We start from the raw sequence: 65189 nt of genomic DNA, 5'->3' as shown, positions 1-65189 counted from the left end.
CAAATGTTGGTAGCTAAGACTGGGGGAAAAATCTGAAGCAAACAAAGGTTTGCAAGTTGCAGGGGCGGTTTCAATTATTGCTGGGAATGTGAATTCTTTGGATTTGAAGGAAGCTTTCAACAAGCAATTCCCTTGGGGAGCAAATTGGAAAGTGTCCGAATTTGGCAGTAAAATATTTCTGGTGGATTTTACTACAAAAACAAGACTTGATGAGATGAATAATTTTAAATACTTTGACCTCAGAGGAACTTTTACCATGGTCAAAGTGATTGTGTGGTCCCCTACATCTCTACCAAAGTTGAAAGTGTACACTATATGGGTCAGGATTTTTTGAGTGCCAGAGAATATGCTGCATAAAGAAGGCTTTAATGAAATTGTCTCAATGCTCGAAGTGGTTCAGGAAGTTGACATTGTTGGATAGAGAGAAAGTAAAATCATCGGGTGAAAGTGGGTGTGATGGACCCTTCAAAAAATACCCAGTGTAAGTGCCTTGACTAAATATCCTTATATATATCACATCAGATTTGAGTTGGAATAGATCGTTGATCATCGATGACTAATTGTGGATGTGGTGGTAGTGAAAGTTGATGATACCACAAACAGCCATAGTAAGAAGCTCAAGATGGCTGGTAGAGGTAACAACAGAGAAAAAAAAGAGTTGAAAGGAGTGGGTTAGGAAGGAAAATGAGCTTGAAATTCCACATAACTTGGAAGAGGTGCCTTCAACCAAGATGATTTAGAAAAGCAAATGGAGTGAGAACTGAGGGAGAAAATGTTGAGTAGACAGAATGTTTTCTGAGGATTTGAGAGATGTACTTAATTAAAAGAAATTAAACTGATGTTAGTATGACTGCTGCAGAGGATGGGATATGACCTGAAGATGATGCCATGTCTGCCAGAGGGAGTGTGCACTCAACCGAGGTTTCTGACTCAGATAAGAAGATGAACCCTAATGAGAGTGTCGAAGATTATGCTAGAAGGATTGAGACCGGTACACAAGAGATCAAGGAGCTAGGTCCATCGTTGCCTCCTATGGTGTCTTATCGTTCATCAAATGGAAGTAAAGATAGCTTTCTAATGGAGAGTTGGAAGAGAAAATCTATATGAACCAACCTGATGGATTTGTAGTAAAAGGAGAAGGGAGGAAGGTTTGTAAGCTGTTAAAATCTTCATATAGTCTGAAACAAGCACCTAAGCTATGGCATGAGAAGTTTAACAGATTTCACTTCTATAGGCTATGCCAATAATGAGTCTGCTAATTGTGTTTATTATCGCCATGGTGGTGGCGAAGGTGTTATACATTGTTTGTATGTGGATGATATCCTGACTATTAGGTCTTCTTTAATTCTATTGTATTTAAATGTATTCAAATGGATTGGAGGAGATTATCCAAAATCACCAAAATCCTCATTAATTAGTTTGTTTGCCAAGGAGTATTTGGATGGGATAACCTCAACATAAGCCCACAAACCCCACTTATTTTTGTCTAGATTATGAAACTCTCTATGATGCACTGGTGTATTAGAGTAGAAAAATATTTAAGCGGATTGGAGGAGATTGCCTCGCATATATTCCAGAAAAGTAATACATGACCTTAAGTGTGTCTCACATCATATATACTCGTTACAAATGCATGCACCATTGAATGATCTTCCACATGACAATGCTCGTTATCACGACTTCCAAACAAAAAGTGACGTGAAGTCGTGAACATAACAGCATCGAGTTGCTCGGTCTCAACTATTTTGCAGGTAACCCATAGAATAGTCCAAGCATGTGCACGCTCCTACTGGAGTCCTGCGTACACGCGTTACATTAACGTGAGACATTTGAAAAATTCGGGCGCGGCATTCAAATCCATGTGTACGTTACATTAACGTGTGAGCCACTAACACACGGGTATATGTTATCTTTCTGGAAGTTGACTTGCCTCTTTGTTATTATCCATGTCCTGTCCGTGGAATTCTTTGTCCTTGAGAGAAAATTCGGCACGCCTTTGCCATGGCGCAAGATTTTCGGAGCAAATTGTAGAAATTTCTGTAACAAAATCCACTATAAAAACACCAGTGCACTCACAAGCTATATGTACAATTGCAAAGCTAGCTGCATCCTACACACTCGTAGCTAGCTACTACTGGCATACGGAAATCTCATACAGATAGGTATACACCCAATGGAGGCGCCCAAGCTAGCCATTTTGCTTGCCCTAGCCACGGCAGCAGCCATGATGAATCCTTCCCAGGCGCAGAATTTGCCTCAGGACTATGTTTCAGCGCACAACAGAGTCCGCGCCGCCGTCGGCGTTGCCGGGGTGAGCTGGAGCACAACGTTGCAAGCGTACGCCCAGAGCTACGCCAACCAGAGGATCGGCGACTGCAGGCTCCAACACTCTGGCGGGCCGTATGGGGAGAACATTTTCTGGGGAAGTGCCGGAAAGGATTGGACGGCGGCGGACGCTGTGAACTCGTGGTTCAGCGAGAAGCAGGACTACGACTATGGGTCCAACACCTGCAGCGCGGGAAAGCAGTGCGGGCACTACACACAGATTGTGTGGCGCGCCTCGACGACGATCGGCTGCGCTCGCGTGGTCTGCAACAACAACCGCGGTGTGTTCATCATCTGCAGCTACGACCCACGCGGCAATTTTGTTGGACAGAAACCATACTAACTGCGATTTGCTCACTCGCAGTACGTATAGACCCTCGTTCCCCACATACATGCATTCGTACCGTGCAAGGATTCATGCACGATCCTACTCCTAACTAGCTAGAGGGATTGAGGGAGTAAATAAAACAACGGCTGGATAAATAAAATCACCTTTAAGAAAATACTATATTGATATTAACTAGACTCGGTCTCTCCAATAACACGATACCAGAAGAAATTGAATAAAACGCCTCGCTTGACCCTGTATAATCGTCCCCGTGACTCTCGCGGGCTATGTTTCTGTTGGGGCTGCATTTCGCAGCCCCATCTTCTTCTCCAATCTCTCTCACTGCTACTTCTCAAAAACAATGGAGACACAAGGATTTTTGGTGCCGGCTGCCTCTCACAGCCAGCTTTTCTCTTTGTTCTTCTTATTGTCCAATAAACTCACTGGTTACAATGTCTTAAGTAGTACTCACGCATACACATGGTCTGGTGCCACACCGGCCACTAATTCCACTAACCCATGCACTCAACGCACTAACTATTGACTTGCTCTATTCCTAGAATCACTCCAGGATCCAATAGACCCGGCCACACATGCACATGCATCTAGACGCACCACCGATTCACTTGGATGGTTCTCATGCAGCTCCTTGTACTCAGCTCCTACACAACGGCCGGCTTTAAGCGGCATCAGCATCTCACCCTTCACGCTGCATCGCACAGCGCCTTCTCGGCATCTCGCCTTGCACGCAGCTAGCCGACTACTCACCTGCTTCATACGTTTCACACGTACACTTGCAGGCTCTAAAACTGACTACAGCAATGTCATCTAACTACATGGAAAACGAAAACTAATATGCAGATACATATGACAAGATTAGTTCTAACAATCACCCCCTAATCTTGTCATGTTAACACCAAAACTTAGATCGCGAGTCACTCAGAACCACTTGCCGGACGCAGCAAATACTTCTTGTCGTGGACGACGCCTTCTCAGCACCGAGACCACACCATCTTGCCTCACGCAGAAGCTTCATCCTGCCACACCATTGATCTGCACTTGCAGTACCACTGGTCACGTACCTCTTGCCGCCACCGTGGCAGCGACTCATCTTCATGATGGCGTCACACCACCCAGCACCACCGTCTCCTAGCTTCACGCCAATCCCCATGACGGTCTCCCTACCGCCGTACATCTTCCCAGCGGTATCGCACCGCCGTCTCCTTGTAGCGGACTCTCTCCGTCGCCGTCGGCACCCATCGGTATCACACCACCGACACCGCTTCGTGACAGCATCGCACCGTCGCCTCCTTGATGTCTACGTTCCCCCTCCTTTCCTGTAGACAGTGTTGGGCCTCCAAGAGCAGAGGTTTGTAGAACAGCAGCAAGTTTTCCCTTAAGTGGATACCCAAGGTTTATCGAACTCAGGGAGGAAGAGGTCAAAGATATCCCTCTTATGCAACCCTGCAACCACAAAGCAAGAAGTCTCTTGTGTCCCCAACACACCAAATAGGTGCACTAGTTCGGCGAAGAGATAGTGAAATACAGGTGGTATGAATAAGTATGAGCAGTAGCAACGGTGCCAGAAAATAGCTTGCTGGCGTGTAGTTGATGGTGGTAGTATTGCAGCAGTAGTAACACAGTAAAAACAGTAAACAAGCAGTAGTAACGCAGCAGTATTTAGGAACAAGGCCTAGGGATTACACTTTCACTAGTGGACACTCTCAACATTGATCACATAACAGAATAGATAAATGCATACTCTACACTTTTGTTGGATGATGAACGCATTGCGTAGGATTACACGAACCCTCAATGCCGGAGTTAACAAGCTCCACAATTTGTTCATATTTAAGTAACCTTTAGTGTAAGATAGATCAACAGATTAAACCAAGTACTAACATAGCATGCACACTGTCACCTTCATGCATATGTAGGAGGAATAGATCACATCAATATTATCATAGCAATAGTTAACTTCGCAATCTACAAGAGATCATGATCATAGCATAAACCAAGTACTAACACGGTGCACACACTGTCACCTTTACACACGTGCAGGAGGAATAGGACTACTTTAATAACTTTGCTAGAGTAGCACATATATAGTAGTGATACAATACTCATATGAATCTCAATCATGTAAAGCAGCTCATGAGATTATTGTATTGAGGTACATGGAAGAGAGATGAACCACATAGCTACCGGTACAGCCCCGAGCCTCGATGGAGAACTACTCCCTCCTCATGGGAGCAGCAGCGGTGATGAAGATGGCGGTGGAGATGGCAGCGGTGTCGATGGAGAAGCCTTCCGGGGGCACTTCCCCGCTCCGGCAGGGTGCCGGAACAGAGACTCCTGTCCCCCAGATCTTGGCTTCGCGATGGCGGCGGCTCTGGAAGGTTTTCCGTATCGTGGTTCTTCGCATCAGGGTTTTCGATCCAGGGGCTTTATATAGGCGAAGAGGCGGCGCAGGAGGGTCGAAGAGGCGGTGGCACCATAGGCTGGCGCGGCCAGGGCCCAGGCCGCGCCACCCTATCATCTGGGGCCCACAGGGCCCCCTCCGGCGACTCTCGGGTGTTACGGATGCTTCCGGTGAAAATAGGAACCTGGGTCTTGATTTCGTCCGATTCCGAGAATATTTCGTTACTAGGATTTCTGAAACCAAAAACAGCAGAAAACGAGAAGCGGCACTTCGGCATCTTGTTAATAGGTTAGTTCCAGAAAATGCACGAATATGACATAAAGTGTGCATAAAACATGTAGATAACATCAATAATGTGGCATGGAACATAAGAAATTATCGATACGTCGGAGACGTATCAGCATCCCCAAGCTTAGTTCTGCTCGTCCCGAGCAGGTAAAACGATAACACAGATAATTTCTGGAGTGACATGCCATCATAATCTTGATCAAACTATTGTAAAGCATATGAGATGAATGCAGCGATTCGAAACAATGTAAATGCAATGAGTAAACAACTGAATCATATAGCAAAGACTTTTCATGAATAGTACTTTCAAGACAAGCATCAATAAGTCTTGCATAAGAGTTACTCATAAAGCAATAAATTCTTAGTAAAGGTATTGAAGCAACACAATGGAAGATTAAGTTTCAGCGGTTGCTTTCAACTTATAACATGTATATCTCATGGATATTGTCAACATAGAGTAATATAACAAGTGCAATATGCAAATATGTAGGAATCAATGCACAGTTCACACAAGTGTTTGCTTCTTGAGGTGGAGAGAAATAGGTGAACTGACTCAACAAAAAAGTAAAAGAATGGTCCTCCATAGAGGAAAAGCATCGATTGCTATATTTGTGCTAGAGCTTTGATTTTAAAAGCATGAAACAATTTTGTCAACGGTAGTAATAAAGCATATGCATCATGTAAATTATATCTTACAAGTTGCAAGCCTCATGCATAGTGTACTAATAGTGCCCGCACCTTGTCCTAATTAGCTTGGACTACCGGATCATCACAATGCACATGTTTTGACCAAGTGTCACAAAGGGGTACCTCTATGCCGCCTGTACAAAGGTCTAAGGAGAAAGCTCGCATTGGATTTCTCGCTATTGATTATTCTTCAACTTAGACATCCATACCGGGACAACATAGACAACAGATAATGGACTCCTCTTTTATGCATAAGCATGTAACAACAATTAATAATTTTCTCATTTGAGATTGAGGATATATGTCCAAAACTGAAACTTCCACCATAGATCATGGCTTTAGTTAGCGGCCCAATGTTCTTCTCTAACAATATGCATGCTTAACCATAAGGTGGTAGATCGCTCTTACTTCAGACAAGACGAACATGCATAGCAACTCACATGAAATTCAACAATGAATAGTTGATGGCGTCCCCAGTAAACATGGTTATCGCACAGCAAGCAACTTAATAAGAGATAAAGTGCATAATTACATATTCAATACCACAATAGTTTTTAAGCTATTTGTCCCATGAGCTATATATTGCAAAGGTGAATGATGGAATTTTAAAGGTAGCACTCAAGCAATATACTTTGAAATGGCGGAAAATACCATGTAGTAGGTAGGTATGGTGGACACAAATGGCATAGTGGTTGGCTCAAGTATTTTGGATGCATGAGAAGTATTCCCTCTCGATACAAGGTTTAGGCTAGCAAGGCTATTTGAAACAAACACAAGGATGAACCGGTGCAGCAAAACTCACATAAAAGACATATTGTAAACATTATAAGACTCTACACCGTCTTCCTTGTTGTTCAAACTCAATACTAGAAATTATCTAGACCTTAGAGAAACCAAATATGCAAACCAAATTTAGCATGCTCTATGTATTTCTTCATTAATGGGTGCAAAGTATATGATGCAAGAGCTTAAACATGAGCACAACAATTGCCAAGTATCACATTACCCAAGACATTATAGCAAATTACTACATGTATCATTTTCCAATTCCAACCATATAACAATTTAACGAAGAGGAAACTTCGCCATGAATATTATGAGCTAAGAACACATGTGTTCATATGAAACAGCGGAGCGTGTCTCTCTCCCACACAAGCATGATGTAATCCAATTTATTCAAACACAAACAAAAACAAAAACAAACAGACGCTCCAAGTAAAGTACATAAGATGTGACCGAATAAAAATATAGTTTCAAGAGAAGGAACCTGATAATTTGTCGATGAAGAAGGGGATGCCTTGGGCATCCCCAAGCTTAGACGCTTGAGTCTTCTTGAAATATGCAGGGATGAACCACCGGGGCATCCCCAAGCTTAGAGCTTTCACTCTCCTTGATCATAGTATATCATCCTCCTCTCTTGACCCTTGAAAACTTCCTCCACACCAAACTCGAAACAAACTCATTAGAGGGTTAGTGGACAATAAAAATTCACATGTTCAGAGGTGACACAATCATTCTTAACACTTCTGGACATTGCATAAAGCTACTGGACATTAATGGATCAAAGAAATTCATCCAACATAGCAAAAGAGGCAATGCGAAATAAAAGACAGAATCTGTCAAAACAGAACAGTCCGTAAAGATGGATTTTATTAGGCCACCAGACTTGCTCAAACGAAAATGCCCAAATTGAATGAAAGTTGCGTACATATCTGAGGATCACTCACGTAAATTGGCATAATTTTCTGAGTTACCTACAGAGAATTAGACCCAGATTCGTGACAGCAAAGAAATCTGTTTCTGCGCAGTAATCCAAATCTAGTACTTACTTTACTATCAAAGACTTTACTTGGCACAACAAAACACAAAACTAAGATAAGGAGAGGTTGCTACAGTAGTAAACAACTTCCAAGACACAAATATAAAACAAAGTACTGTAGCAAAATAACACATGGGTTATCTCCTAAGAAGTTCTTTTCTTTATAGCCATTAAGATGGGCTCAGCAGTTTTAATGATGCACTCGCAAGAAATAGTATTCGAAGCAAAAGAGAGCATCCAGAGGCAAATTAAAAACACATTTAAGTCTAACATGCTTCCTATGCATGGGAATCTTGTAAATAAACAAGTTCATGAAGAGCAAAGTAACAAGCATAGGAAGATAAAACAAGTGTAGCTTCAAAAATTTCAGCACATAGAGAGGTGTTTTAGTAACATGAAAATTTCCACAACCATATTTTCCTCTCTCATAATAACTTTCAGTAGCAACATGAGCAAACTCAACAATATAACTATCACATAAAGCATTCTTATCATGAGTCTCATGCATAAAATTATTACTCTCCACATAGGCATAGTCAATTTTATTAGTTGTAGTGGGAGCAAATTCAACAAAGTAGCTATCATTATTATTCTCATCATCAAATATAGGAGGCATATTGTAATCATAATCAAATTCATCCTCCATAACAGGTGGTAACAAAAGACTTCTATTATTATAATCATCATAAATAGGAGGCAAAGTATCATCAAAGAAAATTTTCTCCTCAATGCTTGGGGGACTAAAAAGATCATGAAAACCAGCTTCCCCAAGCTTAGAACTTTCTATATCATTATCAACAATGGTGTTCAAAGCGTTCATACTAATATTACTACCAGCATGCAAATAAGATTCCATAGGTTTTTTAATTTTCGCATCAAACAATCCATGTTTTAAATCAGGAAATAGAATAAGAAGCTCACTCTTGTACATTATGCCAAACTAGTGTAAACAAGAAACAAAAAGATGCAATTGCAGGATCTAAAGGAAATAGCTTCGAGCACAAATACAATGGCGCCAGAAAAGTACTTTACCTGGAACCGGAGTATGAGTGCCTTTTTACCTTTCCTCCCCGGCAACGGCGCCAGAAAAGTGCTTGATGTCTACGTTCCCCCTCCTTTCCTGTAGACAGTGTTGGGCCTCCAAGAGCAGAGGTTTGTAGAACAGCAGCAAGTTTTCCCTTAAGTGGATACCCAAGGTTTATCGAACTCAGGGAGGAAGAGGTCAAAGATATCCCTCTTATGCAACCCTGCAACCACAAAGCAAGAAGTCTCTTGTGTCCCCAACACACCAAATAGGTGCACTAGTTCGGCGAAGAGATAGTGAAATACAGGTGGTATGAATAAGTATGAGCAGTAGCAACGGTGCCAGAAAATAGCTTGCTGGCGTGTAGTTGATGGTGGTAGTATTGCAGCAGTAGTAACACAGTAAAAACAGTAAACAAGCAGTAGTAACGCAGCAGTATTTAGGAACAAGGCCTAGGGATTACACTTTCACTAGTGGACACTCTCAACATTGATCACATAACAGAATAGATAAATGCATACTCTACACTTTTGTTGGATGATGAACGCATTGCGTAGGATTACACGAACCCTCAATGCCGGAGTTAACAAGCTCCACAATTTGTTCATATTTAAGTAACCTTTAGTGTAAGATAGATCAACAGATTAAACCAAGTACTAACATAGCATGCACACTGTCACCTTCATGCATATGTAGGAGGAATAGATCACATCAATATTATCATAGCAATAGTTAACTTCGCAATCTACAAGAGATCATGATCATAGCATAAACCAAGTACTAACACGGTGCACACACTGTCACCTTTACACACGTGCAGGAGGAATAGGACTACTTTAATAACTTTGCTAGAGTAGCACATAGATAGTAGTGATACAATACTCATATGAATCTCAATCATGTAAAGCAGCTCATGAGATTATTGTATTGAGGTACATGGAAGAGAGATGAACCACATAGCTACCGGTACAGCCCCGAGCCTCGATGGAGAACTACTCCCTCCTCATGGGAGCAGCAGCGGTGATGAAGATGGCGGTGGAGATGGCAGCGGTGTCGATGGAGAAGCCTTCCGGGGGCACTTCCCCGCTCCGGCAGGGTGCCGGAACAGAGACTCCTGTCCCCCAGATCTTGGCTTCGCGATGGCGGCGGCTCTGGAAGGTTTTCCGTATCGTGGTTCTTCGCATCAGGGTTTTCGATCCAGGGGCTTTATATAGGCGAAGAGGCGGCGCAGGAGGGTCGAAGAGGCGGTGGCACCATAGGCTGGCGCGGCCAGGGCCCAGGCCGCGCCACCCTATCATCTGGGGCCCACAGGGCCCCCCTCTGGCGGCTCTCGGGTGTTCTGGATGCTTCCGGTGAAAATAGGAACCTGGGTCTTGATTTCGTCCGATTCCGAGAATATTTCGTTACTAGGATTTCTGAAACCAAAAACAGCAGAAAACAGGAACTGGCACTTCGGCATCTTGTTAATAGGTTAGTTCCAGAAAATGCACGAATATGACATAAAGTGTGCATAAAACATGTAGATAACATCAATAATGTGGCATGGAACATAAGAAATTATCGATACGTCGGAGACGTATCACTCCTCGCGGCATCACACCGCGACCAGCTGCAAGCGGCATCACACCGCCGGCAGCCTTCACCTCACGCGGCCGTCTTCCATCTCGCATGGAGTTCGCCGCCACCACCATGGTCGGCTTCAGCGGCATCTCACCGCCGTCACCGCAGGCCTCGGGGATCTTCTCGCTCTGATACCAAATGTTGGGGCTGCATTTCGCAGCCCCATCTTCTTCTCCAATCTCCCTCACTGCTACTTCTCAAAAACAATGGAGACACAAGGATTTTTGGTGCCGGCTGCCTCTTTTTAGATCAAAGGCCAAAGGCCCGACGTTAAATTAATAACGCCCTTAACGGCGACAAGGTACAAAGAGCTGAACCCAGCCTACAACACAAACCCACACACCCACACGAATTGCCAACATGGCTACAACCGGGCACTCGAACGACGATCACGACCCTTACGAAGCCTACGAAGACTCGGAGAAGACACCGGACATCAACAGTGTCGGGCCGGAGCTCACCCTAGAGAGAGCCATCGAACACGCACGCCGTCAACAGAACTCCCCGCCGCGGGCAGCGCCACCAGTGGCCGACCACCACTGTGCATCGACCATAGCCGATCGAACCCCAACAAGCAGCACCATGGAAACGCGACAAGGAGGCAGGGCAGGACGCAAGCCTTGCCGAAGGTTGCCAAGCGAAGAACCAACGTCATCCGAAGAAACATGGTAAGCTCCAAGACGATGTCTTCAAGAAGAACACGACACGGAAGCGCCGTCACCGCCCGATCCGCAGATCTTAGGTTTTCACCCGAAGCACCTTGCTCGTCGAGAACCGCGCCTCAGCCTCACCACCAACGGAGAGCCGCACACTGTGAACTCCAAGGCGGTGTCTTCAAGAAGATCACGACACAAGAGCGCCGCCACCGCCCGATCCGAGGATCTTGGGCTTTCACCCGGAGCATGTAGAATGACAAGGAGAAGCCTCACCAATGCCTTCAAGAAGGGAGCGGCGTCCGCGGACGTCGCCGTCGTGGCCCGAGCGGGCAAGGGTTTCCCCACGACAAACACTCCCCGCCTTCTACACAGGAAATCAACCGACGAACGATCGACCCGCTGCCACCACATGCTGCTCGCCAGCCACCACGTCGCCCCCGCGACCATGGTTTCCGGCCAGCTCCTGAGCCACTGGCACGCCCGCCAACCAAAATGGCTCCCACCGACCAGGGCCGCCGCCCCGGCGCCCAAACTCTGCTCGCCGCTGAAATGAGGAAGACGGGAAACCACCACGAAGAACACGGACCTGCGGACACGCGACGGCAAGCACCTGCATCACCACGAGAGAGGGCGCAGCGGGGGGATCGACGCCCCACAGCCCCCACGGCTGTAGAAATCGCCAGATCTGGATCTGGGGCTTACGGGACATCTCAGCAAGGCCCAGGGCCCCTGCCCCGGCCCGAGCACACGGAGACCAGCCGGTCTCTGCCCCTGCCCGTCCCGTTCCCCGCCGTCCTCCTCAAGAACGGCGCCGCTGCCGGCTCGAGCAGCCGCCGAATCACCGCCCCGAGCGCCGCCTCCCGTCGCCCGCTGCCAGGAGCAGGCAGAGCTCGCGCCGCTCGCCGCTGCGGATGTTCCGGAGGGAGCCGCCACCGCGAGGAGCACGCTAAAGGCCTCGGAGTCTCCGCCAGCTTTTCTCTTTGTTCTTCTTATTGTCCAATAAACTCACTGGTTACAATGTCTTAAGTAGTACTCACGCACACACATGGCCTGGTGCCACACCGGCCACTAACTCCACTAACCCATGCACTCAACGCACTAACTATTGACTTGATCTATTCCTAGAATCACTCCAGGATCCAATAGACCTGGCCACACATGCACATGCATCTAGCCGCACCACCGATTCACTCGGATGGTTCTCATGCAGCTCCTTGTACTCAGCTCCTACACAACGGCCGGCTTTAAGCGGCATCAGCATCTCACCCTTCACGCTGCATCGCACAGCGCCTTCTCGGCATCTCGCCTTGCACGCAGCTAGCCGACTACTCACCTGCTTCATACGTTTCACACGTACACTTGCAGGCTCTAAAACTGACTACAGCAATGTCATCTAACTACATGGAAAACGAAAACTAATATGCAGATACATATGACAAGATTAGTTCTAACAGTTTTCCTCCAGTTCTTCCCTCTCGGCCCGCCCTCTTTCTTGCCTCCCCGCCGGGGCGCCTCTTCCTCTCGTGTTTTCTTTCAAAGCCAATTCATGCATGCCAAGGGTAGACTAAAGTTTAGTCACATATAGCCGGTTTAAAGAAAGTTGAAGCTCCTTATGTAAGAGGTTTTCTACCATTCTATAAGGTGTCAGAAGAGGAGTGGCTTACGCATGCTCCTCTTCCTCCTCTCGTGCCCACCTCGTCATGCCTCGTCGCGACATGCGCTCATGTTTCGTGAATAAGACGAGTGAAGCTCATACTTATATATGTTTTCTATATTTTGTTCGTGAAAATTAATTGTATATACATTTCCGAGTCATTAACATTGGCTTCATCAATCAACCTTTTCGAGTTTTTTTGAATATGGGCTATAGTTGACTCTGGTATTGGTTTCTCCCCGTGTCTTACATGTCATGCACTATATAAACACGCAAAGGTGAACCCTAGCTGTCACAAGAAATTGATTGCATTTGCCGTCTAGCGCCCAACCACCATTCCACTTCCTTGTGCTAACATCGGTTACTCCATCCTGCCGACGACGTGCACGGTCATCCGGGAGAGTACGCCTTCGGAATCCCGTCTCTCAAATCATGCACAAGGAGATAGTCGATAGGTTTTATGGAAGCATCTTGCCCCGACTGCTTAAGATCATCTTCGTCAACCTCCTTTAGCTAGCTCGACTTCATTGCCATGTCGGATGATTCTAGAAAGGCCACTCATGCCGTTACTGTTGCTGCTACAAACGGCAACGGCTGGGCGCCTCCTACTCTTTCACAGTTGGTCATACCATCGACATACGAGGCCTGTTTTAGTACACCCAACGAAATATATTAATATCGGGGAGATAACTTTAGGGATGCAGGCAACCCTAAAAAATGAAGAAAACAAAAAAAGAAAGATTCCGTTGTAGTCATCAAATCCTTGTAGCTCTAGCATAAATCACCATCATTACAACACCCGAAGTCCAAAAAGGCAACACCTCTAAGAAGGAAACAGTGCACAAGTTTCGTTGTCGCCCGATCGTATATCTTAATTAGGTTTTTACCATGGAGAAAGTTCACGGCTTTAAGCCTTTAACAATATCATTGCCAGGCACAACCAATCAAGTTCGGACATTGTGTTTTCACCCTGAAAGACAAGACTATGTACTCCTCCAGTGTGGTCTCCTCAACTTGTCGATGCCGCTACAATGATACAGAAATGACCAAGAAAAGTCTGCATCGCCTTGAAGAATCGGTCTGCTGTTACTAGGCCTTAGACCTCAGCGTTGCATACTACATTTCGTTTATGATAACTAAAACTTTATTACTTGCTTGCACTTGCTGTTTACTCTTAACACGTGTTCTACACTATAGCACCAATGGTCAGTAATATGTGAAATTAAATTCTAAGATGAAAAATTCCATGTCATTTTATCACATTTATGCTTGAAGACGAGCATAAGTTAAGCTTGTGGATGTTGATATCCATGAACTTTGGTATATTTGATATGATATATTATGATATATGCATTATATGTATATGTGAGATTCCCTAGTTGTCTTAAAGTAATATATTGGGATTTGTAGAAAAGTCCCGTTAAATTGGTTTTTAATGTAGGACTATAGGAAACCCCTATTTTGCATATTCTTTTTATAGTTTCAGGGATCTTACGGACATCAAATGGACCCTAGATTTTTGCCACATCTTTTTCCAGAAATACACCAATATGAGAAAAAGGAGCAGAGTTGCAACCGTTAAGGCCATGAGAGAGGGCCCATGGCGCGGCCACCCTGGCAGCTGCGCCATGGGCACATCTCCCACTTATGTGGCGACCCTTTTTCCTTGGTTTCAATTCCCACACCCCCATCTTGACCTAAAATTGCATACATTTTTTCATAAATGTAGGTTTATGTATAAATAGATGCATATGTTATCCCTTTTGTGTATGGTATGCTCCGATCAAATTTGTATGCATGGAACCATGTGGCAGATGTGTTTGTTATTTGGAGTAACTTTGTACTATGCATGTGTGGTTGTGACAATAATGTGTGTGCTAGTAAGGTTTTTACCTTTCCATTGGTTACCGCAGGCACTTCATGTCAACATCTTTAAGGAAATACTTTGTTTAACTTTAAATTTGGTTCAAGAGGATCTCTTTCCAAGGAAGTATTATTGACATGTGTTGCATCATGTCTATGCTAGAACGTGATGCCATATGAATGCTTATCAACTACATGACCATATTTTCTATCACTTGTTGCTTGTTACTCCATGTTCAAGAGAGAGAGATCAAGTGAACCCATGCCCCCGGTCCATTTTGAACTATAAGAAACAACCATATATCTACTTTACTTGCATTTTTATTCTCAGCACTTACTTAATTTGAAAATGCAAAAATACTTTGATTTCTTTATTTATTTAACTTTTGTATTACTTACACCCTGGTGTGCTTGACAAATAGTTCGGTGAAGTTGGGGACACAAAACTGTTGATATTACTTATGAGTTTGCTTGAAGGGGATTGAAGGAAGAACTGAACTCCCCCCTAGTCACCCTTGTGTGGAATATCACCCTAACACGTGTAGTTTTGTTACCATCAACGGCTCCTAAGAATTATCACTGAGCGTTAAACCATAATGATCAAGCTCCACGATAACACAAACCAACAGGTCAGGGTTCCAAGAACCCCAATAGGAACAATCTCTGGGTTCTAAGTACCCAAGAGTAAAATCTTTTTAACTTGCACCAAACCAAATCTCCAGAGAGAACTCAAAATGATGAACCCGATGCAATGACAAGAACACAAGAGGTGCTCAAATCCTTCATTACCAAATCCCATTATAAGGCAACTAATACTATGGTGGAATATGAGATTAAGAACAGATCTGGAAATCAACGGATGAACCGAAGGTCAAGATCCAAAAGTTCCCCTCACAAAGAAGAGTGATTGGTATGTGGAAATGGTAGATCTAGATATCATTTCTATTTTCCTTCAAATAGATGCACTAATCTTTTGAATGATAGAGAGACATCAACCTCAAGAGGTTCAAGAATGGAGAAGAAAAACAAGGTCAAGAACTTCTCCAAAATATAGGGAATCATTAGGGAAGAATGCCCCTTGAATAGGTCCGCCAAATCGAATCGTTACACCTAGAAATCACCCTAGGGAGGTACTACCTGAAGTAGCACCGGTAGTATACCGTGCGATCGAACTTAAGTACCTCTTAAAATCAGGAGCCGGTTGAATCTTTTCCAGTAGTATCCTGATACTTTTTCTGCTACCATCGGAACTACGAACATCCAGACAACACGATATGAAAACTTAAATATCTTTCACATTCAAATTCCGATTTCAATGAACTCGGGCTCACTTTAAAGATGACAACAAGATCTACAATATAATTAGGTGAAACATCAAATAAAAACAATTGATAAGATGAAATGTTTGACGTATCTTAAAAGATAAAATGGTAAAACCTCCAAAAACAAAATAAGTTTTTCACCCGAAATCCGTTTCTGGTGAACTTAAGCTTGTGTTGAAGATAACTAAAGTTCTAAAACCTCACATGGATAAAAACAAAATAATAAACAATAAATATGATGACAATGGTGCAAATATTTGAGATCTCATTTAAGTGCGATAAAGTTATTCAATCGATAGCCTCCCTTGATAGTATGAATATCGACCGTATAATAGGATCTCTCAAAAACCACCTTGAGGAAAATAAAACAAAAAACCTATCAACACCAACACATATATCATTAGTTAATACACAAGGAACGATTGACAATCGCTTACCATACCATGAGATCGCTTGATCCCACTTGGTACATCATCTACATTTTGTGTGTTGATCAACTTGAATATAATCTTTATACTTTGTATTGATCAACATTGTATCATTTTTTATTTCATCATTATGATGATGCCTTGAAGGGAAAAATGAAAACTCTCTCATCACCAATTTTCGGATCAGTCCTTGAATAACACCTTTTCCATTACTTAATATTATTCACTTTATTCTTCATTCAAACTTGAACTAACCATCTGGTTGAAACATTGCCTATAGTCAAACCATTAAACTATAAGTCAATGCAAATATGAATTCCATAGGTATTTTCATCCTTAAAACCCATCTACACTCTGGGTGGCCAACTAGAGGACACTGATCATATTTTGATCTCATGTCTGTTTGCGAAATTCATGTGAAGTTGTGTTCAATAGATTCTTGGAGATACTGCAACCTTGTATTTTTAAAGTTCTTCTTCATGGTTGAAAATTACTCTAGAAACTCTAAGATACTATATTTCTGAGCTTGAAAAGGTCTAGAAAAAATTATGCATCTAGTCAATGATGTATATATAGTACTGACTTTCAAAATCTCAATGCAAAATACTTCAACTCTATGTTACAGAAATGACAACAAAAGTGTGTATCCAAGTATTGTGAATGTTGCAATTTTAAAAATCCCAAATTAGCCATGGTTTGTTATTTTTCTTAGTCAGAACATAAAGCTTTTTTTTTTTGCATTGGAGGTTGCATACATGTATATACTCGTTTTACTCTATCCAGACCATTTTTTGGAATTTTAAAATTTCAAATATAATTATGTAATTTTGTGAAAATAAAGTGTTCCATGAAACTTGGCCTCCTATTGTCTGCTCTCGCACTCCAGTCCAGCCTTTATGGCGTTCCTTTATGTGATGCTTGTACTTTGGGCCAGGCCAAATATGCTTAGTGGAAGAAATGGAGATTTATAGTTTTGTCTCATATATACATTTTCGCCGTTAGGACTTCTTTACTTCTAATGTATTTGAGTGTAAGGGCTCTTAGGTGCTTATCCCGGATTCTGAAAATCTCCAACAAAAAATTACCAAACTAGGTTTTGATGGAATAATACCAATGCAATATATCCCCAGCAGACTCCTTCTTTTCCTAGAGTAAAAAACAGTACCAGTAAATTAAAGGAATTGGTTCAAAGTGTGGGATTCACCAAATCTCTTCCCATCCCAAACCCCTTCGGTTGGAATTATGAGAGAAGTAAACAAGACCTCAGGGGGATTTGAGGGTATTATTCCAAATCCCGAAAAATTCTCAAAAATTCGTTTACCAAGCCAAGCTTGGATGAGATAATCTCGAGATAACCCTCACAAACCACCTATTTTTTCTAGATTTAAAAGCCACCATACTAGTATATTAGAGTGTAAAGGAACTTAGGAGAATTGGGTGAAATTAAGGAATTTACCAAATCTCGTCCTATCCCCAAACCCCTTGGAATGCAAATACGAGAGAACTAAATATCGCCCATTTTCGTCCGAATTAAAACTCTACTATGCTAGTCTATAGTGGAGTGAGAGAGTATTTAATAATACAGGGTAACAGGAAGATCTTCACCAAATTCCCACTTATCTGCACACTTCTTATTGGGTGTGGAAATACAAGAGAAATAATCAGAGCCTTAACGGTGTCTCGCATCATATATATTCGTTACAAATGCATGCGCCATTGACTGAGCATTTTCCACCGAAGAATGCTCGTTTTTTTTTCTTTTAAATCACAACTTTCCACCAGAAAGTGACAAGAACATAACAGCATCGTCGAGTACTACTGCGTACATTTTCAAGGTATCCGCAGTACACGATCTCCAGCGCGAGCGGCTCGGTCTAACAGTTATATTAACCTGAGGAAATTCGAAAATTTCGGGCGAAATTCAAATCCCTGCGTACGTTACATCAACGTGAGCCACTCGATCACATGGGTACGTTATCCAAGTATGCATGCTTACGAACATTATATTAACCTGAGGAAATTCGAAAATTTCGGGCGAAATTCAAATCCCTGCGTACGTTACATCAACGTGAGCCACTCGATCACATGGGTACGTTATCTTATTGGAAGTTGACTTGACTAGCGACCATTGCATTGTTTGTAATGTAACTGAAATGATAGTATACTAGGAAGCATGCCCGTGCGTTGCACCGGGAAAACACATAGTTCAAAAAAATTGTGACGACATAACAAGAGCAGTCAACAGACTTTGCATAATCCGACAAAGCTTAACAGGAGTATAAATCTTAATCTAAATATTTTCTACAAATATAGCGAAGGAAGTACAATGGATCAGAATAAAGAACTTAAAATAAACATACTCCTTCCATCTAACAAAGAATGTCTCAATTTTATATAATTGCATATATCTAGACATGAGTTAAGAGATCCTTTATTGGACGGGAAAAAAATAACTTTTCTGCTATCTTATAACAATGCATACATAAAATGGACCTCGTTTAGTTCCTGCAAAAAAAAGACCAGAAGGAAATTCATTCTTCAAACTAACGTTTCATATTAAAGCACTACAAAGGCATTGTCATGTATATTTTGAGGCTATCATATATTACTTAAACAGAGGAATCCCTCTAGAAGAAATTATATACATGCCAGATAGATATATTTACTGGCTGTTGATCTGTTGCACACTGTCTAGGTTCCCTCTTGCTGTGATGCAGAGAACAAAATCTGACACAAATTGTGAAGTAACAATCTGAATATTTAATAGTCAAAAACCACTCTGAATAATAGTACGTCTGATAGCAGCATGGAAAGTGGAGTTCAGTAGCTTTCACAAAAGAACTGCAAAGTGACACCAGAACCAAACCACACTTAAATATAGCAATGACTACTCCCGATGTAACAAACTTGGGCTGCTGGTTGCCAGTGCTACGACCTTATTGGGACGGTAAACGGTCATGGATCGGAAGATCCGCACGGCGACCCTGGGGAGAAGCTAAAGACCTGCTATTAAAAGCGTTAGATCCCTACATAGCTCACCTCGGCCGGGTGGTTCATCGCCAACGCAGGTGCATACCACGTTCATGCAGAAGGCACCAAGATCCTGACCGCGTCGCGTGCATCGGTGTGCACCATCGCTGACGCTCACGGTGGGGCAACGTAACGCTGCAAGTAATCTGGATCGATCACCCTCACGCCACGATGGCCCTCCTGGTGGTTGCGTGCACCGAGGCGCGCAAGTTCCGGATGGTCGGGAGTCATCAGGTTACGGGGATGAAGCTGTAGTGGCGGGGATGTGGGATTTGCGCCGTGGGGGAAGATGGACTTCTTCTCCGCGTGCCTGGCCAGGGCAGCGGCAGTCCAAACCCCGCGAGCCGGCCAATCCCGACGTCTGCGACTTACGTGGTGATAGCGAAGAAGGCACATGATATGGCTGCTAGAGGTGCTCCATGGTCGATTCGTTGTAGTAGTATTTTGCCGATTCGATTTGGCCATGAGACCGTGGATGGCGAGAGCTCAAGAAAACAGGGCGGCGATCTATGTTATGGATATCGATTCTGGCCTTTGGAGTTCGGGTGGAGATTTCGTGATCGATGAAATAGGCTCCAGAGCTGGCGTCGACCAGAAAACGGGCGTAGCCAACGACGTCTTTGGCCGACCACACGGACTGGAGCCAAGCCGTCGCGGCCTTGCCGTCCTCTGCTATTTTCCGGCAATAGGACGTTGTCGAGTTCGAGCCGTACGCGCTCATGGTGAGTCAGTCATAATCGTTTCCTCTAACGCCTTTTCCTCCCCTGGTGTCCATTGTCGCCGCGGCGAGTTGTCCATGCCTGAATAATCGATCCTCTCTGAATCCGATGCGACGAGCTGATCAGGGACATATATAGAGAGATACGATGCAGAGTTGCAGGCTACGACGTGTTAGGTACGGGCGTTTTGGTTGGGGTGGGACTCTGTTTGAGGGACATACGTCTGAAGCCTTGGTTCGGAAACTCTATTAAGGTACGCCGTGGGATCGTTAGAAAGGAAATCTTTCTCACCTGAAAAATTGAGTGAATTGATCGGACGAAACAACGGACCAACCAAGAAACACGGACCAAACCACGGAAACGCTTCTCTCTTTATTATTAGGTATAGATACCGGCCGGTCGAGTTGCCTCGGAATGCATATCTTGGCCGTGGAATTCCTTGTATTTGCGAGAAAATCCCGGCACGGCTTTGGCATTGTGCTAGATTATCCAAGCACATTACAGGAATATCTGGTACAAATCCAGTATAAAAACACCTCTGCACTCACAAGCTATACGTACAATTGGAAAGCTAGCTACTACTGGCATACGGAAATCTCATACAGATAGTTATACACCCAATGGAGGCGCCCAAGCTAGCCATTTTGCTTGCCCTAGCCATGGCAGCCGCCATGGTTAATCCTTCATTCCCAGGCGCAGAACTCGCCTCAAGACTATGTTTCACCGCACAACAGTGCCCGCGCCGCCGTCGGCGTTGCCGGGGTGAGCTGGAGCACAACGCTGCAAGCGTACGCCCAGAACTATGCCAACCAGAGGATCGGCGACTGCAAGCTCCAACACTCCGGCGGGCAGTATGGGGAGAACATTTTCTGGGGAAGCGCCGGCAAGGATTGGACGGCGGCAGACGCTGTGAACTCGTGGGTCAGCGAGAAGCAGGACTACGACTACAGGTCCAACACCTGCAGGGCGGGGAAGCAGTGCGGGCACTACACACAGATTGTGTGGCGCGCGTCGACGACGATCGGCTGCGCTCGCGTGGTCTGCAACAACAACCGCGGTGTGTTCATCATCTGCAGCTACAACCCACCGGGCAATTTTGTTGGACAGAAACCATACTAACTGCGATTTGGTCACTCGCAGTATATATAGTCCCTCCTTCCCCACGTACATGCATTCGTACCATGCAAGGATTCACGCACGATCCTATTCCTAACAAGCTAGAGGGACTGAGGGAATAAATAAAGGAAAACGCTGGCCTTCCCCCGGAGGATCGCGCGACTCCATCCTCCGGGTCGAGCGTGCGCCACGCGTCCTGGCGAAGACAGCGGTGGAATGGGGCCCACGCACATGAGCTTATCTCTTTCCTGAGCATCTCCACCACCGTTCCTTTTTCTTCCTTCTAACGCGAGCGCAGCAACCCGCGTCGCCATGGAGAAATCGAACCGGCCGACGCGAGCCACCACCCCAGCCAAGCGCCGCCGTAGCACCAGCTATGCGCCACCACTTTTCTCCCTCCCAGATTTCTGCTCGTATCCTCTCCATCACAAAAGCTCCACGCCCACGCGCTTGGCTGTAGACTGGATCCCCGGTGTAGAGCTCGGACCAACTCCCCAGCAGCGCCGCAGCCGCCGCGCGCCGCCCAGCCAAACGGCGCCAGCCCAAGGCCCTGCATCCCACGAGCTGGAGCTCGTCATCTTCTCCTGCAGGCTACAGTCGCCCGGCACCGCTGCTACAGTCGCCCGGCGGCGCTGCTTCAATCGCCCGGCACCGCTGCTACAGTCGCCCGGCGTTTCCGCTACAATTATCCGGCGCCACGACTACAAGACGGCGGCGGCGCTGCTTCAACCCCCAGCGACGTTGCTACAAGGTTGTGGGTCGCTCTGCTACAATCGCCTGGCACCGCTGCTACAAGCCGGCGGCAGCGCTGCTTCGACCCCCCCGGCGCGGCTGCTACAAGGTGTGGGTCGCTCTGCTACAATCTCCCATCGTCGATGCTACAAGCCGTCGGTGGCGCTGCTACAATCGTTTGGTGCCGCTGCTACGATCCCCTGGGTGCCGCTGCTACAAGCCGGCGGTGGCACTGCTACAATCCCCCGGCGCCGCTGCTACAATCGCTCGACGCCGTTGCTACACTCGTCCGACGTCACTGCTGCATGGGTTTGCAGTCGGTGAGGAGGAGGTGCTGCTGCGAGGCAAGTCACCGGAGCGTCGCCGGCATTTTTCTGCAAGAGTTCGCGGAGACGAAAGCAACACCAATATGGGGAGAGAGGGCACGAAAGCGACCTGACTGTGGTCCACCCACGTGGGGATGAGGGAAGCAAGGTTGACCGGTTTGTTTTAGATCAGATGGCTTTCAGCGCGTCCATCAGACGGTGGAGCACCCGGGGGATCGGGGATTTGATCCCCCGGGGGACGCTCAGCGCTCCCCATAAATAAAATGGCGGCCGGACGAGGCTATGTATTACAGCTTGAAATGTAATAATTTTTTTTTGAGAAATATGCTGCGCTTTATTATAAATTGGCAGATTCAGAAGCCAAACAGTCTACAATAGCCCCTGGTGGCACACCAACCCAGGTTTGACATAACTTATTAACGCAACCTAATTTAGCTAAACAGTGCGCGACGCCATTACACACACACGCCGTGCATGCCGTACTTCAGCTTCAGCGAAATCCTGGAGCATCAGCTTAACATCTTCCACAAGTTGCCCATGAAGAGATCGGTCCATCTCCCTATGCAGCTTGGACACCACCGCCGCGCAGTCCGTCTCCAGCAGCACCTTCTCCAAGCCCCGTTCCTTTGCTACTTCCAAACCCCGCCGACAAGCTAACAGCTCGGCTTGTTCCGGGTCGATCACAGACGGAAAAAAACGGCAAGCTCCCGCTAGGAAGACGCCATGGTGATCTCGTAGGACCACGCCGCCACCACCATGACCTGAATCCCGGTTAAACGCGCCATCAGCATTGATTTTAGTCCAGCCCAGCGTAGGTGGAAGCCAGTGCTCCACACGTCCCGCCGAACGGACCGGAGCAGCAGGTCGGGAGTTAGCCCACTCCTCCAGTAGATAGAAAGATCTCCTGGCAGTGTAGTCGGGGTCTTCTATCTGGGCAGCCTCCCTCGCTTCATTGCGCGCAAGCCATAGCTGGTAAATTGTCATCAGCATCAAGCAAAGCTCCCCATCATCCAGACGCCCAAACTGCTCAAGCAACCAGGCCTGAAGATGCCGTTGAGATACAATATGAACCGGAGGTGGCTCCAGGCACTTTCCCGTTTGATCTCTCAGCCGGTCCCAAACACATGCAGAATGCGGGCACCTCCAGAATCTGTGCACCAGCGACTCTTCACGAAGACAGACCACACATTTCACTCCTGGCTTGATGTTTCGACGTTGTAGTTCCGAGCCCACCGCCAATCCATTCCTAGCCAGGCGCCAATTATGCACCTTAACTTTCCCCGGGACCTCTGCTGACCAGAGAGCTAGCCAACCCCGATGCTCGGCGCTAGACAGAGAGGAACTTGGTCTCCCTGCTCGAAGAGAGTTGAGCTGTGTTTTTAAGTGATATGCCGAGCGCACACTGAACATCCCATTCTTGGTGTAGTTCCATGCAGTACAGTCATCTGTTCCGGCTCTTCCAATGGGAATTTTCAGAATATCACTGACATCAACTTCAAAGAACGTAGCTCGCACAATTTGCTCGTTCCACCCCTGCCCGTCTGGTAGCAAAAGTTCCTCCACTGTCTGAACATTAGCATCTGGAAAGTGTCCCAGTGGACGTTGAGTGCTTGATCTTGGAATCCAGTTGTCATCCCACACAGAAATATTCCTTCCGTTTCCTACCCTCTAGATGAGACCTTCTTTCAACAATTCTCTTCCATGCATGATACTCTTCCACGTGCATGAAGCACTCTTGGGGCAATTCGCTTTCAGGAAACTGCTCCTTGGGAAGTATCTCGCCTGGAGAACCCTGGCACATAGGGAGCTCGGGTTTGTCACCAACCTCCAGGCCTGTTTTGCAAGCAAAGCTTGGTTAAAAACAACATAGTTTGTGAACCCCATCCCGCCCTTGCTCTTTGCCACACACATTTTATCCCAGCCCACCCAGTGTACTTTGCGTTGCCCATCAGACCCTCCCCACCAGAATCGAGAGTCAATAGATTTGAGTTTTTCACACATGGACTTGGAAAGTTGGAAGCAACCCATTGGATATGTAGCAACTGACTGCAGCACCGATTTCACTAGGATTTCCTTCCCTTTCTTTGACAAGCCCTGGCCCTTCCAGCCACTAATTTTAGACCATTTCCTCTCTGGCAAGTGCCGAAATGCACCATCCTTGGATCTACCAACCTGTGTCGGAAGTCCCAGGTACTTTTGAGACAACGCTTCATAAGAAATTGTTGACTGCCAAAACCCACCGGCGGGCAGCGGCCTGTCAACACAGTGTAGAGCCGGGAAGAGCCTAGAGCTGCGGCTGGCTGAGACCCCTCCGAGCGACGGCCCGCAATGCTCTTCTGGTCACACGCGGCGATGCGAAGTGCAAGGGCGTGCCACCTGACCTATACCTGGTCAGGAAAGTGATGGGGATACCTCGCTTAGTTCCTGCATGGCATACACGTAAACATTAAATAAGAGCCTCGATCGGCTCTCAGGTTATCCTGTGAATCGGCTCAAAGAGCCGATCCACCCATGATTCGTACGGGGTGCACGAATACTTGGTGATCCTGCTTGATCAAGATAAAGCTAATGAGATCTACGACGATTTAGGGTTTTCACCGCATAATCGGATCATCCTACTCCAGGTTGGGCCTCGCGGCCACGCACGGTGCTCGTAAGCCGATCCTAAACAAGGCCAAAAAAACCAACATGGCGTTGATCCTCGGAACATCCTGTTTAGGACTTGCGAACGCCACCCTACGTGCCGCTGGATCCTCCCCCCCCTTTGTAAGGCCTAACTATTGCAGATGTTAAACTAATCCTTGCGGAGCAAGGAGCAATCGTAACGGATCAGATCTACTAAATAATGAACAAGCAGGGTGCCGCCCCCACACCTGAGATAGGTGTGAGGGCGGCTAGACATGCAAGGGTTGCACTACGTAAGCATGTTATACGGAGAACTATGCTAACCCTAACACATCTATGATAACTACGTTGCCCGCCATCAAAGACGGCTTCAAAGACGGGCAACGCATGAACAACGTGGAGCTTGTGCTGCCTAGATCGCAAGATGCGATCTAGGCAGCATGTCGCTTACCTGATTGAAACCCTCGAGACGAAGGAGTTGGCGATGCGCCGAGATTGGTTTGTTTTGGGGTGAACGTTGTGTTGTTGTTTATTCCATAAACCCTAGATACATATTTATAGTCCAGGGGACTTTCTAACGTGGGAATATCCCCACCGTGTACGAGACAAACTCTAACTTTAAATCTAAGATATAATCTACTATAATTAAAGATACACGGGCAAACTAGCCCAAATTCTCCGTGCAAGGCCGCTTCAGAGATCTTCCACGTGTAGTCTTCCAAGCCCATCTCTCTTATGGCCCACCTCTGGATTTGTCCAAAATCTGGTGATAACACATGCCCCCCTGGTTTTGGAAATAACATTTCCAAAATCATTATGATTTCCTTTCGAAGGGTCATGTCGCAGCAGAGCAGAGCCATTTGCAGCATCCGTCATCATTATGCCCTGTCCTCTCAGCTTCTCTGCAAAATTTGACAGCTCTGACATCACCCCTTCGGAAACTGTAATGGCAGTAATTCCCACCAGGTTTCTCATTATTTAACCGTGCCGACTGATTAGTTATCTTTATCCCCTTCCTCTGTTCCAGCCATCGGCACCCCAAAAAACCCTTCTGCGCACCATGTCTTCTTCTTCCTCTGCCTCGTCGGGACTTTCCTTTGAGTCCTCTTCTCCCGAGCCGATGCCAGCACCGAGCCCACAAGAAGTCCATGCGGCCAACATCCGCCGCGCCATTGAGGCCGGGGAGGAGTCAGACCATGACTTCTCCATCTGGTCCGAGGACGACCAGTCCTCGACGGACGGGGAGAGCGACCTCCGCTTCCTCGCCAACGGGGAATCGGAGGAGGAGAGCGATGACGATCGCTTCTCCTGGGATGACTTTACCTCCTCCGAGGTGAAGGAGGAGGAAGAGGAGGAGGAGGACGACGACGACAGCCCCTCCGACGAGCCGCCGGCCAAGCGCCATTGCCCCTGGCCAGGGAATCTCAGTGATTATGATAGCGACGACGACGACGACGACGTGGAGGACGAGGACAACGAAGGTCCTGCCGGCGGCCGCTACAGCAGCGACGACGAGCCCGCCGGGAGCAGCGCCGACAGCGCTGACGATGGTGACGACGAGGGCAGTGACGGCCCGTAGAATAGGACCTCTAGAATAGGATCAGCAACAGTAGACGGGGCAATGTATCCCCTTAGTACTCCCTTTTGAGAGCAATCAGCTCTTCTATGTAAGAAATCTGGTTTATCAATGAAGAACTTTTCCCAATTTGATTTTGCCGATTTCTTCTGAGTTTAATTGAGCCGATTCCCTCTTCTGCTGACCCCGCCGATCGTCACTTAGCTAATGCCCAACGAGCCGATGACAACGCACCGGTATCTCAATGCCCCATCCCTTTGAGCTCTGGCGGACAACTAGGCAGATCGACGTTCTCACGAGAGCCCCAGAACCACTGCCGAAACGACTTGATCCTGAAGTCGATACCACTGGGTTTTCAGCTCGATGAAATCTCAATCGGCTTCTTAAGAACAGAAAATTCTGCGCCATCAGTTGCCCCCCGAGCCTCTATCAAGGCGAGCATATCAGTGGACTAACCAAATGTGTCGCCACCGGTTCCCAAGTCATAATGCGGAACCAGCCGATTTCAGCAAAATCGGCTCTCCAGAGCAGAGAACCTTCAGGGTGAGCTGCCCCCCGAGCTTCTTCAGTCCACTTTTCGCGCCTTGCAGGTCAGATCGGCTCCTTCCCTGTGGTGAATCTGATGCAACCCATCCTTAACCTGATCTGCACATTACTCGCAAAAGGAAACCAGAGGTTCTTGAAGAGAAAATCGAAGTCATCAAGCCACTCAGTTGAGGAGCTCTTCCATTAGAATCTCTCTTCGTGACTCACTTCCTGCTCCATTGACCCTTTCTGCTCATAACAGCTGTACCTCTTGAGTCGATGGCCACGTATCTGCATCGGCTACAAAAATTTATTTTTTATTTGGCCGATTTCTCTTAATCGGCCCCCAATGTTCCACTACACGCATGTTTGCACATGTTTATCTGACTATATGCCCCCCGAGCCGAATCTGCCAAATGACTGCAGATATCGGCTTTCATGGTTAGTCAGGGCACTGCACTTGCACGTCGGCCTCGCAAAGATTCATGCTGACTTTCATCTGCCGACGTGGCCGCCGCCCAGTGGATCGTTGCTGAACACAAGCAGAATATGTGCAGAGGATAATTTTGGCCGATTGCTGGAATCGGCCTCCACATTGCTTGTTCGATGAAGGTTTTGTAATGTCCCTCCATAAACTTTTTGGGGCCGATCACAAGGATCAGCCTCGCCTGGTTTGCCCATTGGCTTAATCTTGCTACTCTGTCAGGCTGGATAAAACCAACCCAACCTCTGACTTGATGCGCCTGCTGTCGTCCACCTTGAGTGCATCGTATAATCGTGGAGCACTAAGCTCCGTCGGCAAGACGAGCACCATGTTTGTGCCAGCCGATGTTTCATCATCGGCTTTCTTTTGCTTGGGACGCCACTCCATTCTCCGTGGTCGACCCTCTTCATCCAGGGCTCGCTGAACCTTTGCGGCCAGATCAGGCCGTGCCTTCCTTAGCGTATGCAGGTATAACCTTTCGGCTTCCTCCAGGCCGCGCAACCGCTGAACCCTGCGTTTTTGTGAACGGCTGAGTCCGTCAGGGCACCACCTTGGACGGTGATACCTGTCTTCTTCTTCTGGCCCCTCGTCTTCGGAATCCTCAAGATCTGCCCAACGAGGTGACTCAGCACGTTTGCTTGGTGGCGGGAGAGGCCCTAAGCGCTCGAACACAGACACGTTGGCTGCCTCCTTCTTCTTCTTGTTGCATTCTGGGCAACTGCCGATTGTGGGCAATCGGCTCATTCCTGAATCCCAGCAGTGTCTGAAGAAAGGGCAGTCCCAGTGTCTGGCGTTGTCATCTTGCTCCCTTGATCTTTCCGTGGCACGGCGCTCGTGCTACTCCTCATTGCGATCATGCCGACGATGTCTTCTGGCTTCTCTAGCCAGACGATCTCCTTCATCATCATAGTTGGACCGTCGGCGTTGGTCATGCTGACTCACATATTTGTTGAGGAGGTGATCAGAGAGAGGTCGTTGATATCTTATGTTCTTCACTTCTCCCTCTGTGACGTAGCGCTTGCCGTCATGATGGAGCCGATCGCGTGGAGCGGCCTCCTCTGTGTCCTTGCTATGAGAGCAGCTGCCCTCATCTCCATCTTTGCCAGAGTAGTTCCCAGGTCCTACCATGTTGATGCTGAACGTGGGACCTGGCTGGCAACCCTCAGGGTAGATGACTTCTACCATGTTAACGGCGGGGAAGGGCTGGGTGTCTACCTTCATGGCGTACTGGTTGAAAATTAAACGCCCCTTCTCTATCGCCGCTTGGATGTGCTGACGCCACACCCTGCAGTCGTTGGTGGCATGGGAAAGCGAGTTGTGGAATTTGCAGTACGGCTTTCCGTTTAGCTCTTGCGCCGTGGGGAACTTGAGACCTTCAGGAATCGTCAACTGTTTCTCCTTGAGCAGGAGGTCGAAGATTTGTTCAGTCTTGGTCACGTCAAAATCAAATCCCCTGGGCGGCCCTGGTGGCTTTACCCATTTGCAGGACACGGGGGTTCCTCCCCGAGTCCACTCAGCTCTGCTACTTCTTGGTCTCCCGCAGGCACTTCACCTTCCTCTGTATCGACCATGACTACTGCACGCTTGAACTTGTCTTGGTACAGGTCTGGGTGGCGCTGTTCATATGCTGATAGTTTCTGAACCATGTGCGCCAGCGAGGGATAATCTGCTTGGGAGGCCATGTCCTTGAGCTGTGTTGCAAGGCCAGCTACTGCCAACTCGACTGCTTCCTTTTCAGTTATACGAACCGAATAACATCGGTTCCTAAGATTCCTGAAGCGCTGGATGTACTCTGTCACCGTTTCTCCGCGCTTCTGACGTAGTTGTGCTAGATCGGCAATGCTAGACTCGGAAGCTTCTGAATGGTATTGCGTATGGAATTGTTCTTCCAATTGCTTCCAAGACTGGATGGAGTTTGCTGGCAAAGAAGTGTACCATCCGAACGCCGATCCCGTGAGGGACTGTGAAAAGAGCCTCACGCGTAGCTGATCCGACACTGAAGCCGGTCCTAGTTGCGCCAAATATCGGCCGACGTGCTCGATGGAGCTGGAGCCATCCGATCCACTGAATTTGGAGAAGTCAGGGAGCCGATATTTAGGTGGCAGCGGGATCATCTCGTACTCGTCGGGGTACGGCTTGGAATAGCCGATTGCCCTTCTTTTCGGCACCATGCCGAACTGGTCTCTCAGTATGGTACTGATCTGATCATTTGTCCGGCTGCAGGAGATGCACTACGAAGATTCGCCGGGGTGGCGTACTTAGCCAGCCATGTTTGCTTTTCAGCTCGAGCCAAGCTGCAGGAGCTGGGCTCGGAGTTTCGTCGGGGTGGCGTACTTAGTTAGCCACGTCTGCTTCTCAAGCTCTGTTGTTGACGTTCCTCCTGTTTGCGCCGGAGTCCCTGACGTTGTGGCCTGCTTTGAGAGTGGCCAGTTGCCACAATCTGGCACATACGTGCACGCGTATCCTTGAGGGATCTCCTTAGGCGCCTCAGCCAAGAACTGGTAGTCACTGGGGTCACCACCGATCTTGTAGACGACGAATGCCGGTGTAGCCGGCACTTCAGCTGGTGCTGCCAACGCATATGGCAGCGGTGGACGGGACTGGAGTGGCAACTCTCCTTGATGCGTCCCGAGAGCTGGTCCTGACGGCGAGTACTGGTGGCTCATGATCTCCTGGATCACGCGCAGAGCGAGACGCTCCAACACGTTGACCAAGTTTTCAGAGTGGCGGTGTAGCGAGTGAGCCACCAAATAGTTGATCTCCTGCCGTAGGCCCCTGGTGCGTTCCTCCGACGGGGCAGAGAGATCTATCCCATCGAGTGCACCTTGTGGTGAGAATCCCTTCCATCTGATGCCATGGGTACGGGTTCTCTGAAAAGAGCCGATGAGGTCGGCTTCGAGGGTGACCTTGATCTCGTCGTATTTCTTCTTGAGCTCGGCAGGTAACTCCTCGTAGGTGACTGGCGTGCCGTCCGCCGCCATCTCAGATGTAGATGGCGATGTGGTTGATGTAGACGATAGTCCCACCGGGCGTGCCAGAATGTGTTGACTGCCAAAACCCACCGGCGGGCAGCGGCCTGTCAACACAGTGTAGAGCCGGGAAGAGCCTAGAGCTGCGGCTGGCTGAGACCCCTCCGAGCGACGGCCCGCAATGCTCTTCTGGTCACACGCGGCGATGCGAAGTGCAAGGGCGTGCCACCTGACCTATACCTGGTCAGGAAGGTGATGGGGATGCCTCGCTTAGTTCCTGCATGGCATACACGTAAACATTAAATAAGAGCCTCGATCGGCTCTCAGGTTATCCTGTGAATCGGCTCAAAGAGCCGATCCACCCATGATTCGTACGGGGTGCACGAATACTTGGTGATCCTGCTTGATCAAGATAAAGCTAATGAGATCTACGACGATTTAGGGTTTTCACCGCATAATCGGATCATCCTACTCCAGGTTGGGCCTCGCGGCCACGCACGGTGCTCGTAAGCCGATCCTAAACAAGGCCAAAAAACCAACATGGCGTTGATCCTCGGAACATCCTGTTTAGGACTTGCGAACGCCAACCTACGTGCCGCTGGATCCTCCCCCCCTTTGTAAGGCCTAACTATTGCAGATGTTAAACTAATCCTTGCAGAGCAAGGAGCAATCGTAACGGATCAGATCTACTAAATAATGAACAAGCAGGGTGCCGCCCCCACACCTGAGATAGGTGTGAGGGCGGCTAGACATGCAAGGGTTGCACTACGTAAGCATGTTATACGGAGAACTATGCTAACCCTAACACATCTATGATAACTACGTTGCCCGCCATCAAAGACGCTTCAGTACGGGCAACGCATGAACAACGTGGAGCTTGTGCTGCCTAGATCGCAAGATGCGATCTAGGCAGCATGTCGCTTACCTGATTGAAACCCTCGAGACGAAGGAGTTGGCGATGCGCCGAGATTGGTTTGTTTTGGGGTGAACGTTGTGTTGTTGTTTATTCCATAAACCCTAGATACATATTTATAGTCCAGGGGACTTTCTAACGTGGGAATATCCCCACCGTGTACGAGACAAACTCTAACTTTAAATCTAAGATATAATCTACTATAATTAAAGATACACGGGCAAACTAGCCCAAATTCTCCGTGCAAGGCCGCTTCAGAGATCTTCCACGTGTAGTCTTCCAAGCCCATCTCTCTTATGGCCCACCTCTGGATTTGTCCAAAATCTGGTGATAACAGAAATACCAATTGCATTTTTCAACTCTTCCTTGACTTCATTCGAGCATCCCTTCCCAAAGAAGATAGAAGATTTCTGCAAGTTCACACGCTGCCCAGAACACATCTCATACTTCTGAAGCACACTCTTCGGGCCCGACATATTCGCTGAATTTGCCTCCAAGAAAACAACACTGTCGTCCGCGAAAAGCAAATGAGTGATGTTAGGCCCCGATGACCCAAAGCCCACACCAGCCAGGAGCCGCTCCTGTTGTGCCTGTCGGAGGAGAGCTGAGAAACCCTCAACACAGAAAAGAAATAAATAAGGTGACAACGGGTCCCCCTGCCGTAGGCCCCTCGTGGGAGTGAAAGCATCCGAGACACCACCATTCAGCTTGACAGAGAAAGACACCGAACTAACACATCGCATGATCATACTGACCCAGCTCGGTGCAAACCCCATTTTCAACATCATCTGTTCCAGGAAAACCCACTCAACTCTGTCGTAGGCCTTCATCATATCGAGTTTCACCGCACACAATGGCTTCTTCCTCCTCCTCTTCCTGATAGCATGCACACATTCATACGCAATAAACACATTGTCAGTGATAAGCCGACCTGGGACAAAAGCAGTCTGTTCCTCGGAGATCAAAATTGGGAGAATTTTCTTCAGTCTATTAGCCTGTGCCTTCGCCGCAATCTTGTACAAGACATTACATAAACTGATCGGCCGAAACTGGGTGAGGAGCTCAGGATTGTTAACCTTCGGGATCAGCACTAGGATAATCGCATTGAAATCATCCGGGCATTCTTTTCCCTCCACGAAATCCCGAACCGCGCGGCAAACATAGCTCTTCAAAAACGACCAGTGTCGCTGGTAGAAGAGCGCCGGCAGCCCATCTGGGCCGGGGGCCTTTGTCGGGCCCATTTGAAATAAGACCTCTTCAATCTCAGTATCGGACAGCGGCGCCGTGAGTGACCCGTTCATTTCATTTGTGACAAAACTCTGAATAAGATTCAGCACCTCGTCACTGTTTGTCGATCCTTCGGACGAGTACAGGTTGTGGTAAAAGGCCAGTGCCATTTGTCGCATACCCTCATCAGTTTTGCACAGCGAGTCATCACTCTTCCGAAGAAATCTGACAGTATTCTTACGTCTCCGGTGAGACGCCCTGTTCTGGAAGAACTTTGTATTACGATCACCAGCCTGCAGCCAGTCCTGGCGTGATCTCTGTCTAAACATAATCTCTTCCTTCTCAAATAAATCATGCATTTTATGCTCAACTTCCCGGACCTCTTGTGAGGTGCCAGATGATCTAGCTGCAGTACGAGCCGCATCGAGTTTAGCTCGCAGTCTTTTCATTTCAGCCCGAACTTTTTGATAAGGGGAACATATTACTATCACAATGATATCACATACATCCCGTTTGTGCAACAACAGGGTATCAGACAGAAGAGATTGAAAAAAAACGCATCGCCTTACCATGCATCATCTTCCTCTGGGTGAATCCCGCGAGCTAGCTTTCCTGCTAGTTCTCTCCTCTCTACCTTCTTCCTCGCTGCCCCTAGCGGTGGCGGAGCCTCTTCCTCCCTTGTCTACTCTCATTACCCGCTTCATGCATAACAAGAAGTTTTTCTTTTCGAAAAGGGGAAATATCACCCCCGCTTCTGCATCCAAGGGATGCACACGGCTTTTTTATTAGATTATTCACAACACCTTACAAGAAGCAATACAAAAAATCAAACTCGAAGCCACCTCGCTAGACCTACAGTGGGATGAAGGGGGTGACAATTCACCAACTCGCATCATCCAAAAAACCAAATGCCTTCCCAGCCACCCAATAGCAGATGAGAAGCACATCCAGTCAAGCAAACTCTTAGCGCACGCCAACGTGCACGCCACGGAAGTTGCTACCGCCGTCTTCCTTGACTCCATCTTCAAGAGGGATCATCGGATTGACCTTGCCAGGCCTGCCATCGATACCGCCACGGCGCCAGACGACACCACCATCCTGAGCGCGTCCATCACACTGCGTCTGTCTCTGAGACACCGCTGCACCATGCCGCGGAGACTCGATGACGCCGACACAACAAAGAACAGCTAGTGCTCCACCTCAGCACCACCACCATCCGTTGTCTACTCCAAAACGATGCCCCCAGCAGGTAGAACGGCGCTGCACGCCGCCATCGTTCGATTTGGGAGAACTGGGTCTAGGGTTTCCCCTAGAGAAGCCCAAGCGAATTGGGACTAAAGTTTAGTCCAACACAACTAGTTTATGGAGAATTGAACCTTTTTAATATATGACTTGACCTCTAAACCACAAAACAGCGTAACCCCCAAGAGATATCGTGGTATCATTTAATCTCATCCATCCTGCCATTAATCCAGAACCGCTATCGTTTAATCTCAACCCATTATGGTGTCAGAAAAGGAGTGACTTACATGCGCTCCTCCTCCTCTACCGCCTGCCTCGTCACGACATGTGCTCGTGTTTCATGAATGGGTAGAGCTGAGCTTATACCAATTCATGTTCATATTTTAGCTGTTAGTAAATATCACTGTGTAGTTATTTGGTAGTCATTAATAGACGCATTTTCAATCAGCATTTTCTGGATTCTCTAGATCATAGGTTGTCATTGACTCGGACGTGGACTTCTACCCTCTTTTTACATACACTAACAGTCAAATGATAACCTAGCCTTGACAAAAAAACATATTGCATCGTACATTTAGCGCACCATGAAGTTCCACATCCCTAGAAGAAATAACCGCCAATAAAGCTCCATCACTAGTAGAAAAATGACCATTCGTACCGGTTCCAGTGGAGCTTTGGTACCGGTTTCGCAACTTGTACAAACGAATCGGGACAAAAGCCCCCCCCCTCCCCTTAAAAATGCCTCCACGTGGGCACGGAGGAGCCCGCGGGGCTGGAGACCTTTGGTACCGGTTTGTTACACGAACCGGTACCAAAGGTGGGGGACGCGGCAAAGAAAGTGCATAACTCTCTACCGCGGCGGAGAATTCAGGATTTAGGGTTTAGGAGGGGTTTAGGGGTATCAGACCGTTTCATCGTACGAGGATCGCGTCGATGCGCCAGAAACGCGTTTGAGTTTAGGTAGTACATGAAAGATCAAGCTGATGCATATAAACTTGGTGCATATATATAACACATGCAATTGCATAAGATCGCAAATTAAGTACTACATGCATGAAGATCGATCTTCATGCATAATGATACTCTCCGAGGCATACTATATATTACATGTAGCATAGTGGTACTCTCCGAGGCAAACTATATATTACATGTAGATCTTCATGCATAGTGGTACTCTCCGAAATTAGCTATGACGTTCCGAAGAAAAAATCCCGCCAATTCCTCGTCAATTGCTTTGAAGCGGTGCTCGATTGAAAGTCTGTCCCGCTTTCTTGCCAACTGTAAAAGAATGAGATACAAATGAATACATGAGCTATGTGTGTGTGTATATATATGGTGCCCCTATATGTGTGATTGTGATTTGATATATATATATATATATATATATATATATATATATATATATATATATATATATATATATATATATATATATATATATATATATATATATATATATATATAGGACATATTCATGCTACACCCGGGTGTAGTTAATCCCACGTGTGTTTCACACAATCTACGTAGTATCTATCATACCGAAGAGTATATACATGTAGTATGAAGTATATAAGAATATTTTGGTAGTATATATACTACTTTGTAGGTAGTATGTGCACTTTTTACGTACACTATTTCTTTAAGTATAAATATGCATGTATTTTGTGTTTATAGTGCAAACTATGGGTGTATTTAAACTTTTTTCACGAAAATATCAAATCACAATCAAACAATTATGATTGAAACTCAGCACAATTTATGGTAACAAAATAAATTTCGAAATTTTGTTAACGTACCTCTCTATTTCTTTGATTATTCATTCTCTGGCTGACAATCTTGTGAATATACTCGCAAACGTAGTTTCCACATAGATTAGTCCTCAATAGTTGTTTCGCACATTTATGTACAAGAATATAATTTAATTAAACAATAATTAAGTATGATAAAGGTGTGTGGATCTAGGTAGTACTACTTACTTTGTTCGCACGCCATATCAGCTTCGGTTTCCATTCACCGGCCTGATCTTCCTGGATGAACGTTTTCCATACGCTTCCCGACAAAATAAAATGCATAAAAGAGTTATCAATTTGTCGATATCAGGAAATTAACGAAAAAACCGATAAGAATTAAAATTACTTTTTGAGCATATCAAAAGCCGTCTTGTATAGTATAGACTCTTTGCTTACTGAGTCAAAGACTTCAACTTCCCCATCATACATTTTAATGACGATAAGAATAAATTGGAACATGCGCACGTTTAAATATGCAGTGTCATAGTTATAAGTCATTAGTTAAAATTTTAACATCTGGTGAGCAAAATAGAATGTGTCAGAAGACAGTAACACTCACTTAAAGTTGTAATGCCAAAGTATTTTTTTGTCACGTTGTCACTTCAAAAACCTTAGCAAAGTCTCCGGTGTATCCTTGTTATACATGGGATCTTCTATGGTTGTTTCATGCATTGTATCCAGGTCAATGAATCCAGGTCCATGAATCCAATGTCCGTGATTTCATCCATTTTGCATTCGAGCTTCTGCGATCTGCATAATATAGCACACAAAAGATTAAATTGAGGATAATTGCAGACGATGAAAGAGCTGAGCTAAAGACTTCTCAAATTACATAAAGAAATCACTTACAGAAAATAGCAACTGATGATAGATTTTTCGAGGACCCGAAGATTGTATAACTAAACAGATAGCAGAAGTCAACGCACACAGAGTATTCTTGGAAGTAGTGCTCATCCTTAACTCGCACCATGATAGCGTCGATCCCTCTCTGTGTGACATTAGTGTACCATATATGCAAATTACGCATACTTGTTGGTAGCGACCTGACATTCTCGGCCAAATCTTTTCCTTGAACAAATTTATATGCTACTTCAACAATGGGGTAATCGGTTGTGTTTTATCGAGAACTTTCAGCGGCCTTCTCGTCAAACACCTTGAGAGTGGGGATCGATTGAATGGGTTGTTCTCCGAGCTGGTGCACTTGTTGTTTCCCTTTTTCCGCATGGACCACCAATTGATCGTGTTTTTTTTGCCAACACCATCTCGTCATACGACCTTTCAATAGAACGCCTATAGTCAGATGGCGGCGATGGTACAAGGTTATATAGATTCTCAATGGTACGCACAACTTTCACCGGATATAGTGCCTTCTCAAAAGGTATCTCTGGCACTTTCTTAGTAAAATGCACCACATACCGGGCATGCATTCAAATTCTCGTACTCCTCGCGATAGAGGATGCAGTCATTGATGCATGCATGTATCTTCTGCACCTCTTATCCTAGAGGGCAGACAACCTTCTTTGCTTTGTACGTACTAGAGGGCAATACGTTCTCCCCTGGAAGCATCTTCTCTATTATTTTTAGCAACTTTTTAAATCCCTTGTCATAAGTATCATTCCCTGCCTTCCATTGCAACAATTCTAGTGTGGTGTAATATCCCAGGAAATGGGGTTACAAAAATAGAGAAAACAGATGTGTGCATTGCATTCATGCATAGAAAATCCGGGGAATTTTCGCGCTTTAAAGTAAAACAGTCACAGTAACTGAAGTTTCACTTGACCTTGGTGGAATTGAAGTAGCTCATCAAGTCAAGCGCTATAAACCTCAATGTGACTTTGTTTAAAACTTTGTTTTGGGTAGAGATAATTTGATCTAAGGGGTTAGATCAAATGGAACTAAAACCAACACAATAACATATTAATCAAGGATCAGTTACTTGATCTTATTAAAGATCATAATATGGTAATCCTTGCCATAACATATATACATCTATTCAATAGGAAATCAAGTAACAATAAAATGGAGAAACTATTCTAGACTTATCTTTTCTATGTCTTAAACTAATCCTTGATCCTACCATGAACCTCATGGTATTCATTCTACTTCATTCTTGGATACATAACAAGGAGATCAACTCTAGAAATATACATTCTTCTATATTCCAAATCATTATACATCAAACCTAGAGAGGTGATAGTTCTACATTATTTATTAGAGAAACAATGACAAACTTTGAGTTAAATCTTGAGTATGCAACCATGCATGTATTCAACTAATTATCTTTAAGGGAAGCCCTAAGATATTATTCTAGACAATCCCTAGAGAGATATAACCATTTATGTTAGACATAGATATTGATGATCACATCAAACTCTATGGATCCTAACCTTAGGTTAGTATTAAAGACTTCCCTAAATGAGAGAGACCAATCATACTAATCCTAGATTTACCTATTTAAGAATAAAGGACAACCATTGATCTAGAGTATTAAGAGTACACCTTAAACCCTAGAATAAACCATTCCTATATAAGAGAGCTCAAGCTGTGGTGTTATACCCAAGATAGTTGAGACAACACTTGAATATGAGGGAGAGAACTATCCATAGACCCATATGCTTATATCATCATTCATGAGAAGTACTCTAAGTGAATATCTCAGGCATTCTCCTGGGATATAAATTATTGAGGCAACCATAGTAGTCCCATCCAAGAAAGTAAAATAGAAGTGCTATACCTTAATTGATCAAGATAATGCTTGATCATGGAAGTGAGAAACCAATTTAATGAGAGATACCTTAGGAAGCCAAACCTTGATCATTATAAATTGAGTGATGATCATAAACCCTAAGAACTTGAGGTAGAGATATTAAGAACAAGTTGATCATGCCTAATCCATGATCATGCTCTTGAGGTATGTGAGGATAAGATAAATCTTAATAAGATAAGTAGATATCATTCACCACATGAAATCATAGGGAGGTAACTAGTAAGAAACCCTAGGCTTAGATCCCAACCTTAACTTGTGAATCACTTGGTGATCATAAGTAGAATCCTACCACATTTACATTCCACTTATTCTTCACTTAAGAACCACAAGAAAACCTTCAGAGACAAACTCTATACTTTATATGGTGAGAAACCATCAATCCATATGACCAAAGTTAACTATAAAAAGAATTATAACCACTGTAGTTACTTTAATGATTAATTGAGGATAATAATAGAAGTTAATTGGTAGAAGATAAAACCAATTCTCAAATCCTTAGTAATTAGAGAAGCACATGAAATATTAAGCAAGTAACCATCTTATCTTGGTTAGGGGAGACTAAACCCTACCAAATACATTATGGTGCCATCTCATTCCTACAATCTAGAATTATATCTCAACCCTAGTTTGTGCATCATTTGGGTGATCACAACTAAAACCTAAACCCCACTTAAGTTTAAACCATGTGCTAATAGGTAAAGAGCATGTGAACCCTAATGGTTCCTTAACCAAATTCTATGCTCCAGTTATTAAACATAAGAAACACCTAATGCTAAGTTCCATAATCAAAATCCATGTGTGGAGAATAACCACTCATAACAACCATTTGACTTAATAACCAAGATCCAACTATGAGGAGAGTAATACCTACTCTAAGTATTTCAAGGTGCTATTAAAATATAATACCAGTGCTAACCTTGAAATAGGAATTTAATAAAACCTACAAACCTTCACAAGCATGTGCTCACATAAAATTATGTGCAAGTTTCCACATTCTCAAATAAGAGGTTAAGTTGTAATGATAACTTCTAAGGTATTTACAGTTGGAAATTATCAACTCTAATAAGTAAAAAAAAGGGAGTTGCAATCCAAATAAAAAAGGGAACTTAAAGAACACCTATAATCATGCTTAATTGATGTTTTAAATAAGCTCACATGTATGAAATATAATCAAATATAAAATACCTCCTTCCAATAAGCAAGTGATGTAATAACCATTGCACTAATCCTTGTATTAATTCAAATAAGAAATATCTGCAAAATAGAAAAGCATCCAAAATTGAATTAAAAACAGAATTCAAAAACTGAAAATAAGAAGAAAAAGAAAACAGAGAAAAGAAATGGAGAAGAAGCTTACCTGCCTCACCAGGCCGAAGGAGCCCAGCAGCAGCCCACCAGCACGGACCACCAGCAGCCCAGAGAACAGCCCAGCACACGGCCCAAACCACAGCCGTACCCCTTCGTCTGAGAAATATCTCAGGACGAAGTCGTCCTCATCCCTTCGTCTCGCATGGAGGACAGCACGAAGCCGTGCTCGGCTTCGTCGTCTCGCTGGCGACCTCCCAGGGCTCAGCTTCGTGACGAGGCGTGCTCCAACGCCGTATAAAAGCCTAGCGAAGCACATCAGCTCCGGATTTCCTCCTCTATCCCATTTTCCCCACACCGAAACCCTGGACCGCACCAGTGACTCCTCTCGCCGGCGAACGAGGCCTCCCTGAGCCGAGCTGAGCACACCACCGTGACCGCCGTCCTCGACAAGCTACGCCCACGGGAGGAATCGAGCCGAGGTGCCCGAAATCGACGCCAACGAGCTCGTCTGCTCCGACACCGGTGACACCAAATTCTGGCGAACCAGACCACGGCGAGCTTCTCCGACCTCATCATCGCGTTCCTGGTAATCTTGCGCATCTCCCGAGCTATCTATTGCATCCTTGCGCGTCCCGTAGCTCGAGTTTGCGTGTTGGCCGGAGCCCGCCGCCGCAGATGGTGATCGACGGCGATGTTCCGGTGATCCTCTGTGAAAATTAAGACCGCCACCATAACCAGTGAGTCGAGGGGGTCCGTATGGTATTAGCCGCGCGTCCTGGGGCGCCAGAAATCGGCGGCGCCGCCGCGTGCTGTCTCGCCGGCGTTTAACCGTCGGCGAGGTCAAACGCCCGGTCAAATCTGACCATCCTTCGTCCGCGTGGCAGCTGACGTGGACGATGGTCCACCAGTCAGTGACACGGGTAGAACCCAACCGGTACACTTAGCCTTTTCCATTAAAAATTTAATTTCAGATAATTACTGAAACTTTAAATAAATCTAGAAAATTCATAAAAGCTCAGAAAAATAAATATAAGATATCAAAATTCTTATAAAATTAAACTCTATCCAATAAAAATATAAAATGAAATTTATATGTTTAATAAAAATTCAATTATTTAATACTTGTTATTTAAGCCTTATTTATTAATTCTAAACTCAATTAAAATTCAATAATTAGGAAAATTTTCCAAACTAAATAAAAACCAGTAAATAAATCAAGAAAACATTGAAACTAATTTTTCTTTAATTGTTATTTTGTTAAATCATTGTTAGATAGATTTAAACCCTGATTAATAATTACCCTAATTATTAATTGTTTAAAAATAATAAAATGCCAAATTCAATATTATTTTTATTTCAAAGTTATTAATAACTTCAACTTTAAAATGAAGTTATTACCTTAAGAACTTTATGGTAGAATAGTTAACCCTAGTCCATTATACATAAAGTAGTAATTTCATCATCTTATGTGGAACCCTCCAAAACCCTAATTCCACTAGAAACCCTAGCTCCACTATTTCATGTGAACTCTAAATTGCTTCTAAGCTAAAACATAGGTTAGAACATGTGAGCATGGTACCTTCTTTCAAAGCATAGAACCATAGTAGCAACTAAATACTTGTCTTGGCCACATAAAATGTAGAAGACCTATCACTAATATATGGGTATCACATGTGTTCATCCTCATCAGACCTAACTAATCAAGTAGGGTCAACCAAGTGAAAACCCTAGATCCTATTACCAAAGCCATCATCCTGATTTATCCCTATTTAGCATCACACCATTGTGATGAACCCTAATAGCAACCATACCTACTATTTTACATTACATAACCATGTTCCACTAAACCCTACTAGTGTGAGATACTTATGAACCATCCTATTAAGGAACTAACCATTCTCTACTTAAAGATCCAATAGCTAAAACAAGACAACCTCCACCTTAATTGTTATACTTCTTATTGTTTAAAAAGTGTGTTCTTCAAAAGTTATTCTTTTGAAGTAAATAGGAAGTAGTCATCAACCTTGCCTAACAGGACCTATCAACCCTAGCTATCTAATACCACTAAGATATATCACCATGATAGCAACCATTAACTGCTTAAGATACTTATGCTTCACTAAAACCATACCAGCCCTAGTTATTAATGAATCCAACCTTGTTGAGATCCATCTAACCCTTACTCCAGAAACCAATTAGAAATATAGTAAACCATAGAACTCCACTACCCTAATTATCATACTTGTTCTTTATTAAAGAACATGTTCTTCAAAAGTTATTCTTTTGAAGTATATGATAATTAATCATTAACCATGTCATATAGTGCTTAAACCAACAACTGTTCATTACATGTTAGGATTATACCAATTCTCATTGATGTGTGCTTGTAATATTATTGTTGTAATATATTGCATTGCTTACTTATAATACCAAGTAACCAACCCTAATAAGAACCTTGTTTGTGAACCACTCTAAAAATGCAACACACTCTAAACAAATCATTTCAACGCACTAATCCTAAATCATCGGGGTTAGGTCACGCTTAGAGCGATTGCATCTCATACTTATGCATTCGTGCATCCTTGCCAATCTTTTAAACATCGTCCTTACCAGACGATGATGCTATTTCAGAATTTGGAGTATTGCGTATCGAAGATCTTGCCTGCATAATCTTGCAGTCAAGAAAGGCAAGTTCATCGCTTGCTCATGTCATTTGAGTATTTTTACCAAATTACTTGCAAAGTACTATACTTATCACTCTTGCATAAAAATCAAAAATACTATTTTCATAACTATGAATATGACTATGTGGTGGGCAATGGAACCATGGTATGTGTTGATATGGTGGAGGTTCCATTGCACGGGCTTATATCCATCTAGGATTAAACAACAAATATCGTCCAGTGATTCTTGTGCCGTAAAACTCGTGTTAACCATAAGATCTGGAGTGGGACGGACTAGTCAATTGTATTTCCACCTCTCGTACATCAACGGATGCGCTTACCGTAGCAGTTGTGTCTTGCGGAGCAACTTGAGGGTGGGGAGCCCCTTCTAATTCCCCACAGTATAGCAGTGCTTACCGTAGCGGTTGCGGCTTGCGGAACAACTTGAGGGTGGGGATCCCCTTCTAATTCCCCACGGTAATGTGGTCTATGATGGGTTGCAGCTACCGGCGAAGGAGTTTAGTTAACGAGTCCCAGACTGTCGTCGTGGTCGGGGTCCATCCTTAATTGGTGTAAGAGGACCGGTGAGGACCCAGGGTCGGTGCATGCAAGAAAGGGTGGGTGTGCGAGGTAGCGGAGGAATATGATTGGCTATGACCTTATACCGGGCCTCACACCAAAGGAAGTGTGGACGGGAAGATCACCCGGTTGGCACCAAGGTTAAGATCTCTTGTGGGTAAAGCAACACACCTCTGCAGAGTGTAATGAATCGTGACCAGTCACTCCCTGTTCCGGGTTTTGGAACTGCGAACGCTGCCGGAAAGGAACTCCATGAAGTTCTAGTAAACCGGTGAAGGCTGACGGACATAGTTCTTCTGAATAAAAGCAACCTTTTGAAGAAATGATTATGAAAACCTGCATTGGTATTAGATTTTCTGGTCTAATACCGTATCTAGTGCATTAAACACCTCTTTCCTATAATGAACTTGTTGAGTACGCTCGTACTCATCCCACTCTTAAATCCCCTGCTTAGATATGGAGGCATTGAAGGAGGATCTACAGTGCAACTCGAAGGCCGAGGAGTCAATAACTACTTCAAGAGGCAGAACCCTGTCAGAGGAGTCAAACACCACATCCAACAAGGATAAAACCTAGATTAGCAATAGAAAGGGAACTAGCTTCCTAAACCTAGCTCCTATTTAGCTAGAATCTATTCATAGCCTCTTAGCTAGTTAAATACTCTTCAAATAGAGTTCGTGTTAGGACTAGACTACGAGTCGTTCTTCTGGAGTTTATTTGCAGTTTTACCTCATTGTAAAGTAGGAGGCTGTGATGATCTTATGTAATGGAGTCAATGTTGTAATTCTATAGACATACCTTGGACCCGCATATGTTTCTGTTGTACCACTCTGAGCGATATAATACTAGTGGAACAGTGTTTCATTGGTGTTATATCAGACTTGCATACTACACCATGCAGTGGTATGCCGGGTCACCACATGTGGTACCCAACTTTTTCTGACAATCTTCGCAATTTGGTTACAACAGTTTGTTGTGATCCTCTAACATTTTCTCCAACTTCAACCTCTCTTTTTCACTTCCGCAGTTTATCTTCGCATCAAAAATGGCCTGACCAAAATCGTCATTGGGCTTATAAAAAATGGGCTCACCAAAAATAGGCTTTTCTTCAGCTTCGTATCCCCCCATTCTACTATCACCGTCTTCAGTGAACATTTGATAGTTGTCATTACCCTCTTATTCTTCATTGTCTTCCATTATAACCCCCTCTTTTTTCGTGCTTGGTCCAACAATTATAGCCGGGCATGAAACCGTTCTCAACCAGGTGGACGTGAAGGGTTTTGAGGTAGAGTAATCCTTCGTATTCTTACATGAACTACATGGACAACAAATGAAACCATTTGACCACCTGTTTGCCTTAACCACATTGAAAAAATAATGCATGCCAGTAATGAACTCGGGATGGCATCGGTACATCTATTATCGATTCATCTGCATTATATAAGTATATCAAAAAATCATTAATTACACAACATCATGAATATATGAATGACCAAATTAATAAATATTCAAGTTATCACATAAAAAAAAAAATTATAAAAAATAAGAGGCTCACCAAGGTGGTGCCGGCTAGGGGACGACGCTGGCGATCGACGGCGGTGAAGACGGGGACTATACTAAAATCAATAAATCATAGTTTAATTTAAGCTCAAATTGCATATATAAAGAATGAAATTCCGAACTTAGGCATTTCATCGAACACCTTGCTAGCACTAGAAAAATGATACGAGTTAAACTAACAAAGAAATAAGCTAAATTAGGAACTGCGGAAGAAAGGATGATATTACTAACCTTGGATAGATGGGTGCCGTCAATCTTGATAAAATGGTGGAGAAAAATGGAGATTTGTTGAAGTGTGAGAGGAGAAAAATATTTCAAAATGTGAGAAGAGAAGGAAAAATGGAGCTGGCTCGGTGGCTCAGGTGAAGAAATAGGCCAGGAGACCCTATAGTACTAGCTCTTTATATGAACCGGTACTAAAGGTGCAGCGCTGGCCCCACCTCCGCCTCAAATTTGGCGCGAAATCCTTTCATACAGGTCTAAATTAAACGAACATGTATTAAAGTTTGCCGGCGACCTGGACAGTTAAACTGGTACTAGTGCAGCCTTTAGTACCGGTTCTTAAGAAAACCGGCACTAAAGGTCAAATCCTTTAACCGTTTTTCTACTAGTGTATGGAGATCCGGAGATCCCGCCCAGAAAAAGTTCTCAAAAACGACAACACTCCCACAAGCTTCTTGGTGTTGTTGTCGAGATGCGGCTAAAACCAGAGAGAGTTTATTGGAGAACACGACGCCACCACCACCTACGCGCCGCCACACCAAACCTTGACCCGAAAACAAAACAAAAACGAAGCACTCCCACCGACATGGACCAAGATCCATGGACCAAGATCCACCGTCTCCATGACCCGAAGGACACAAAATTGGGCAGGCGGGCAGTGCCGATGGAGGTGGTCGGAAAAACGAATCGCTTCCTTGATCGCCTCAAGAGACGTACTGGTTCCAGAGACCGGTAGCAAAACGAATGTAACTTGCGTATGTTAGTTAATCCTGGAAATTGATATGTCAAGTTTTATAATTGGATCAAAATAATACAAGCTCTGCTAATTATTTCAACATCATTAACTGGGCAATAAACTGGTAAATGTTTAGTCCAAAGTTGCTCCGAAAAGAAAAATAACAATCAGTCCTTCTACACGTCGGAGCAAGCTATAATAATGGTTCAGATCGTTTCAGGACTAATGCTTGGTGGACGAGTCTACAGCTTATTGTCTCTTACAGATTTTCCACGGCTAATGGTGTCTCACCTAGACCATTAACACTAGTAGAAAAATTCCCCTTTAGTACCGGTTTTAGAGGCTCCTTTTGGTACCGGTTTCTTATGAACCGGTACTAAATGTGTCTCCACATGGGCACGGAGGAGCCCGCGGGACAGTAGACCTTTGGTAAAAAAAAGGATGCATTTTTTACTTTCTATTAATTTTGATATTTCTTTAAAACAAAGATGAAACAGCTCTCTTGTTTTGTAACTAATTAATCGAATTCCAATAAAAAGAAAACTCATGTTTATAATAAATTATCAAATACTAAAGGGTACCGGTGCCCTTTTTTATATCAATTTTTACCTATTTTCCGCTCCCTCTTTTTATCTATTTTTTTGAATTATTTTTCACTCCCTCTTTTTTATCTATTTTTTAGAATTTCTAATATTTTAGTTATTTGACAAGTTTAGTCTCTAACTACAGTTATCTCTAGTCAAATTACTTACTCGTGGTCAAACTTCCCGTTCGGTCACCCATTCTCCCACTACTTCAGCACTAGCACGTTTAACTTCTGAGTGCTTCCCATCTCACTTCCAAGTGCTTCGCGCACATGTTATTCATAGTAGTATCATATCAATCCTATTAACATGTTGGTCACGATATCACACTTCTTTATTGTTTGAATTCCACATGATTATTTTAATAAACAAAAGTAAAGATGTAAAAATAATCTTGAATAAATAAATAAACAATATTTTTTTAATTATTTTTACTTTTTAAATATATTTTAAATTTTAAATTGTTTTGCAAAATCTAAAACCTAAAAATTTGTAAATCTAAAAATTTACTAACATTTATGGTTAAGTAATAGTAATATTTATGTAGGAAGAAATTATTAATTTAAATTTAAAAAATAAAAAATATATAAAATCCTATATTTCTGGCGAAAACTAAAATGTTCCTGCTTTCATATTTCCATTTGGAATTTTGAGAATCTAAAAATTGGCTAACCGGGTAAACCCGAGTAGAATCGGATGTAACTTTTCCCCACGATGATTTTGATATATTATACGTTTTTTTCCGATATCGTATGCTATCAAAAAAGCCATTTGACCATTTTTCAAACTTTTTTTGCAAAAAAATCAAAATTCGAATTTCTTAATTTCACTGAATAGTAGGTTGCATAACATATAAGAATTTGGAAGGATTTTATTTTTTAAATTTTGTATCATTTTCTTTTGTATTTTACAAAGCAAAAATGGCTATCCAAGGGGGGTGTGGAGGGTGCGTGGGGAGCAAAAAAAGTCAAGAGACCCTTTAGTACCAGTTCGTTATACGGACCGGTACTAAAGGTGTAGCGCTAGCCCCACCTACGTCTCAAATTTGGCGCGGAACCCTTTAGTACCGGTTCGTATCACGAAGCGGTACTAAAGATCCCAACGAACCGGTACTAAAGGTTGCCGTCGTCCTGAGCAGCGAAACCGGTACTAATGCAACCTTTAGTACCGGTTCGCAACCTTTAGTACCAGTTCGTAAGGAAACCGGTACCAAATGTCAAATAGTTTGGCCATTTTTCTACTAGTGTAAGATACACGTTGCTGCGTCCGTCCATCTTGATGAAAGAAATATATAAATAATTTAGAACAATGGACATATGATATGAACAGTGAAGGAGGTGTCTATGTTAAATGTAATAGTTCTTATATTTCAGTATATCGTATAGTGTTGTATACGGATACATGTCTTTGTACAAACCGGCCTTGGTGCCTCATACACGAAACCCGTATGGACTCAAGTACGGTTCCAGTCATTGTATTTGACATGGTATCATAACACCTCCTCCCAAGACCTAGCTGCCGCCACCGTCGCTCTCCAGCCGCCGCCAAGTACTTCGCCACCGCCACCAAGGCAACAACAACCCGACAACCTCAACAACCCGACAACCTCGAGCCGCCGCCGCTGTCAAGCCGCAGCCGCCGCATCTAGATCTGACAACCTCCCGCTGCCGCTGTTGTAAAGCCGCCGCCGCATCAACAACCTCTACCGCCACCGCACATCCAATCACCACATAAAATCATAAACCCCATCACCAGCATCACCACTCTCAGATCCGATCATCATCCATGGTTCCTCCTCATTGAGCTCTAGCCGCTGCCCTGGGTAGCCCACCGACCAAGCTTTTGATACGGAACAACTTTCTCCTATGGCAAGCTCTTATCGTCCCGGCGTTTCGTGGTGCCAATGTCATGGGCCTCCTTGATGGCTCGGATTGTGTTCCCGCCAAGACCATCGAAGTTGGGGACTGTGATAGGAAGAAGATCTAGGTGGAGAACCCTGCATATGTGGTCTGGATTACCTGGGACCAGCAGATGCTTCATTTTCTCTTGAACTCGCTGTCGCCGGAGATCCTGTCGCATGTTCTTGGCATGGACACTGTTACTACTATGTGGACCGATGTCAACGCTATGTTTAAATCAGCATCTAGCACTAAGGCTCAACGTCTGCGTGAGAAGCTCAATGACACCAAGAAACTCACAATGACTGTTGATCAGTATTATACCAACATGAAGGCTTCGCTTTCGAGCTCTCGGCACTTTGAAAACCTGTTGGAGAAGATGAGCTGTTGGGTTATCTTCTGCATGGCCTGGACAAGGTGGAATACAACTCCCTCATCACCTCGGTTCATGGAAATTTAAGAACTACTTGTAACATCCCAAAAATTTCAAAATAAAACAAATGAACTTCCCTAGTTCCAAATTTTGGAACCAACAAAAACTTTTATTCAATTAAGTTTGATGCTTAGTGATCTTGCTTAATTCTTGTGCTATTGCCATGATTGCTTGTTATTAGTATTTAAAGTGATCTTAAACCCTAAACCTCACCCCTCTTTTCACCATACTAGTTAAAATGAAACAAAAGGAAATTAAATAAGAAAAAAGTATATGTGCCTATGGCTATCTTTATAAATCTTTACCCTATGCTTTTCTACTTTGTTTAGAGGTTTGGAAAACCTTCATACACCTTACCTAGTACCTATCAAACCAATTCCAAGTGGTTTCCAAAGAAATTAAAAAGAAACTAAAAATGCCATAGAGGCATATGAGAGTAAAATAGCAAATTTGTGAATTTAAGAATCTTGACCCTAAGTCTTGTGGTGAATGGTGGGATCACTCCTATATACCATTTCAACACTCAACAACACCATTTGGGTCAAGCCAAGTCAAATTAAAACTCAAATGCAACATATGCATAGAGGCATATGTGACACATAGCCATAATACCCAATTCTTGATCTATGCCTTTAAACCTTGACCAAATGATGTGAAACCATCTCTCAACCTAATATAACACTAAATTGACCCTAACCCATGCCCAAGGGAAGCAAGATGAACAATTAACAAGAATAATGAAATTTGACACATCACCTCTTATGTGTTATGGCCATTTTTGCAAATCTTTGAGCAAGACCATTTGAATTGGTTTCAATGGTTGGAAAATGTTTCTAAACTAATAAGAATCACATTAGAGTCAAGAAAAGTCAAATCAAATGGAGAGAAATCAAATGGTGAGATAATCCCAATTTCACTCACATACACATAAGACCAATTTTGCAAATCTTCACCAAAGGCCACCATTGCTTGATCTATTGTTTGTAAAACTCTTATATATGATAAACAAACACAATTGCATCAAAGAAACCAAAATCAAATAAAAGCAAATCTCAAAATCAACATACATGTGATAATAGTCATATTGCCATTTTATAAAATGTTCACTACTTTACCCCCTGGTTTTGACTTTTCTTCAAACTAAACCTAATCAACCAAAGCCATGTCATCCAAGACCAGGTCAAGGTGAGTAACTTTAATGTTGACCACTTTGGCCAGAGAGTTGACCATTGCTCACAATAGTCAAGCCAAGTGGCAACCTTGAAACCAAATCTAGATTCCCTCCAATTTTCGAATCTTCACAAATCTTTTCCAAAATTCAAACCAAGACCACCAATGAGTGCCAAACATTATGTAGACCACTCCCATGCAGAAGTTTGGCCAAAAATCAAATCCAAGAGAGACCATTGCATGTGATCTTTTTGTTACATAGAGTAAAAATTAGGGTACAATCACCCCACCAACTTTGTACTTCCCCTCTCTCCCTCACTTGTACCTCTCTATAGTGCCCTTGGTACCTCTAAACCCCCACCATGACCTCACATAGATTGGCCATGATCATCACACATCAACTATGCCAAGTACTTGCATGTGTCACATACAACTTTGGCAAAAATTATTTTTACAAGTCCTAGACCTATCCAATCTTGCTAACCTTGTCAAATAGCCTGGACTCACCCCACTTGACCTTGCCATGCCACTGAAACCAAGAGTAATGCACAAAAACCTCAAGGACAGCACCATGCCAATCACCATGGTCACCACCTTGTCACACCTGCCCCCTCTCTTCCCCTCTCTCTCTAACCATGTCCTGGAAGCTTGCCTCACTCCCATGTACCTGCTGGCGCGAGCCCTGGCCAGTAGACACACGGCATCACACAGAACGCGACGTGGTCACCATGGCCAGATCGTGCCAGAGTGTGCACGACCCAGCCACAGGACGCGCCAGGACGCCCTCCGTTCCCGTCGACCCTGACCACCCCCAGCTCTCTCCTCTCTCCTACACCCTCACCTCGACGTCAGCTACCTCACGGACAACACCGCTTGGACGCGCTCGCCCTGTAGCCGTCGTCACGAACGACGACTGTCCGCCGCCGTGCTCGGGTACACGATGGTGACGACGACGCTCCTGTGCTCCATTTTCAACGCCCGGACGCCCGTCGTGTCCGCCTCGACGTCACCAACCCTACAGCACGCTCGCCCACGCCCCTCTTTCCCTGTAGACGCATCGACGGCGATGACCTCACCGCACCCCTCGGCCACGACTCGCCACTATAAAAGCAGGCTGCTCCGGGACCAATCCTTCACACCAGTCGCCTCCCCACCTTCTTCTAGCTCGCCAATACCTCTTCCTCTCCTCAATTAGCCACCAGTTCGCCGGAATTTGGCCGGAGCCCGCCGCCTCAGCAGCTCGACGAAGCCGACGATTCCGAGCACCCCCGGAGCTCCCACGACCACCAATCCACTCGCCGTCGTCTCCAACGTCGAACTCCCGCCTCGCCGACGCTCGCCCGCCTCCAGGTAGCTCTCCGACCCCCTAGTCTGGCCTCCGGTAGGGTTAGATCTCCGGCGAGCCATATCGAGGATGAGGACGACCCTCCGCCGTGCGATCGCCTTTTGATCCGACGGCCCTCCTTGCGTACCGATTCGGGCTGGGAAACTACTGGCTGACAGTGGACCCCGCCGCCAGTCCCCTCTCGTCCAGCGTGGCCGCCCACTGGGCTGGCCCGTTTAATCCCTCTGCGGCCCATTAGCATTTCCCGCCTAAGCCCGTCAATTCAAATGCGAATAAATCATTTCAGTGTGATTTCAATACTGGTGTGTTGCTAAAAATTGAATAACTCCAAATCTACCAAACCAAATTTGATAAACTTTATATATTTGGAAAGCTCTTGAAATTATCTATCTCACCCAACCGGATTCAAACCAAGATCTGTTGTAGAATTCAAATAGTAAAAATAACAAGGCAGGGCCTTTTCAAACTTCAAATAATTATTTAAAATCAACCATAAACTATTATGAGGTGATTCAAATTCTAATAAATCACATTTCAAATACTCTAATTGTTTATATAAAAATATGATATGGTTGCTTCATATGATCATGGGCTAGAATCAAAAATTGGCTATGTAGTCAATACTAGCCCATTTAAATTACTTCCAAAATTTAAGATTTTAAATCTATGAGGTGTAGAACCTCATTTAAATCATCTTCTCAAGTTGTATGAAGTAATGTGATGACCCTTGTTGCTTGGTCTTATATTTGCTCACTTAAGAATATTAAATGATTGCCATAGTAGCATTTATTTTGTTCCAACTAATTATTCAATCATATGAGAAGTATCCCTCTCATTTAAATCTTTGTCTCAAGTAATTCTACATGAGGTAGAGACCAAGGTCTATTAACTCTCATATGGAATTATTTGACGATATTAAACCATTACTATGTTGGTGTTAAATTGCATGAGGTGCATCACCTCATTTAAATCATTGTCCCAAAATGATGAGCATGAATTGTTGACCTTGGTCAACATGAGTTCATATATTATCATATGAGGAAATTAAATCTTAGCAACCTTCAATGAGAGGAAATTATTTCTCAAGAATAATAAACAGAAACCCTAAGTAGCGTTAAATCGTGTAATCATCAAATAGTAGAATTAAAGTGTGTTTCCAACATGAAATAAAGAAAACCCTAAGATAATGTTAAGTAAGGTTTGTGTTGATAATAGATCATCTTGAGTGAGCCAATAAGGCTAAGTAGCCCACTAAGATTTGTTTGGTGATTGTTACCCTCGTATTCATTTATAGACGCTAGTACCGGAGACTATGAGGAAGAAGAGGACTTCTACCAGGAAGAGGAAGACCACTTTCACAACTGTGCCAACCAAGGAAAGCTAATATACTTGCTAAGTGCAAAGCTCTCAAGAGCAATGCATCACCCCCTTTTTCCTTATGCTTAGTGGTCCTATCCCAAGTTTTACTTTACATGTTTTACTGCTTTATTTTCAAAGTACTTTTGATTCATGATTCACTTGGTTTAGAGTAGCATATGGGCACCAAGCTTAAATCTAGAACAAGCAAGGCTAAGTTAGCACCCCTCATGATTAGTGCTATTGCTAACAAATAAAACTTGACTACTATAGATGGGAACTTGGTGAAATGAAGTTGTTTTTGAATGATTTTTGAAAGGTGATATGACTAAGAGAAGATGGTGATTTTTGATTTAAAACTGATATTGGTTTGGATGCGATACCTTTCCAAATTACAAGTACCCCCACAATACCTGATTATGGGTAGGGCTTAGCTGGAAGTTTGTGTGTCTTAGTATGGGTTCCCTCTGAACAAGCATCATAGGGGTTATGCCGAGGCTGCCTCCGTTGTTGAGAAATGATGTGAATTGAGGTGAATTGTACGGCCAAGCCCTGTGCAGTTCCCAGGCTGACGGTTTGTCTTCACTGGGAGGCCAAGCTCATGGGGAGAGGTGCCTATACTAGGATATATAAGTGAAAGGTTAAGGTTGATGATCCGCGTACTGAGTTACGATGATTCGGGATTATTCCCGACGGATGTAATCAAATGTTGTGGCACAAGTGTGCAACCTCTGCAGAGTGTAAACCTATTCGAATAGCCGTGTCCACGGTTACGGACGGTTGGAAAGGCCATACAGCTTCCGGTGTCAGAATTTCTTGAAAAGGTTGAATGGTGAATGGTGACTTGACTTGAATCACAACTGAGTTGTGGGAATGACACTAATGTTCCCACTTGAGTTAGTTAAGCAAATGAAGAGGCTTTGATTACTAAAGTGCTTATGAAATAAAACTGGCTTTATGCAAATGAAACTAGAGCTTAGCATCCCCTTCCATAGTTGATAATACTTACCTTAGTATTAGTTTGCGAGTACTTTAAAGTACTCACGGCTGTGTCCCTGGCTATTCAAATGGCCAGACTATGAAGAAGAGTACCGGAACCCGGAAGAAGGACAGCAGGACGTCTACGACAACTAGGATCACTCCTGACGTCAACAGTTGCCTGTGGAATAGATGGACTACTACTACGCTACTTCGCTTCCGCTATGTGTTTTGTAATTGATCAATAGATCAACTAGTATTGTAATGAGACTGGATCATGTGATCCCTTGCTGTAAGACAATTATGCGTTGTAATGAATGATGTGTTGTGATATTAAAATCTTATGTCTCGCAAAAACAATATTCCTGGGATTGCGATGAATGGCATAATAGGCATCTGGACTTAAAAATCCGGGTGTTGACAAGTTGGTATCAGAGCCATTGTTTGACCTTAGGAGACCCTAGTTAGAATGGACGTCTGCAAAACTTAGTTTCCAAAAACCAAAGAAGTGAATATTTGTGAAAAACTTATTCTCACTCTTATCCTTGAAATCTTTTTCAAAATGAGAAATTCATGCTCTACTTTTTCTTTGTAGCACTATCTAAAATTTTGCACACTTGAATACTTCTCTAATTTACTCCTCCTCTTTGTTCATAGATGGAATACAAATGGGAGTGCTATCAGCTTGGTCACGGAGGAGAACTGAGGTTCGAAAAGGATTTGAAGCAACTAGTGGAATATCTAGGACACCCGTATCCCGAGTTCTTCAGAATACCCCGCAACAATCACTCCGGAGAACCCCCTCGGTGGGAAGTTTAAACTGATCTACGAAGAAAGCTTGGAGCCCCGGTATGGGAAACCATCTGGTTTTCTGTAACGGGAAACACTTGGAAGGAAGGACTAGTCAGAGCTATGCATGAAGCAATTGCCCGTCTGTGTGGACAAAATGAGAACAAGATCAAGAACACTCGTTTCATCTACTACCCAAGACATGACTCCATGGGAAGATCGATGACCATGCCACCACACCCGGAGATGAACCACTATGTAGCCCACCAGGACTTCAGGCTGTACAAAACCCGCAGGGATTTGGACAACGCCCTCGCCTCTCGCCAAGCACATCACCCGTGAAGACGAAGAATCCACCCTGAAGAGTAGTATCACCCCAGCATTTAAGTAGGTGTGAGTTGTATCAGGATCCCCCTTGTATCGTAGAGCGATGAATGGTTCTTGAAACCAACGGTGTGTTAGCTTTGTAATATGTGATGCTTGGTATGAATGAAAAAGTGTTGTTGGTTTTTACCCCCGCAACACTACTCGAGTTTTCAATATTATGAACTTTTTAAACTTTAACAAAACAAACCATAGAAATTTCCCTCTTATCTTGTCATCTACCTCAATGTTCAGATGGCCCCACCAACCCGCAACGCCACCCAGGATGCCATGATGCAACTGCTGCAGACAATGATGGCAGACCGAGAAGTCGAAAGAGCTGAACGCCAAGCCAACATTGTTGCACTGCAGCAGCTTGCTCAGAACAACAACGGCCATGGAAACCACGACCACCCGGGGTCAAAGTTGAAGAACTTTCAGAACACCAACCCACCCATGTTCAACAAGACTGAAGAGCCCCTAGATGCTGATGACTGGCTCCAGACAATGGAGAACAACCTAGAAGTTGCGGGAGTAGAAGCCGCAGAGAAAGTACTGTTCGCCACCCACTACCTGTCAGGACTTGCACGAGCCTGGTGGACAAGCGCCCGCGCAATGAATGCCGGACAAATGATGACCTGGGAAGACTTCAAGCTGAAGTTTAGCAAGTACCATGTGCCCCAAGGACTGATCAAGAAAATGAGAGACGAGTTCCGGGAACTCAAACAAGGAAGGATGTCCGTGGTGGAATACCGCGACAGGTTTCTTACTCTGTCGAGGTACGCCCCGGATGAGACCGACACCAATGAGAAGCGGAAAGAGAGATTCCTGAACGGACTGCATGATGAGATGCAGACTGTCCTCATCAACATCCCCTTCGCCGTCCTCGAAGCCCTTGTTGACTCCGCCATCCAGATGGAGGGCAAGTTAAACCAAGCCAACAAGAACCGCAAGAGAAGAATGATGAACCAGAGTGGACCCCACCATAACCAGAAGTACCGCAACAACTTCTCTGGAGGATTCACCCCGAGATACAACAAGCCAACCGCTCAGAATTATCGACCCAACTACACCAACAACAACGGAGGACCCCCGAAGCCCGGAGGCAACAACAACAACAATCACAACAACAACACCCACCCCAACAGCAACAACAACAACGGTAACAACAACAACCCCAATACTGCCCCGAGGACTGGAAGCAACGCTGTTCCCGTCACTCCCAAAGACAAGTCAACTGTGAACTGCTATGAATGTGGAGTTGTGGGTCACTACTCCAATGAGTGCCCTAAGAAGCTTGTCAAGATTGCCACCAATACCGCTGCCCCTGCTCAGCAACAGCGTCGCTTCGCAGGTAGAAGGAACCAGAACAACAACAACGGCCGCCTCTACCACATGAATGCCACTGAAGCTCAGGAAGCACCCCAGACCATGCCAAGTATGTCTTCCTGTTAATCAAAATACTCAATCTCTCTTAGGAACCTAACTTTTCTTAAAATCTCGGGACGAGATTTGTTTAAGGGGGAAGGGTTTGTAACATCCCAAAAATTTCAAAATAAAACAAATGAACTTCCCTAGTTCCAAATTTTGGAACCAACAAAAACTTTTATTCAATTAAGTTTGATGCTTAGTGATCTTGCTTAATTCTTGTGCTATTGCCATGATTGCTTGTTATTAGTATTTAAAGTGATCTTAAACCCTAAACCTCACCCCTCTTTTCACCATACTAGTTAAAATGAAATAAAAGGAAATTAAATAAGAAAAAGTATATGTGCCTATGGCTATCTTTATAAATCTTTACCCTATGCTTTTCTACTTTGTTTAGAGGTTTGGAAAACCTTCATACACCTTACCTAGTACCTATCAAACCAATTCCAAGTGGTTTCCAAAGAAATTAAAAAGAAACTAAAAATGCCATAGAGGCATATGAGAGTAAAATAGCAAATTTGTGAATTTAAGAATCTTGACCCTAAGTCTTGTGGTGAATGGTGGGATCACTCCTATATACCATTTCAACACTCAACAACACCATTTGGGTCAAGCCAAGTCAAATTAAAACTCAAATGCAACATATGCATAGAGGCATATGTGACACATAGCCATAATACCCAATTCTTGATCTATGCCTTTAAACCTTGACCAAATGATGTGAAACCATCTCTCAACCTAATATAACACTAAATTGACCCTAACCCATGCCCAAGGGAAGCAAGATGAACAATTAACAAGAATAATGAAATTTGACACATCACCTCTTATGTGTTATGGCCATTTTTGCAAATCTTTGAGCAAGACCATTTGAATTGGTTTCAATGGTTGGAAAATGTTTCTAAACTAATAAGAATCACATTAGAGTCAAGAAAAGTCAAATCAAATGGAGAGAAATCAAATGGTGAGATAATCCCAATTTCACTCACATACACATAAGACCAATTTTGCAAATCTTCACCAAAGGCCACCATTGCTTGATCTATTGTTTGTAAAACTCTTATATATGATAAACAAACACAATTGCATCAAAGAAACCAAAATCAAATAAAAGCAAATCTCAAAATCAACATACATGTGATAATAGTCATATTGCCATTTTATAAAATGTTCACTACTTTACCCCCTGGTTTTGACTTTTCTTCAAACTAAACCTGGTCAACCAAAGCCATGTCATCCAAGACCAGGTCAAGGTGAGTAACTTTAATGTTGACCACTTTGACCAGAGAGTTGACCATTGCTCACAATAGTCAAGCCAAGTGGCAACCTTGAAACCAAATCTAGATTCCCTCCAATTTTCGAATCTTCACAAATCTTTTCCAAAATTCAAACCAAGACCACCAATGAGTGCCAAACATTATGTAGACCACTCCCATGCAGAAGTTTGGCCAAAAATCAAATCCAAGAGAGACCATTGCATGTGATCTTTTTGTTACATAGAGTAAAAATTAGGGTACAATCACCCCACCAACTTTGTACTTCCCCTCTCTCCCTCACTTGTACCTCTCTATAGTGTCCTTGGTACCTCTAAACCCCCACCATGACCTCACATAGATTGGCCATGATCATCACACATCAACTATGCCAAGTACTTGCATGTGTCACATACAACTTTGGCAAAAATTATTTTTACAAGTCCTAGACCTATCCAATCTTGCTAACCTTGTCAAATAGCCTGGACTCACCCCACTTGACCTTGCCATGCCACTGAAACCAAGAGTAATGCACAAAAACCTCAAGGACAGCACCATGCCAATCACCATGGTCACCACCTTGTCACACCTGCCCCCTCTCTTCCCCTCTCTCTCTAACCATGTCCTGGAAGCTTGCCTCACTCCCCTGTACCTGCTGGCGCGAGCCCTGGCCAGTAGACACACGGCATCACACAGAACGCGACGTGGTCACCACGGCCAGATCGTGCCAGAGTGTGCACGACCCAGCCACAGGACGCACCAGGACGCCCTCCGTTCCCGTCGACCCTGACCACCCCCAGCTCTCTCCTCTCTCCTACACCCTCACCTCGACGTCAGCTACCTCACGGACAACACCGCTTGGACGCGCTCGCCCTGTAGCCGTCGTCACGAACGACGACTGTCCGCCGCCGTGCTCGGGTACACGATGGTGACGACGATGCTCCTGTGCTCCATTTTCAACGCCCGGACGCCCGTCGTGTCCGCCTCGACGTCACCAACCCTACAGCACGCTCGCCCACGCCCCTCTTTCCCGGTAGACGCATCGACGGCGATGACCTCACCGCACCCCTCGGCCACGACTCGCCACTATAAAAGCAGGCTGCTCCGGGACCAATCCTTCACACCAGTCGCCTCCCCACCTTCTTCTAGCTCGCCAATACCTCTTCCTCTCCTCAATTAGCCACCAGTTCGCCGGAATTTGGCCGGAGCCCGTCGCCTCAGCAGCTCGACGAAGCCGACGATTCCGAGCACCCCCGGAGCTCCCACGACCACCAATCCGCTCGCCGTCGTCTCCAACGTCGAACTCCCGCCTCGCCGACGCTCGCCCGCCTCCAGGTAGCTCTCCGACCCCCTAGTCTGGCCTCCGGTAGGGTTAGATCTCCGGCGAGCCATATCGAGGATGAGGACGACCCTCCGCCGTGCGATCGCCTTTTGATCCGACGGCCCTCCTTGCGTACCGATTCGGGCTGGGAAACTACTGGCTGACAGTGGACCCCGCCGCCAGTCCCCTCTCGTCCAGCGTGGCCGCCCACTGGGCTGGCCCGTTTAATCCCTCTGCGGCCCATTAGCATTTCCCACCTAAGCCCGTCAATTCAAATGCGAATAAATCATTTCAGTGTGATTTCAATACTGGTGTGTTGCTAAAAATTGAATAACTCCAAATCTACCAAACCAAATTTGACAAACTTTATATATTTGGAAAGCTCATGAAATTATCTATCTCACCCAACCGGATTCAAACCAAGATCTGTTGTAGAATTCAAATAGTAAAAATAACAAGGCAGGGCCTTTTCAAACTTCAAATAATTATTTAAAATCAACCATAAACTATTATGAGGTGATTCAAATTCTAATAAATCACATTTCAAATACTCTAATTGTTTATATAAAAATATGATATGGTTGCTTCATATGATCATGGGCTAGAATCAAAAATTGGCTATGTAGTCAATACTAGCCCATTTAAATTACTTCCAAAATTTAAGATTTTAAATCTATGAGGTGTAGAACTTCATTTAAATCATCTTCTCAAGTTGTATGAAGTAATGTGATGACCCTTGTTGCTTGGTCTTATATTTGCTCACTTAAGAATATTAAATGATTGCCATAGTAGCATTTAAATTGTTCCAACTAATTATTCAATCATATGAGAAGTATCCCTCTCATTTAAATCTTTGTCTCAAGTAATTCTACATGAGATAGAGACCATGGTCTATTAACTCTCATATGGAATTATTTGACGATATTAAACCATTACTATGTTGGTGTTAAATTGCATGAGGTGCATCACCTCATTTAAATCATTGTCCCAAAATGATGAGCATGAATTGTTGACCTTGGTCAACATGAGTTCATATATTATCATATGAGGAAATTAAATCTTAGCAACCTTCAGTGAGAGGAAATTATTTCTCAAGAATAATAAACAGAAACCCTAAGTAGCATTAAATCGTGTAATCATCAAATAGTAGAATTAAAGTGTGTTTCCAACATGAAATAAAGAAAACCCTAAGATAATGTTAAGTAAGGTTTGTGTTGATAATAGATCATCTTGAGTGAGCCAATAAGGCTAAGTAGCCCACTAAGATTTGTTTGGTGATTGTTACCCTCGTATTCATTTATAGACGCTAGTACCGGAGACTACGAGGAAGAAGAGGACTTCTACCAGGAAGAGGAAGACCACTTTGACAACTGTGCCAACCAAGGCAAGCTAATATACTTGCTAAGTGCACAGCTCTCAAGAGCAATGCATCACCCCCTTTTTCCTTATGCTTAGTGGTCCTATCCCAAGTTTTACTTTACAAGTTTTACTGCTTTATTTTCAAAATACTTTTGATTCATGATTCACTTGGTTTAGAGTAGCATATGGGCACCAAGCTTAAATCTAGAACAAGCAAGGCTAAGTTAGCATCCCTCATGATTAGTGCTATTGCTAACAAATAAAACTTGACTACTCTAGATGGGAACTTGGTGAAATGAAGTTGTTTTTGAATGATTTTTGAAAGGTGATATGACTAAGAGAAGATGGTGATTTTTGATTTAAAACTGATATTAGTTTGGATGCGATACCTTTCCAAATTACAAGTACCCCCACAATACCTGATTATGGGTAGGGCTTAGCTGGAAGTTTGTGTGTCTTAGTATGGGTTCCCTCTGAACAAGCATCATAGGGGTTATGCCGAGGCTGCCTCCGTTGTTGAGAAATGATGTGAATTGAGGTGAATTGTACGGCCAAGCCCTGTGCAGTTTCCAGGCTGACGGTTTGTCTTCACTGGGAGGCCAAGCTCATGGGGAGAGGTGCCTATACTAGGATATATAAGTGAAAGGTTAAGGTTGATGATCCGCGTACTGAGTTACGATGATTCGGGATTATTCCCGACGGATGTAATCAAATGTTGTGGCACAAGTGTGCAACTTCTGCAGAGTGTAAACCTATTCGAATAGCCGTGTCCACGGTTACGGACAGTTGGAAAGGCCATACAGCTTCCGGTGTCAGAATTTCTTGAAAAGGTTGAATGGTGAATGGTGACTTGACTTGAATCACAACTGAGTTGTGGGAATGACACTAATGTTCCCACTTGAGTTAGTTAAGCAAATGAAGAGGCTTTGATTACTAAAGTGCTTATGAAATAAAACTGGCTTTATGCAAATGAAACTAGAGCTTAGCATCCCCTTCCATAGTTGATAATACTTACCTTAGTATTAGTTTGCGAGTACTTTAAAGTACTCACGGCTGTGTCCCTGGCTATTCAAATGGCCAGACTATGAAGAAGAGTACCGGAACCCGGAAGAAGGACAGCAGGACGTCTACGACAACTAGGATCACTCCTGACGTCAACAGTTGCCTGTGGAATAGATGGACTACTACTACGCTACTTCGCTTCCGCTATGTGTTTTGTAATTGATCAATAGATCAACTAGTATTGTAATGAGACTGGATCATGTGATCCCTTGCTGTAAGACAATTATGCGTTGTAATGAATGGTGTGTTGTGATATTAATCTCTTATGTCTCGCAAAAACAATATTCCTGGGATTGCGATGAATGGCATAATAGGCATCTGGACTTAAAAATCCGGGTGTTGACACTACTATAGATGACTTCTATGAGCAACTCTGTGGATATGATATGTGCAATGGTGTTGAAGAGAACGGCGTGTTTGTCTCCTCAGTAAACCTGGCCCGCCGCGGCTATGCACCCCCACGTGGTCGCACTCCACCTCCCTGTGGTTACTCACCTCCTCCCCGTGGTCACAGCCCCGATCGTGGTGGCTCCTACCATGGAGGAGGTGGTGGTGACCACTACGGTGACTACCGTGGAGGAGGTGGTGGTGGTGATCGCTACCGTGACCGAGATGATGATCGCAGTACCTGGCGCCGTGATGAGCGCCAAGATGATGACCGCACCTGGCGCCGTGATGAGCACCGAGAGGATGAGCGCCGTGGTGATCGCCGTGATGAGCGTCGTGATAGACGCAATGATGGAGGTGGACGCATGTCGTGTACCCACCAAGTATGTTGATACTGAATGTCAAATCTGCAAGAAAATGGACATCCTGCAAATGAATGCTGGTGGCGTTATTCTGATGACAAGAAAAATTAAAATAAGGGGGTTCAGGTACAAGCTAAATATGCTAAAAAAAAAAGGTACAAGCTAAATGAGCCAAATTTATTCTGTCAGAGTCGAGAGAGACAACGATTCCGAAAGGAAACATAACGTGGTGTCGAATAGCTATGCGTGCTTATTTTGGTACTCCTCCACACACTTTCTTGTGCCGAAGTGTCCGAGTAATTCAGTGCCAGCTAGGCGCAAATCAGGTTGTCGTGGCCTCAACCCTTCCGGTGTGCCCTCTGGATTCATGCCCATGACAACATGCTGGCCATGAGAATCCGCACCATCTCACAATTCGTCTCCTCGGTCAGCTTCCCAAATATCGCAGAGACAGTAAAGCTACGAAATGTTATTTCCAGATGCCTCCAAACCCTACAAGTCCATATATATAGCACTACGGCCAAGAGAATTTTTGCATCAACAAAAGTCTCATTATGAACATCATCGGTATCTTCAGTGAGCACATGTGTGTTTCTACTAAGGTTGCGCCGCCAGAATGACTAGAGGGGTGAGCCGCATATATGTATGCAATCATGCATGCATTCATGGTGGCATGTCATTTGTTCGACATAAATCTCCTTAATAACACCAACACCTAATGTCTATTGTGGTATATCGTGATATAAATTCCGATGAAGAGATTTTCGTACAATGCTTTTCTGACTTCAATTTCTATCTCATATCTTTGCCATGGTTTCTTTTTCTTTTTTGCCCGTACGCCTCTGAAATACCTTATACTTTGATCTACACAAAAATGTTACAAGTGTCGATTTAGTATACCAACAGTACATATTTTCGAACTTTTTTATCAGAACTTTTCAGTTTTTAAATAGCCCAAACTTGCCTTTCTATGGGAAGCTCACGCACGCTTGCCGGCCGCATGCATCGCTGCTCGCATGGCAGGCTCACCCCGCACCCTCCCCAACAGCTCTTTCTACATGTCGCCTTTTCTCAGCTCTGTGTCGCTGCCCGCTGGCATCTCCTACCACCTTCAAGTTGAGGGCCTGCCGCCACTACGGAAGCAGCAGCAAAGAAAGCTTGGGGGCGGGGCCCCGCTAGCGGCTAGGTCGGGGCGCCCCGGTGCTGCCAAGAGAGAGAGCATCACGGGAGCGAGTTATCCTTGGGTAGCTATTATATAGTTACTGAAATTTGTGGAATACGAAATTTATTTGAGTTTATTAGTTAACCAGATATACGGGTGCCCTCCATTAAACAATGTTAATCGAGGAAAAAAACCATCGATCGAAAGCATCCCAGGTCTAGCCCATGACGTGCCAAGCTACCAGGTACAATTCGGAGAAGGATTGATCAATGCATATTCCAAATGTCAATTATTTTTAAAGATGCCTTGCATTGCTCCCCTGTCGCTCCCTCCAATCAAAAGTCAGGGACCCCGCTCCCCTGTCGCTCCCTCCAAGCGACGGGCAGGGCGAAACCCTAGCCGCCGCCACCACCCCTCCCCCTTCCGTGCCCCTCCCCTCGTCGCCCCCTGAGGCTGCCGCCGGCGAAGCCGGGCGGCGCTGACGAAGGGGGCGGCGGGGCCCTAGCGCCCCTCGCGTCCCTATGTGCTGGCCTGGAGGGTGGCCGCCCATCTGGGTCTCGGGGGCTGGCGGCGGCGCGCGGCGGTGCGAGCTGGAGAGGCGATGGCGCGGCCTGGTGATGCTGCGGTGGTGCGGCCTGGAGGTGCGGCGGCGGCGGTGACGCCCTGGCGGCGGCGCGCGGTGTCTGCGGGCGATGGCGGTGCCATGGGCTTGGCCTGGCCCGCGTTCTCTGCGCCGGGGAAGCGGTGGTACGCCCGGCGTGGTGCTGCGCCGGCGGTTGCCGGAGGTGCTAGATGCATCGGTGGGCGCGGCGAGCCCCTGGGAGGAGGAGCTGGGTGAGGGGCGCGACGGGACAGCGGCCCGGAATCCTCGGCGGTGCGGCAGCTGCGGTCTTCGGCGTCGTCTTCGGGCCCCGTGTTGGTGTTGGTCGGCGTCCCCTCTATGTGGCGTTCCGGCGGCGCCCACGGTGTTCTTCGGCGACGCTCCTTTGGCTACAGGCGCGTTGCTCCGGGGTTCGCGTTCGGCGGATGCAGGTGGTGATCTGTGCCGGTCCTCTTTTGGGCGGGCGCGAGTTTCTTGGGACTCTTCACTGGGCGAAAGCTCTGTCTTGGCGGTCGGCCAGGACCGACGACGGTGACGCCCGTGGGCGCCGCTTCCTTCTTGAAGGCGTCGTCAAAGCGGATGTCTCTTGATCTCCGCCCGGGCTCTCCGGGGGAAACCCTAGATCCCTCACGGGATCGGGCGAGGGCGGCGCTCTGGTGTCGCTTTGCCTCTTGGGGCCTCGCTTTGGACGTCCACTGGACAGAGGGGTTTGTGGAGTGTTTTGGCGGTTCGGTGGAGGCGGGTTAGTCTTCGGCCAGGTGGGACGCGGCCTCGGGGTCGGTGTGGTAGTTGGAGCGGTGGCTCCGGTCTTTTCGCCTCCGCCTGTTGCGTTGAGGTGTGGTGTCGACCTGGTTGGTCGTCGACCCGTGTGGAGCGCAGCCTCGGGGCTGGCGTGTGGTGTCGTGTTGTACGGTTTTTGGGCCAGTTTTCCTCATAAACGGGCCAACTCTTTTTCTCCTATATCAATGAAAAGGCAAAGCTTTTGCCTCGTTTCAAAAAAAAAAAAAAAAAGATGCCTTGCATTGCTGTATTCCAAAATACATCATTAGACACCAAGGCTTAATAACCCACACTATAAAAGCCTAGTGCGCTATGGACCAAAATCATGAAACCCATGCATGGATCACCATGCACTGCACGGTCTACACCAAGCTATTCGCCAGCGTAGTTTATCCCCGCGAACAACGGCCATGGCCGTAACCATGACACTATATTCGTAGACAACCCTAAACATTGGGTTTCTCCTAAAACTTTGAGTGAAATAATGCTAGGATAACAAGCCTAATGTAATAAATTTTTATTTTTATAAACTACTTCTAATTAATAGATTAGGGCAAAGTTCTTGTCCTGTTTTTTTAAATGGAGGCACAACTCTAGTCTTTGCATTGATTGGTGCATGCGGCTCTTTATTACCCTACTAAACTTACAAGTTTCAAGTTTTACAGAAGATTACATCGTGGATCACAAAAGGTCCATATATGAATCAACCAGCTAAAGACAAAAGAAAACATGAAGTGACTCTGCATCCACATGTTATCATATGATCAAAACGCGAGTAGAACTTGATGTATAAATCCCGAGCGACCGTCTCGAGAAGGTTGCACACAGTTATGAAATCTTCTCGCTTCTTGACTGTAGGTAAAATCACATACGAATCTAGTGAGTAGCAATGGGGATAACCCGCAAATAAAGAAGTTAATTTTGCATTGTTAAAAATTGTAATTTCACCTACACATATATAGGTGCTGAAAGCCTAGTGAGTCCATGTATATTTGTGGACAAACCTAAACTTT

General features: G+C 44.9%; 2 protein-coding genes and 1 pseudogene across 2 annotated transcripts; 2 read left to right on the top strand and 1 right to left on the bottom strand.

The window, feature by feature from the left end:
- Positions 1 to 2087: 2087 nt before the first annotated feature.
- On the top strand, positions 2088 to 2867 carry LOC127311441 (pathogenesis-related protein 1). The gene has a single exon (XM_051341870.2). It carries the CDS (start codon positions 2174 to 2176, stop codon positions 2666 to 2668), a length of 495 nt encoding a protein of 164 aa, XP_051197830.1. The 5' UTR covers positions 2088 to 2173; the 3' UTR covers positions 2669 to 2867.
- Positions 2868 to 20789: 17922 nt separating this feature from the next.
- On the top strand, positions 20790 to 22667 carry LOC127311440 (pathogenesis-related protein 1-like; annotated as a pseudogene).
- Positions 22668 to 22794: 127 nt separating this feature from the next.
- LOC139833507 (uncharacterized) lies at positions 22795 to 33127 on the bottom strand. Its single transcript, XM_071823803.1, has 3 exons — positions 31795 to 33127; positions 24025 to 24192; positions 22795 to 23939 (listed from the first exon to the last, which is right to left on the bottom strand). Exons 1-3 carry the CDS (start codon positions 33125 to 33127, stop codon positions 22795 to 22797), a joined length of 2646 nt encoding a protein of 881 aa, XP_071679904.1.
- Between the last annotated feature and the right edge of the window lie 32062 nt (positions 33128 to 65189).

The sequence above is a fragment of the Lolium perenne genome, chromosome 7 (assembly GCF_019359855.2).
Source record: "Lolium perenne isolate Kyuss_39 chromosome 7, Kyuss_2.0, whole genome shotgun sequence".
NCBI lineage: Eukaryota > Viridiplantae > Streptophyta > Magnoliopsida > Poales > Poaceae > Lolium > Lolium perenne.
Note: the sequence above shows the minus strand (reverse complement) of the source record. Positions and strands in the feature narration are given on the sequence as shown.

Excerpts from the sequence above, each read along its gene's own strand:
- LOC139833507 (XM_071823803.1), bottom strand. The coding sequence starts at position 33,127 with ATGAAAAGACTGCGAGCTAAACTCGATGCGGCTCGTACTGCAGCTAGA. Across the intron at positions 24,193-31,794 it reads AGAGTTGAAAAATGCAATTG|GCCTGGAGGTTGGTGACAAA; the intron begins GTATTTCTGTTA and ends CTTGCAAAACAG. Across the intron at positions 23,940-24,024 it reads AAGAAGGTCTCATCTAGAGG|ATGCTAATGTTCAGACAGTG; the intron begins GTAGGAAACGGA and ends GACACTTTCCAG.
- LOC127311441 (XM_051341870.2), top strand. The coding sequence starts at position 2,174 with ATGGAGGCGCCCAAGCTAGCCATTTTGCTTGCCCTAGCCACGGCAGCA.